Source organism: Triticum aestivum, chromosome 6D, assembly GCF_018294505.1.
Source record: "Triticum aestivum cultivar Chinese Spring chromosome 6D, IWGSC CS RefSeq v2.1, whole genome shotgun sequence".
In the NCBI taxonomy this organism is placed as follows: domain Eukaryota; kingdom Viridiplantae; phylum Streptophyta; class Magnoliopsida; order Poales; family Poaceae; genus Triticum; species Triticum aestivum.
Genome location: NC_057811.1, coordinates 469,954,451 through 470,026,328, shown reverse-complemented (window position 1 = coordinate 470,026,328; position 71,878 = coordinate 469,954,451). Strand labels below are relative to the sequence as shown.

The following is a 71,878-nucleotide window of genomic DNA, read 5'->3' as shown; positions in this document are numbered from 1 at the left end:
AGTAGTGGCGGGAGGTCAGTGGTGGGCGGCCCTTAAGAGCCCGGCTCACCACTGCTGGGCTTTGCCGTCCACCACTGCCAGGCATTCCTGCAGTAGTGTTGGCCACGAAAGAAACCATCTATAATGATGCATGCACGTCTCGACGTACCTCACAGGAAAAAAATAAAGCAGATTTCTCATCTTATGTGAAGATAGCGAGAGACGTCTTAGGACTGACCACATTCAAATGCATTGTCATGTGTAAGCACCGAGGCCACTGTCAGCGAGGATGTGAAGGAGATACGCTATTAAGGTATCGAGTCATGGTTATTGGGTTAGGGCATATGCTATTTTCTTTCTCATTGCAACACACAGACTCTTTTGCTAGTTATACGACAAATTGTCCACGCTTGACTTGATTACCCACGATCGGTCCAGTCGGGTGGACGTTGTGGGGAAGGGCAGCCAAACCGAGCCTTCGTGACGCTGACCCAGCTGAGTTTATCTTGAGACAACGCCCGAAATCACTAATTAATGAGTACTCGTTCAAAAGAACACTCCACTTTCCCAGGCCGCGACAAGTGGCGCACATGCAGCGCGGCACTTGTTGCAACCTGGGAGTTTTCCCTTTTTTCGTAGATCCGTTTATTCAAAACGTTTTATCTCTTAAACCGTGCGTCCAAATCTCGAACCGTTTTCACCATTGGATTCCTCGCGTCGAGATCTTCAAAACCAGATCCCACGTTGATAGGTTTTGACGAACTTTTTTCACGAAAAAACCGGACGAAAAAACCCGGGCGAAAAAACCGAACCGGGAGCACGGTTTTTTCCCTTTCCGAAAGAGGCACGCCCGTGCCTCTCGCGAAATCACAACCGTGCCTCTCGTGGAAGCAAAACCGTGACTCTCGTGGAAGGAAAAAAACAGAAAACACGTTTTTTTTTCGTTTCCGAGAGGCACGGCCGTGACTCTCGTGAAAGCACAACCGTGCCTCTCGCGAAAGCAAAACCGTGACTCTCGCGAAAAAAACAGAAATGCGTATTTTTTTCCCTTTTCGAGAGGCACGGCCGTGACTTTCGCGTAAGCACAACCGTGCCTCGTGCGGAAGCAAAACCGTGACTCTCACGAAAGAAAAAAAACAGAAAACGCGTTTTGTTTTTCCCTTTCCGAGAGGCACGACCGTGCCTCTCGCGAAAGCACAACCGTGCCTCTCGCGGAAGCAAAACCGTGACCCTCGCGAAAGAAAAAAAAATAGAAAACGCGTTTTTTTCGTTTCCGAAAGGCACGGCCGTGACTCTCGATAAAGCACAACCGTGCCTCTTGCGGAAGAAAAACCGTGACTTTCGCGAAAGAAAAAAAAAGAAAACGCGTTTATTCGCGCAATTTTTTTTTTCATCGAAAAGTTAAGAAAGACCGGGGGAAAACCAAAACGTCGAAAAAAACGAAAAAAAAACCGTTTAAAAGCCGAAAACGCGTGCGAAAAAATAAAAAAACAAAATCCCAAGGGAGCGTCCAGAGCGCGACACGTGGCGAATGGCTGAGAGCGCGCCAAGTGGCGCTGATCGTTGCGAGGCTCCCGAAGAAGCGCTCGTTAATTAGTTGCTCCCGACAACGCCGACCTTGCTGAGTGATTTCCTGGCATTATATCGGGTCGTTCCGGCCTGCTGGGCCGAATCCTTGACTTAGGCCTACTCCACGGATACCCCTAAAAAAAGCTAATAAGACGAGTTGAGAAAAAAGGAACATATACAACAGATTATGTCTTAGTGTTAACTCTGAATGTTACAGATCTTTATTTTTCCACATTACGAGATCCTAAAATTATGATGCGATAAAAAATTACCCAAAACACGTGTGAATAGCCGAAAACTTCTTGTACAATAACAGGCTTTCACGGTGCTCATGGCATGTCGAGCCACCCACTTTATTATAGACAAAAGACAACACCGTTTAAAGAAAGTTCTTTAGTCCCAAATTTATGAGTACAAAACAGATGAGAAAGTAGAAATGCAAATCAGAAGGCGAGTCCAGATCCCTTGAGCTTTTCTTTGGTGATCTGATCCATCTTTTCCCCCATTTCTCGGCTTATGTGGTTCGCCCAGTCCCCAACTTGTCCTTTTCTAAAGAAGGCTGAATTAGCAGGAAACCTGTGATCTCCGTGATCATTGACAACACTTAACTGGTTAACCTGTAGGCTCGTCAGTGTCTCAAAGCTGCAGAGCCTCGCCACCTCTTCCGGGACACCAGAGCTTTCCTCCTCCTGGCTGAACGGGACGCCGAGGAACACCGCGAGCTTCCGCGCGACTCCCACAGAGTCTTCCTTGATCTCTTCGTACTTCAAGAAAAGAACCTTGTCCGGCGTCGCCAAGCTTGCCTTCCAGTACTCCAGGCAGTGCTCCCAGAAAGGGCCGTAAGGCGAGAGCCCCCGGCAGAACAAGCAGTAGGCTTTGTCCAGCTCCATGGTGAAACCGAGACACAAACGCGTCCTTGGGGTCTCGGCAGAGGTACACCACGCGACGGCCGCTGGATGGACTCATCTCCGGCGGGAGCAGCGACATGGGAATGTGCGTGGAGAGAAGCCGAGGAGATGCAAGTGCGTTGAGGTCGGTATGGTCCCCGCCCGGGCCATGGAACTCGATGCACGGCACGAGCGGGTGAGGGTGGTGGGTGAGGAGGGGGTGGTCGCCGAAGCCGTAGCGGCCTCGGTTGGTGATGGCGAAGGTGAGGGCCTTGAGCCTGGCAGTGCCGCTTTTGGGCTGTGTGGCGAGGATGATGTCGTCGTCCCGGGGCTTCATGGTGACCTGGGCCAGCAGGATCCGCTCCAGCACCGTGGACCTCAGCCAGTAGTTCTTGTATAGGACGAGCGGCCCCGAGCACCAGTCATCACTACTTGTTGGGAGCGTGGATGTCAAATCTTTGGGGCTTATTGATTTGGATGGTGCAGCGCTCATGGTAGCACCGTCTTCTACCTTGGATGGAGCCTGAGCCTTGCAGGAGGAGGAAGCTGTCTGGCGTCATGGGGACGTCGATGGCAGAGTGGCCAGACAAGGTAGAAGCCTCAATATGATCTGAAGACGGACCTGTGGAAGATGGCGGCGACGACACACGAGTGCGTCTGACCGGATTGTGCCCCAGACCCGGTATGTGGCTCGGCTGGGGCTTCCGAATGAGTTTCGGCTTCCGGCTTTTGATGTTAGGCATAGGTGAGTGGTTTGGGTAGTGGTCCAGCTAGCACCCCTCATCATTTTTGATAGGAATAGCGACATATGTTGCCAAGATGGTGGTTTCAGACACATTGTTGTAACACTTTCTACGGTCCTCGAGAATAATCAATAAAGTGGCCGTATGCATCTCCCAGATGCAGAGGCCGGGGGTCATCCTTCTTTTGTAAAAAAACAATCTCCTCGGATTCATCACCAACGACAGCCCAGGACTCGAAGCTCCCCGTTGTGCTCGTTTTGCTCCCGGCTTGATTTGTTGTTGTTTTTAATTGGATTTGCATGTGATGCGGGGCGCAGCAAAGCACATAGTGACATAGCAGAAGTACGGAGGCGAGGCGGCTCGATTTTTTACACTGCGCTCCTATTGATCATTGTCCTTGCTGCTCTTGTTCTGCAACAAGGCGGCTTCATATCCATAGATCTTTGGTGCTCCGTTCTTTTCACCAACGCCTTTTGTTGCTGCTGCTGCTCACCTCCCTATTGCAACCCCTTTTAAGATTTCAGTGTTCTCTAAAGCTTGGGTGAATAGACTAATCACTCCAATCAGGTTCAGTTACTTGCACGACCGACGGACTGCAAAAGGCTCCAACCAAATCACTATACAAAGGCCTGAAACACTAGCATTAAGATTCAGGGAGCTTGATTTAGGATCCCTGACCAGCACGATGGTGACGCACTGACGCTCCTCTCCTCTACTTATATAGTAGAAAATGAACGTCAAACCTGTGTAAATTGCTGCACTGAGTTCAGGTTTACCACTGTATCGGTGCTCATCAACCTGAATCGGGCCTAGACGGCATAAATCGCGCACACTTCTGGTCCTAACAACCCACAAGTAGACCGCCAACTCAAACGATGTTTTATTGGAAGCAACATGTAAACAATACTGGGAGCGATTGGTTGTACCGGACGATACTTGCGACCTAAAAAACCCCATTGGAATGTTGAAAATAGTTCAGGTTTTCATGTATGGTAACATCTGCATAAACAACATGGTAATTTTACATACTGCGGGTGCGATAACTTATGCAGCCTAGGCCAGATAATTTTTTGGACCATCGAACAAAATTCTTGAAATATATCCGGTAACTTTTATGTGTATAGCATGCTAATTTATGCACCATAGACCTAATAGCTTATTTGCAACACCGTGCTAATTTCTACCGAGGAATTTTATTCGAAGAAAATTACCTCGGTAATTTCTGTGCAAATAGTATGATTATTTACGCACTTATCTGCTTGCTTACGATTGTGCCGTATCCATGGAGCATCCTCATCATTTAACTTAATGCTTGGGTCAGTGTTCACTTTGAAGGGCAGAATTTCACCAAACATATTATAATCTTCTGATATATCTGTCTTGTCCTCCACTCCCACGATGTTTCTTTTCCCTGAAAGAACAATGTGGCGCTTTGGATCATCGCATGATGTACTGATCATTTTCTTATCTTTCCGTTTCCTCGGTTTGCTACTCATGTCCTTCAAATAAAAAACCTGAGCGACATCTTTGGCAAGGACGAATGGTTCGTCAAGGTAACCAAGATTGTTGAAATCCACCATTGTCATTCCGTATTGCTCGTCCACCTTTACCCCACCTCCTGTTAGCTTGAACCATTTGCACCGGAACAAAGGGACCTTAAAGGAGGGTCCATAGTCAAGTTCCCATATCTCCTCTATGTAACCATAATATGTGACCTTTCGCCCATTCTCGGTTGCTGCATCAAAGCGGACATCACTGTTTTGGTTGGTACTCTTTTTATCTTGGGCGATGGTGTAAAATGTATTCCCATTTATCTCGTACCCTTGGAAAATCGTTATAGTCGAAGATGCTTTCTTGGCCAACATGTACAGCTGATCTCCAACATCATTGTCATTCATTAAATGTTTTCGCAACCAACTGCCGAAAGTCTCCATGTGGGCCTTTCTAATCCAGGATTCAGGCTTCCCCGGGTTGTCCGAGCGTAAAATATTCTTGTGTTGCTCGAAGTACGGAGCCACAAAGCTGGAATTTTGCAGAACTGTGTGGTGTGCTTCAGTCATAGAATGACCGTCCATACATATCGTGGATTTCCTTCCGATCTTGCCTTTTCCACTTAGTCTCCCCTCGTGCCGCGATTGAGGAATACCAATCGGCTTAAGGTCAGGAACATAGTCAATACAGAACTCAATTACCTCCTCATTTCCATAGCCCTTGACGATGCTTCCTTCTGGCCTAGCACGGTTACGAACATATTTCTTTAATACTCCCATGAACCTCTCAAAGGGGAACATATTGTGTAGAAATACAGGACTGAGAATGGAAATCTCTTCGACTAGGTGGAGCAGGAGGTGCGTCATAATATCGAAGAAGGATGGTGGGAACACCAACTCGAAACTGACAAGGCATTGGACCACATCATTCTGTAACCGTGGTAGATCTTCTGGATTGATTACCTTCTGAGAGATTGCATTGAGGAATGCACATAGCTTCATAATGGCTACTCGAACATTTTCCGGTAGGAGCCCCCTCAAAGCAATCGGAAGCAATTGCGTCATAATCACGTGGCAGTCGTGAGACTTCAGGTTTTGGAACTTTTTCTCCGCCATGTTTATTATTCCCTTTATATTCGACGAGAAGCCAGACGGGACCTTCATACTGCTCAGGCATTCAAAAAAAATGACCTTCTCTTCTTTGGTAAGAGCGTAGCTGGCACGACCTTGAAACCATTCCGGATGCCGGTCATCTGGGTCTTTCAAAAGTTGCTGGTCCTGCCGTGCTTCCTTTGTATCATTTGTCTTCCCATACACGCCCAAGAAGCTTAGCAGGTTCACGCAAATATTCTTCGTAACATGCATCACGTCGATTGCAGAGCGGACATCTAGGACTTTCCAATATTCTAGCTCCCAAAATATAGATTTCTTCTTCCACATGGGTGCGTGCCCGTCAACTCCCCGCGGAACTGATTGTCCGCCAGGACCCTTTCCAAAGATGACTTTCAAATCCTTGACCATATCAAATATCTCAGCACCAGTACGTTCAGCAGGCTTCGGCCGGTGATCTGCCTTGCCGTTGAAATGCTTGCCTTTCTTTCTTACGTTATGATTTCGGGGAAGAAATCGACGATGACCCAGGTACACGTTCTTCTTACAATTAACCAAACGTACACTTTCAGTCTCATGTAAGCAGTGCGTGCATGCATTGTATCCCTTATTTGTCTGTCCAGAAAGGTTACTGAGAGTAGGCCAATCGTTGATGGTTACAAAAAGCAACGCTCGTAGGTCAAATTCCTCTCCTTTGTGCTCATCCCAGACACGTACATCAGGTCTGGCCCACAACTGTAAAAGTTCATCAACTAATGGCCTTAGGCACACATCGATGTCGTTCCCGGGTTGCTTTGGACCTTGGATGAGCACTGGCATCATAATGAACTTCCGCTTCATGCACAACCAAGGAGGAAGGTTGTAGATGCATAGAGTCACGAGCCAGGTGCTATGGCTGGAGCTCTGCTCGCCAAAAGGATTCATGCCATCAGTACTTAGACCAAAGCTTATGTTCCTTGCGTCAGCTGCAAAATCTTTGAACACTCTGTCGATCTTTCTCCATTGCGTTCCATCAGCGGGGTGTCTCAACTCCCCGTCGGACTTACGGTCCTCTTTGTGCCATCGCAACGACTTGGCATGCTTTTTGTTCATGAACAGACGTTTCAACCGTGGTATTATAGGAGCATACCACATCACCTTGGCGGGAACCCTCTTCCTGGGTTTCTCGCCCTCAACATCGTCACCAGGGTCATCGCCTCTGATCTTATAACGCAATGCAGTGCATACAGGGCATTCATTCAAATTCTCGTATTCACCGCGGTAGAGGATGCAGTCGTTAATGCATGCATGTATCTTCAGAACCTCTAAACCTAGAGGGCAGACAACCTTCTTTGCTTCGTACGTACTGGCGGGCAACTCGTTATTCTTCGGAAACATATTCTTCAACATTTTCAGCAAATTTTCAAATGATGAGTCACCTACACCTTCCTGTGCCTTCCATTTTAGCAAATCCAGTGTGCAGCCCAGCTTTTTCAGACTATTATCGCATCCTGGATACAACGACTTTTTGTGATCCTCTAACATGCGATCCAAATTCTCCCTATCCTTGTCAGTTTCGCAGCGTCTCCGTGCATCAGCAATGGTCCGACCAAGATCATCAGCGGGCTCATCATGTGCCTCTTCTTCACCTTCACCTAACCCTTCCCCACCTTCAGCATCATCCTCCATGAAAGTATCACCGAAATGATCATGATAGTTGTCATCAATATCATCCCCTTCTTCATCTTCTTCCATTCTAACCCCTCTTTCTCCATGCTTGGTCCAACAATTATAGCTTGGCATGAAACCGTGCCGAAGCAGGTGCATGTGAACGTCTCTTGAGGAGGAGTAACCCTTCTGATTCTTACAGACAGCACATGGACAGATAATAAAACCTTGCTGCTTGTTCGCATTCGCCACTACGAGGAAATCTTTCAAACCCGTAGTGAACTCGCCGGAGAGTCGGGGACCGTACATCCATTGCCGATTCATCTGCATTATTATTATATAAAGTATATAATTAACCATCATGCATTTGTTAAACTAACTAGCTAGAAATAATACAAATTAAACAATGAACTACACACATGCATATTTTATCAATGACACATGAAAGGTTCAAGTTGCTAACCGCGATCGCGGAGGAAATATAAATGAGAAAGCTCAAGTGTGGCTCGGACACTTCATATCATGTTTGTTTCAGGCTCTCGGGCATTTCGTCGAACACCTTGTGTGCATAGGAGGAACCAAAAGCAAACCCACCACCCCCTTCTGAAAATTGTGAAGTGAGCTGAGTGAAGTGAAGTGAGCTGAGTCCTATATATAGGGATGGGCCTTTAGTCCCGGTTGGCCTGGCCAACCGCGACTAAAGGCCTTCGGGGACCTTTAGTCCCGGTTGGCCAGGCCAACCGCGACTAAAGCCCCTCCCGTCCGCCAGCTGTCGACCGAGCGCGCTGGGCACAGATAGTTGGTCGCGGGTCTCCTCCCGAACCGCGACTAAAGGCCCCTTTTGTCGTGGTTCGATTGTTTTGGGGACTAATGGGGGCGTATGGAAGCCTCTTTTTCTACTAGTGTTCTCCTATCTAGTATATCAATCGAGGACATCTTGAAGCCAAACTTATTCTTTATTGTCGCTTTTTTCTTCCTTTTTGCAGTTTTCAGTTTCCAAAAGCATGGGGGGCTTCTAGCACGGGTGGCGCCTGAGGTGTGTGCTCAGCCATGATGTTGGTCTAAAGCCTATTGTGTTTCTCTGAGTAAATTTGAGATGGTGGCCATTATCGCTACTCGCTACCTTTAGTTTCAAGCTTCCATCCCGGCCACCCCATCTGGCACCATCTAGTCGAAGATGTGCACCAGCGCCACCCCCCACGTGCGTGTCCCCGCACAATCTCTGGTCCACGCCGAACAGGGTGAGCTAGAAATGCCAACAGACCTGAGGAGTGATGGAAACCGCCTGACATCATAATAGGCCCATCATGATACGTTACCATCGGAGTGGGCAGCACAATGCGACTGTGGCTGCCGGTTGTGACCCCATAGATAAAAATGAAAAATTTATCTCTTTGAGACCATTGAAAAAAGGCATTGAACGAGAAAGAAATCGTGTCCGCACGGTATGTCAGGAACCGCCCGCATGCAACTTTCAATGGATTCTCACTGGATTCCACGACGGCGGGCCCGGCAACGACGGTGCAGGACGCGTGGACGGTGGACTGGGTGGCAGGGCGCGTGGACCGGGGGACCGCGGGTTGTTTCCGTGAAAAAGGAGGGGTTTTCCTCAAAAGTGCGGCGGCACCAAGGCGTTCTACTGTCGAGGGGGCCGTAAAGATACCGTAGAGTGTTATATATTTCATGCACAAAGATCGCATTGTAGTGTTTCTCGAGTTATGAGACCAATTCATAGCGAGAGACTTCAAAAACCAAATGTGTAATTTTGTCATGCGAGGAAATCCGTTTCCCAAACTCCACTCCACCAAATCAAAACCCAGAGGCGGGTCCGGCGGGGACAGCAACCCGAGCTTGGCCTTGGCGTGGAAGCTAGGCGGAACAGAATGGCGGCCCTGCAGGGGAGAAGGCTCCTCCTTCCCCTTCCCCTCTCCCTCCTCGCGCGGCAAGCCCTCCGCCGTGCCGTCCCACCGCCCATCCCCCGCTGCCGCTTCCTCGGCTCCTCCTCCCCGCCCGCGGCACCGGCCTCCCCCTTCCCCTCCCCGCCCGCACCCGGCCCCGCTCCCCGCCCGGCTCGCTCCTGCCGACGAGCGCCGCGGCCGTCGTGCCGGCCGCGCGCGGCGCTGGGTCCCCCGGCCTCGAGATCTCCGCTCCGCAGCGAGGCCGGACCACCTCGGGCTGGCCCCTTCCGTCGTCGGCATTGCTCCACGCCGCGGCGCCCTGGTAAGGTTTCGGTCCGTACCGTACGTCCTTGCTCCGTCTCCCTCCGGGGAGAAGAAACAAGAAAGTTGGTGCCTTTTTTTGATCGTCTGCTCACAGCTTCTGCTCTGGCGTCTCCCCTCCCTTCCCTAGGGCGCTCTGGACATCGGCCACGGCCGATGACATGGTGGGCGCGCTCATGGGCGCCAACTTGTCCGTCTTCATGCTCTGGCGCGTGCTCGCGCATCCCAGGTTCATCACGGATCCTCACATGGTTAGTAGTGTCTTGGTGACCTGATGGTTACCCAAGTGACTTATTTTGCTTTGGTTTCGCAAGTGCTGGCCATGATTTCACTAACTAGTTCACTATGACACAATCACCTGATGATTCTGTGGACGAGCAGGTTTGGCTGGACATGTACTTCGGCGGGCGGCTGCACACGCTGCTCACGAGCGCCTCCAGCAACGTGGATCCCATGTTCATGAGGAAACATTTCATGGTTGGTGCTTGGTGGTTAATTTCTAATGTGGTGGTCTGGACTGGAGACAGTGGTACTTTGAGTCTATGACCTGATGGTTTTTGTTGATGAGCAGATCTCGCTGGACAATTTCACGAGTGGGCGTCTGCACACGATGCTCACCAGTTCTTTCAGCCACATGAACCTTAAGCACCTCTTCAACAACATGGTCGGCCTCTACTTCTTCGGCTCAAGCGTAAGACGGACACTCACTCTTGTCACTCTGTCATCTCTTCTGTTCTGTTGACGATACAGAAATGGAACCCAGGTTTGTTTGTCAGGCTGAAATTGCATAACTTTGGTTGATAGGACTGATTACTGAATTAGCGTCGCAATCTCTCAACCGGGGGTGGTCTTGGTTCAATTCTATCAGTTAAATGTAGAAATTTACTTGCATTAACTTTGGTTCATGTACTTGTCGAAGATCAATAACGCTTCCTTCATCTGAAAAAGGAGTGAACTGGCTTTCCTGTATGTAATTATTTGTTATCTTTCCTGTATTAGCACTCAGACCAACATTATACATGATCTAGGAGTTGCTGCAGTAGTATATGCTTCTGGAACATGCCTTTTTGTTGGACTGGAAATGTGTAAATGCTGCACCTCTGATAACTTACATATGAACACCGTGGTAACACTGATCCTTGGGGAAAATAATATTGAAAACATATCCCCGATAATTTTTGCGTAAAGATCATGATAATATATGCACCGCATACCCAATGACATACGTATAAACACTGTGGTAACTTTGAACCCGAGGCCAAAAATTGTTGCAAAAACATATCCTTCAGTAGTTTCTGTGTAAATAGTATGGTACTATACACGCCATAAACTCAATAACTTAGGTACAAATACCATGATAATCTTTTTCCCGCGGTAAAAAAGTTGTTAAAAATATACCCCCTCTAACTTATGTGTAAGTACCTTGGTAACATACACGCCACATATCTGATAACTTACTCAAAAACACCATGGTAACTTTTCACCCTTGAGGAAAAAATTGTTGAAAACATTCATGGTAACTTTTCCGTGCAAATAGCATGATAACATACACACCGATGACGTGATAATTTCATTAGCCTAGGCGTGGTAGCTTTTGACTCTAAAAAAAGTCATTGGAACATACCAACATGAGATTGATTTTTGAAGGTCTTAATCGCGATGAACTTTTTTATGCAAAATTAAATTTTTGAATAGGGCCGACAGTTTGAATTACAAAACATTTTTAATTTTCAAATATAACCCCGGTAACTTATATGAAAATAACACGATGATATACGAATGGAATACCAGATAAATTACGTAGAAACACCATGATAACTTTGACCAAGGAGGGAAACAAGTTAAAAAACATACCCCTCGTAACTTATGTGAAATAGCACGGTAATATACGAACCGCATATCCAATAACTTACGTGCAAACAATGCGGTATTTTTTTTACCAAGGGGGGAGTTGTTGAAAATTATAACCCCAGTATCTTATATGGACATAGCACGATAACTTGCATACTACAGGCGTGGTAACATATGTAGTAGAGGCATGATAACTTCTGACCCGAGAAAACTCATCGGAACATACCAATACGGGATCTAGTTTTGAAGATCTCGTCGTGACGAATCTTTTATGCGAAAACGGTTTCATTGGACCGATGGTTTGAGTTACAAAACATTTAGAATTTTCGAAATAAAGAGATTCTATGATGACATCAGCTTGTTTGCCCTCTAGTGCATACATAAATGTACACGTGAAGAAGCGTGTGAGAACCATTTTTATGTCTCGGTAACTTATGTGAAAATACCACGATAACTTACATACCACAGGTGTGCTAACTTGTGCAGTCCAAGCGTGATAACTTTTGACCCGGGAAAAAGTTGTCGAAACATAGCAACATGGGATCTAGTTTCGAAGATCTTATCGAGATGAATCTTTTATGTGATAACAGTTTTTGCATCGGACCGACGGTTTGGGCTACAAAACATTTTAAATTTCAGAATAAAGAGAATTTAGCATGATATCATTTTTTTGTCCTCTAGTGCATGTATGTAATTAGAGAGAAAAATACACGATGAAAGAAGAGAGTGAGTCATGCTAATGCATGCATGCATGTAATTAGAAGGAAAGAAAGAGGTGTGTGTGGCAGTTTTGCTATCTGCCACACATGTGCCAAATAGTGCGGTCCTATATATATATTGCATTATTTTCTTTTCCTTTTTTTCTAAATTACAGTGAGTGGCAACTGGATACGCAACCCGCATTAAATGGTTTGTTTATGGGCAGCAGGTACAAGTACAACCACTGAAACTCCAATGACCGCCAGGTACGGCGAGGCAATCGATGGATACGATCGAGCTGCCCTATTTTATAAGGAAAAGGCGTGTTAGTGCACTTTTCTTTTTCCAAATTAGTATATAGTAGTCCTCAGTGGCAATCGGTAACTTTTTTCTTAAAAGGCTGTCATGACTAGCTTTGTTAAAATCAAATAATTGTACATTGTCTACGAGCTTGCTGACCAAGATGTGAGGGGACGCATTCATCCAAACAAAAGGAGTAAATTGTATAAAACTACTATAATTCGGGTTAGGGTTCCAAAAAATTACTGAATTTTTAATTTTCGTTGAGACCTACCAAAGTCGGGGTTGGCTGTTTCAAAAAACTCAAATCCTCCGTTGCGAACATTTTAAACCGGTTTATGACAGGTAGGACCCGCTCCTAAACAATCCGTTTGTTGCAGTTTTGTTAGACCGTTATCTTACATGTTGGACCCATGTGTAAGTTATCTCTTTTTCTGTCTTTTCTTCTCTCCCTCTGCTGCAGCCACGGTGTCGCTGTAGCAGGGCCGGCAAGGCAAGGAGGAGGAGCGACGGCGGCCGGAAACGAGGAGCAGCAGGGTCTGGCAAGGAGCAGCAGCGACGCGTAGCCGACAACAAGTAGCAGCAGGGCGACATCAGTAGCAACCGGTAACCTTTTTCCTTAAAAGGCGTGTTAGTGCACTTTTCTTTTTCCAAATTATATAGTAGTCATGAGTGGCAACCGGTAACCTTTTTTCTTAAAAGGCCATTATGACTAGCTTTATTAAAATCAAATAATTATACATTGTCTACGAGCTCGCTTATCAAGATGTCAGGGGGCGCGTTCATCCAAACAAGAGAAAGCTCATTATAAATACTATGATTATTTAGCATATATGCCGCCTGATTAGATAATCGATAACAATGTTTAAAGATGATCTTTCCTATTGACGTAGATGTGTCCACACAGTCCACGAAATAGCTGGCGTCGCATCCCACCCACCATCTAGACTGTCCGGTGCGAAAGTTGATCACTTGCATAGAATTAGACTCAACTTCTGGTCGGTTGAACCCAAGAGAATTGGCCAACTCAAGTCCATCTCTCATGGACATTGCTTCATTTGTAACCACATCAGCAGCAAAAGATATATACTTGCATTTAGCAGCTATAAAGCTACCTTTGTCATCTCCCAGGACAGCAGTTATTCCTTCGTTCTCATAGAATGTTGCATCCATATTTACTTTAATGAACTTTGGGTCCGGTTTACACCATTTTTGTTCCTGAGCCACACTAGCAACCGGTAACCTAACCAACATATTTGATGGGAGTCTTCCTTTTCCTAGGTCACATGTGGGCACAAGGTACAACCACCACCGAAATTAGCCTAATCATGTGGTAGAGACCGGGGCACTGTATCAGAGCCCCCCCCCCCCCCCCCCCCCCCCCCCCCCCCCACCCCCCAAAGGCTGTCGCTTCATCATTGGTAATGTCAATTCCTACCGGACAGGTAAAAAGGGCAGAAGTAAGGCAGCCGATGAGCCCTGCTAGGATTGTATGCATGCAAAACTATTATAGTTGAGGCACAACTAGAATTCTGGGGATCTTTTTTTTAGCATGAAATATTTTCCCCTTTTAGTGGAATGTAATATTTTGCTGATTTTCAGGGCCCAGCCAAGCCAACTGAAACTAAGCCTAGGCCCAACAGTTAACCTACTCTCCTCTGGTCCTCTCACTACTCTCTCCTCGCCAAGGACCAACAGATCCAGAGGAGTAGGGGCATGAACTGGGCACTTTGGGAGCGCCTCAGAACTTGGACATCGACTCCAGTCACTACATGAAGACCGCATCGGTTCGGTAGCTTATTTGGTTCAGCTTTTCGTGTGCTGTTTAGAGATCTCCCAGAAAAGAGTAGACTTTTGCCGTGTCTAGCTAGGCTGCAAGGAAAGGGCAAATTAATCTCCATGTGCGTGCTTAATGTCTGCCTATGTAGTGTTTCTACCATTTTTGGGTTCGTACTCAGAGTGATGGATATAAACTGGATACAAACTCTGTATATGTACATATGAATAATACCTGATGCAAACTATGCATGAAATGTACTGCGTACATCACAATACAGTGCCTGTTTTTTTTAAAATCCAAAAATTGATAGCAGTGGCAGAACACAGTACCCGCCAGTGGTGCATCCTGCTATGGTGCGTCCTTGCTATGGTGCACCCATTTAGTAGTGATGGGTGCTACTTCGTGCTCGCCATTGGTGGTCTTTTAGCAGTGGCGGGAGGTCACTGGCGGGCTTGCCTGGGCCCTTAGCCCGCCACTAATGCCCATTTCGCGTACGCCACTGCTAGGCCTTTTCCTAGTAGTGTCATCAAGGAAACAAGTCCGTCGTAATGGCCTACTGGCACGGCGAAGAGGACCTTGTAGCTGAGGAAGTAGGTCGCATCACGTGCAGCGAAGGCCATGACATCGGCGCACGAGACGATGCCGCTCCCGCACTCCTTGATTCTAGCCTTGGTGACGGAGTGAAATCCGGTAGATCTTGGGTAGGGTGTGCCAAGCTAAGTGTCTCGACATGATGGTAATAGGGGAACATGTTTTTAACCAGGTCCGGGCTCTGCTAGGAGATAAAACCCTACGTCCTAGTTGTGTTTGTATTGCTTTGCGATGGAGTATAGACTACTGATGATCTACCATGAGACCGTTGTGTGTTGTGTACGAGCCCTAGCCCTCGGTTTATATAGGTACAAGGAGAACATGTTGTAGACGAATTCTAATATCTTGGAGTATACATCTAAGTCTTTCAGAGCCTTCCTTTCATACGCAATGGGTGGCCTCATCGTGGACCACTGGTGAACCGGCATGGGGGTCCTAGGTAGGGCTGGACACGAGCCGAGCGGAGCCGAGTTAGGTCCGAGCCACGCTTTAGCTCGCTCTGGAGCGGCTCGGCTCGGCTCGGCTCGTGAAACCAACGACCTGCATATTGGTGGCTCGGCTCGTTTTTTCACTGACTCGGTCCAATCCGAGCGGCTCGTGACAGGACGGCAAGTGACGTGGGCAGTGTGGCGGCACAGCTTCGGGAACGCAGCGGCCGACGTTGGGGAGGACTAGGAGCAGAGAAGGACGTGGGTGGGTAGCGCGCGAGCACCGGCGTGCGTGCATGCGCTCGGCAGCGATGTCATGCCTGCGTGCGTGCACGCCGACGACGGCATGCGTAGGCGCGGCGTCCAGCGTGGTCGCGTTGTCCTGCCCCAGGTCGTAGGGGACGCAGCAGAAAACAAAAATTTTCCGACCTACGCACCAGCCCAGGACCACTATGGAGACTGCATACATGGTTTGATCTTTTTCGTTACCGACTCGTAGCGCAGCGGGAAGTAGAGTCGATGACGATCGGCGGTGCAGATCCCCCCAGCTAGGATTTACAACCTCCCAACCGCGAGGATGTATACCCTCATCTGCTCCTCAGACAGCCCTCCGGGAGGCGGTCGAACAGCCCCCCGGACGATGTCGCGGACAGCCCTTCGGGAGGACCTTTGAAACTCGAACAGTCACTCGGACAGCCCTTCGGGAGGACCTTTGAAACTCGAACGGTCACTCGGACAGCCCTTCGGGAGGACCTTCGAAACTCGGACGGTCACACGGACAGCCCTTCGGGAGGCACTCACGAACTAAGACCGAAACTACGATCTCTCTACAGAGTTGCACACATACGGTGTCATCTATCCGGCAGGGCTTCACCGTCCAGAACTAGTTCCTGCCGGAACCCAGACAGCCTTACGGCTCTACGAAACTCTTTTCGTGGGAGGGAGAGAAGAAGCCAGATAATGCATGGCATGTGTATGAGAGCAAGGGATGAGTGTGGAGGGCTGCCCCTCCACCTCTATTTATAGGAAATCCCAAGGGGGTAGGGTAGTTTCACAAAAAAACCGAAAATGCACATGAATGAAGTCCTTCCACAAGGACCTAGGAGTGAAACCAAGGAACAAGATGGTCCCCAAGGGGGATACCCCATGTGGCCGGCCACACCCCCATGAGGGGCCCAAAAAATGGCTCCTATCCATCCATGTCATCCCAAGATCTTTTGGAGCAAAGCCCCAAAAAGGTGGCTTTCCATAAAGTAACCATAAAGCTGATTTTCACTATTCACGACGGCATTTTTCAGCGTCTGATCGAACTGAAAATATTTATGTGGGCTAAGAACATTTCCAGTACCCACTAAAATGATTTTCAACGCGTTCCGAAACAATTCCGGTTTTCGTGATTTTCATCTGCGAAACGCATCTGAAGTGGCTCCGGCAGCTCCGGAACATTTCCGGTTTTTATCTCAGAAAATTCCAAAAAGCTTCCAGAATGATTCTGGCATCCTCCAAGAATTATCAGGCATGTGCCGAAACCAATTTGACTTAATGGTGTATCCCGAAACAACTTTTCGGTATCATCGAAACTTATCCGATGACCTCTCTCTGCGGTACGATTCCGCTGTCCGAAACTTTTCGGTGTCCGAAACTTTTTCGGTGATTTTCTCTCAGACTCCCTGTCTAGTATTCAGCAGATAGATGACCCTTAAGCGTGTGACCCTATAGGTTCGGTGAAGTATAGACATGACCCGGAACCCCTTCCGATCAATGATCAACATCGGAGCCGTGGACACCCATATTGACCCCTATACCCACACGAATAAATATTCGAGTGAACCTCCAGTTGCCGTGTGCTATTCCTGTTGCTTCGCGATATGTTACAAATACCCGAGGTGAGACATGTTGGCATTCTCGTGGATCAACAACTTGTCCACTATGCTAGTTACCTCGTTACCGGTATTGTTCTCTTTTCTCGTTATCGTGTTCCGGCATCCCCGTGATCAAATCACAAAGTGTCTGGCCAGACGATGATGGATACCGTAACACCGAGAGGGCCCAGAGATATCTCTCCATCGTCGAAGGAGCAAATCCCGATCTTGAGCTATCAAGTTACTTGACACACTTTTCCATGAACCCGTAAGCCGCCGTAATAGCCACCCATTTACGGATGACGTTTAACAAACCCCAAAGTTCATGAAGCAAGCATGAAGAAACTCGATACTCTCATGGTCTAAGGAATCATGCAAACGTTAACCATCTCTGTGTTATGTACCAATAAACTTGTGACGAATGAATCTCATAGCATAACATCAATCCGGGTCGATTCAACACAAATGTTCTCTTAACATTGTGCCCTCAAAGTTGCTGGCATAGACATGCCCATGACCAGGAAAACAGAATCATCATGCAACACTTGAGCTAGTCTTAGAAGCCAGACTAGGAATACTTCTTACGGTTTATTATTCCACACGTGCATATGAGTCTTCCTCCGAGCCTCGTGGATATTGCAGACTCGAGAATCATTGCAGTTATAGCATGGAACATAAACATAATTATGAACTCGGAGATAAATAATATCATTTATTATTGCATCTAGGGCATATCTCCTACAGACTCCCACTTGCACTAGAGTCAATAATCTAGCTTATGCTAATGCACTTCACACCTGTGGCACACTGGTGTAAATATGCTTCGCTTGTGGTATAGCCTGATGTCCAACGGATCTGACCACTTCAGTTCCGTGTGTATCTTTGCATGTCCTCGCGTTTTCACGTTTTCACAAAATTCATATTTTGTGTGGACTTGGCTTTGTATGTATGTGAATCACAGGTCGAACCTGGATTCCTCAGACTGAGTTATGGAGCAACTACCTGCAGTAGTGTCCCATTGTCAAAAGACATCTTGCAACTATACTAAGTTCATGAATGAACTATATGATTCAACATCTTCTTTGTCGCTTCTAAAGCGTCAACATACTTAGCCCTCGTTATAGAATTCGCCACAGTAACTAGTTTGAACAAATTCCAACTAACTGTGCCACCACATTGTGTGTTACACAAAACCCTTAATTTAAATCGAAAATCGCATGGAGAAAAGATGAAGACTCTATCGATGTAACATTTTACAACGAACTCTTCATGATCTCTGCTTGCGAGAAAACCATGTCATCAGTACTTACTCTAGTACTCTGTGACATCTTTCACTGTTGTCCCATGATTAGTAATTTGATCACTTTGGTATCCATACTCGCAACACCTTGGGAGTATCGGACATATCTGGTTGTTTTACATACCATGGAATACATGATTTATCCAAACACAAAAGTGTGTGGAATCATGTATTTTACTCATCAGTGTTTTGGGACACCGAGTCTTGCAAAAACTCTTTCCATGTGACTTTGGCAAGAATCACTCCTTGGCGTTTTAAATGCTAAAAGGTTTTAGCATCTTGTCAATATGTATTCATTGCTTAGCCCCATTAGGTAAATCTATCTCCAAGATCATCATGCCTAATATTGAGGCTATTTAGCCTAAGCACTTCATCGAAAAACTATTTTCAAATGAAGTCCTAATTTGTGTCAAGAAATTTATTTCTAATTACCAATGTGCCAAGCACATAAGGTTTTTAGAAATATTATTACGCTCCCACTTACTTTCTTGAATTACAAGCATCTTCGTTACCCATTGATGAAGTCAAAACCCCTTTGACCATTTCATCAAAACACGAAGATTCCAACTCCATTTTGCTCTCTTCTGTCCATTGCTGGAACTCTGAAGTTTGCATACCTACTAGCATCCTCTGGATCGACAAATTACTTTGGACTGTATCATATACAAGTCCTAGCTTTCATTTCCATCAGATGGAAATCCTTTTATCATCCATGTTTCATATCTCATGATTGAAATATGTATTAATTGCTAGTTCAACCCGAACCGACTTTAAGCATCGCTACGATGAAAACAACCTCATCGTAGTCAACTCTTGAACTTGTTATTTCAACAAGTCGAGCTTTATGGATAAAACATTTTATCCGTATCAGTTTTAAGTTCCATAAATATTCGTTAGACTCTAAGTCTTCCGAAAGGTGTATCAAGGTTTTAATCTTGAATCACTTATATGGAAACTAACTCGGGTTGTATTGGCATTTAGCCAATTCCGGAGTCAGGGCCCATCAACGCTTCCTTGTGTATCGTAGGTATAATGTTGTCTAACAACAATATCTCGTTTGCGCACCTGAGAGGTTTGCACGAGCCTTGCCTACGTGGTTCAGCTGCAAGTTCGACCGAAGTTCATACATTTTATTGTAAAGACTTCTGTATCAGTCGCAGTAGGAAACTCTGGAATTTCTTCCAAGGTCTCTTTCCTTTGATATGATGAAGATACTGTTTATCTCGTCGAGTTGCACTATTCTCCCACTCACCTTTTAGAAAGAACCATTCTCTTTAAAAGCACACCGTTTCACGGCAAAACTATTTGCCTCGGTATAGTGAGGGAGGAATACCCAACATTTTGGTATAACCTACAAAGTAGCACTTGTCTGATTTGGAATAGGTTTGCAACCTTTTACACAAGCCCCATATTCCAAATGTTAAGAAAAGATATAACATGGTTGGGCGTACCATACCATGGCTTCATTTCAACAGACCCGATGTAGCTCTTTTCAGTGTAAAAGCCGCAGTCTCTAAAGCATCACTTTAAAAGGGATAATGGCAAATTTATTTATGTCATCTTTGACCTTACCATGTCATAAATGGTTTGATTACATCTCCACGGACTTTCCACTTGCAGTGGTGTTCCGGGAGGTGCAAGTTTACGAAACCCCTTTCACAACTCATCAGACATTCGCTAAACATGTAACTCAAATATTCCTTTGTGCAATCAAATTGCAGAAACATAATTTTCTTGTTACAATAACTTCTACTTCATTTTTGAGAACCTTTCGAATGATTTCAAAAGATCCAGACTTACGTCTCATCAAGTAAATATCCATATATCTACTTGAGTCATTTCTGAAGATAAATAAATCCACCACTAACAACACTTATCGGACTACACACATCAAATGTATGATCACTAATAAGTTTGTTGTTCGTTCCTTATGGCCTGTGAACGGTATTTTAGTCACTTCACTTTTCGGAGGAAAGTTGCAAGTGTCAGATGATTCAAAATCAAAAAGACTTCAAAATCCATCATAATGGAATTTTCCATGCGGGTTTCTCCAATGTGACCAAATGTAGTGCCACACTTGTGTGGTATTCTTTTAGTCTTGCGACATTTAGCGTCAGTGTTATGGATGTATCATATTACCCTCAATATTCATAACATACGTCCCATCGATGATGGAAGTATGGCCCTTATGTTATTCATAATACTTAACAAAAATTGTTGTTTTTATGAACAACTCTTTTGCAACAAACATTGTGCAATGGGCTAGAGTGTATGAAACTCTAAAATGAATTATGAAAAGTAAACCCAGAGGTATTGTATTATTATAAATATTCATAACATACATCTCATTCATAATGAAAGTATGGCCCTTGTGTTATTCATAACATCGAACAATAAAAAGTTCTCTTATGAACAACCTTCTTGCAAGATGCCTTATGCAATGGGATAGAGTTTGTAAAACTCTAAATGAATTATGAAAATAAATACAGACGGCAATACACCGATGGAAGTTATAGTAACATTTACTATGTTCCCTGTGTATACCTTAACCTCATTTCTAGCTAGTCTTTCAGGCCATAGTAGATCTTACATCGAGTTGCAACAGAATGCAATCGAGCGGGCATTTTTGTGATGAACTCACAATACCCAAGAATTAGTGATTAACATGTTTAACCATAATTCGCAAGAACTATATCTTTGACCAGCCTTCTATACATCAAAAACTTGTATGACATTCATACATGAGCTGGATATTCCAGTCTTCTTTCCTTTTGCCTTTATGCTTCTAGCAGTTTAACTTTTAGTATTTCTCCTACTCTCAGAAGAAGCACCCAACTTAAGAGTGGCATTAGCTCCGGACTTCCTAGGCGTGTAAGTCATACTAACACCCTATGGACACTTCTTTTCTCTTTAAGTTGTTGTTTTATTCACCTTTCATTATATGACAGGCGTTCTTCTGGATCCCTTTCCTAACAGTCAAATGCATAGTAAACACTTTTACTAATACTTGCAAACAAACATTGCTTTGTTTGTATCTGAAAATAATTTCCAGTTTCATGAATATCATATAACTATCCCAACTTTCGAAGTTTGGGTTTCATGGAAGCAAACATATTCCACTTGACCGTAACAGAATTCTAGCCTTGGTGACGGAGTGAAATCCGGTAGATCTTGGTTAGGGTGTGCCAAGCTAAGTGTCTCGACATGACGGTAATAGGGGAACATGTTTTTAACCAGGTCCGGGCTCTGCTAGGAGATAAAACCCTACGTCCTAGTTGTGTTTGTATTGCTTTGCGATGGAGTATAGACTACTGATGATCTACCATGAGACCGTTGTGTGTTGTGTACGAGCCCTAGCCCTCGGTTTATATAGGTACAAGGAGAACATGTTGTAGACGAATTCTAATATCTTGGAGTATACATCTAAGTCTTTCGGAGCCTTCCTTTCATACGCCATGGGTGGCCTCATCGTGGACCACTGGTGAACCGGCATGGGGGTCCTAGGTAGGGCTGGACACGAGCCGAGCGGAGCCGAGTTAGGTCCGAGCCACGCTTTAGCTCGCTCTGGAGCGGCTCGGCTCGGCTCGGCTCGTGAAACCAACGAGCTGCATATGGGTGGCTCGGCTCGTTTTTTCACTGACTCGGTCCAATCCGAGCGGCTCGTGACAGGACGGCAAGTGACGTGGGCAGTGTGGCGGCACAGATTCGGGAACGCAGCGGCCGACGTTGGGGAGGACTAGGAGCAGAGAAGGACGTGGGTGGGTAGCGCGCGAGCACCGGCGTGCGTGCATGCGCTCGGCAGCGATGTCATGCCTGCGTGCGTGCGCGCCGACGACGGCATGCGTAGGCGCGGCGTCCAGCGTGGTCGCGTTGTCCTGCCCCATGTTGTAGGGGAACGCAGCAGAAAACAAAAATTTTCCGACCTACGCACCAGCCCAGGACCACTATGGAGACTGCATACATGGTTTGATCTTTTTCGTTACCGACTCGTAGCGCAGCGGGAAGTAGAGTCGATGACGATCGGCGGTGCAGATCCCCCCAGCTAGGATTTACAACCTCCCAACCGCGAGGATGTATACCCTCATCTGCTCCTCAGACAGCCCTCCGGGAGGCGGTCGAACAGCCCCCCGGACGATGTCGCGGACAGCCCTTCGGGAGGACCTTTGAAACTCGAACGGTCACTCGGACAGCCCTTCGGGAGGACCTTCGAAACTCGAACGGTCACACGGACAGCCCTTCGGGAGGCACTCACGAACTAAGACCGAAACTACGATCTCTCTACAGAGTTGCACACATACGGTGTCATCTATCCGGCAGGGCTTCGCCGTCCAGAACTAGTTCCTGCCGGAACCCAGACAGCCTTACGGCTCTACGAAACTCTTTTCGTGGGAGGGAGAGAAGAAGCCAGATAATGCATGGCATGTGTATGAGAGCAAGGGATGAGTGTGGAGTGCTGCCCCTCCACCTCTATTTATAGGAAATCCCAAGGGGGTAGGGTAGTTTCACAAAAAAACCGAAAATGCACATGAATGAAGTCCTTCCACAAGGACCTAGGAGTGAAACCAAGGAACAAGATGGTCCCCAAGGGGGGATACCCCATGTGGCCGGCCACACCCCCATGAGGGGCCCAAAAAATGGCTCCTATCCATCCATGTCATCCCAAGATCTTTTGGAGCAAAGCCCCAAAAAGGTGGCTTTCCATAAAGTAACCATAAAGCTGATTTTCACTATTCACGACGGCATTTTTCAGCGTCTGATCGAACTGAAAATATTTATGTGGGCTAAGAACATTTCCAGTACCCACTAAAATGATTTTCAACGCGTTCCGAAACAATTCCGGTTTTCGTGATTTTCATCTGCGAAACGCATCTGAAGTGGCTCCGGCAGCTCCGGAACATTTCCGGTTTTTATCTCAGAAAATTCCAAAAAGCTTCCAGAATGATTCTGGCATCCTCCAAGAATTATCAGGCATGTGCCGAAACCAATTTGACTTAATGGTGTATCCCGAAACAACTTTTCGGTATCATCGAAACTTATCCGATGACCTCTCTCTGCGGTACGATTCCGCTGTCCGAAACTTTTCGGTGTCCGAAACTTTTTCGGTGATTTTCTCTCAGACTCCCTGTCTAGTATTCAGCAGATAGATGACCCTTAAGCATGTGACCCTATAGGTTCGGTGAAGTATAGACATGACCCGGAACCCCTTCCGATCAATGATCAACATCGGAGCCGTGGACACCCATATTGACCCCTATACCCACACGAATAAATATTCGCGTGAACCTCCAGTTGCCGTGTGCTATTCCTGTTGCTTCGCGATATGTTACAAATACCCGAGGTGAGACATGTTGGCATTCTCGTGGATCAACAACTTGTCCACTATGCTAGTTACCTCGTTACCGGTATTGTTCTCTTTTCTCGTTATCGTGTTCCGGCATCCCCGTGATCAAATCACAAAGTGTCTGGCCAGACGATGATGGATACCGTAACACCGAGAGGGCCCAGAGATATCTCTCCATCGTCGGAGGAGCAAATCCCAATCTTGAGCTATCAAGTTACTTGACACATTTTTCCATGAACCCGTAAGCCGCCGTAATAGCCACCCATTTACGGATGACGTTTAACAAACCCCAAAGTTCATGAAGCAAGCATGAAGAAACTCGATACTCTCATGGTCTAAGGAATCATGCAAACGTTAACCATCTCTGTGTTATGTACCAATAAACTTGTGACGAATGAATCTCATAGCATAACATCAATCCGGGTCGATTCAACACAAATGTTCTCTTAACATTGTGCCCTCAAAGTTGCTGGCATAGACATGCCCATGACCAGGAAAACAGAATCATCATGCAACACTTGAGCTAGTCTTAGAGGCCAGACTAGGAATACTTCTTACCGTTTATTATTCCACACGTGCATATGAGTCTTCCTCCGAGCCTCGTGGATATTGCAGACTCGAGAATCATTGCAGTTATAGCATGGAACATAAACATAATTATGAATTCGGAGATAAATAATATCATTTATTATTGCCTCTAGGGCATATCTCCTACACAGGTGCCCCTGCGGCATGTTGCCCAGCGCCGCCGCAACGTCAGCCCCTCCTCAACTTGCTTGGAAAGAGAATGGCAGATCGATGGATGGCGTCGGGAAGAAGAAGAGATTGCAAGGAGGGAGGCTGGGGGCGACCGATGTGTGTGGCGGCGGCGGCGGCAGGGATGGTGCTGGATGGGGTGCGTGGGTGCGTGCTGCTCGTGTAGGTCAGAGAAAAGCGGTTTGCTTTGTATTGGGCTTGGCCTGCTCGTGTAGCGCTGGGCTGCGGAATCTTAAAATTTGAGTGTGCGACGAAACGGGCCACCGAGCTGGACCGAGCGAAAACAGGCTCGGCTCGGTCGCTGAACGGGCCTATATTTCCAGCTCGGCTCGTCCTTTTTAGTTGTCGGGCCGAGCCCAGTCGGGCCGAGCTAGAACGAGCTTCGAGCCGAGCTAAAATGCTCGCTCGTACGTCCAGCCCTAGTCCTAGGGCATGCCCACCTAGCCGGGAAACGGCGTGGTGAGAGACCCCTAGCCAAGACATCATCAGTTGCTCCTAATCAGTCTTCAAGTCACGGACGCTCCTCGATTTTCCTGAGCTATTCTTCATACATCAGTCATTGGTTTTGAAAACTGGTTTAACAAGTCATCTCGTATCCAATTTCTTGATAGTCTAATTGTACCCGAGGAGTTTTTACATGCACCTCAGTTTCCGCCAAGCAATTCATCACTTTTGTGTCGATCTAGATGTCGAAAATATTCCCACGCAGTCATTTCTTAACCGTGAAACATTCCCTCACTTGGCTTGTCATGATGGCCCGTCCTGGCTCTGACAACACAGGCCAATCCCATCCGCCAGCCCACATGGCTACGAGGTGGCCACGTCTCAGCAGTCAACATAATGTACGAACATGGGCCAGGGCCCCACCTTTGTCATGTCTTATCATAAAAGCGATCGTGGTAATTAATAAGCTCCCCCATGATTGTCGTGCATACCGAATGGGAAACAATGGAATCAATGCCACGTAGATTGGTCGTGCCGTCGCAGCTTGGTCGTGCGGCCGCAACTTCGCACATAGCTCTTGTATAAAAGGCGGGTGCCTGTGAGGGGGAAGAGGCTTACACCCTCGCATCATCCTCCTCTTTTGTCCTCTTCCTCGAGCTCCGCCTTTCCAATCTTTCTTCGTGCCCCTTCTGATGGGAATTGTTGCATGGAAAACAGTTTTTCCCTACAAATTCACCCAATATCCAATCTACTAGATACTAGCAACAATTGGGAAAGTCTACATACCCTTGTAGACCGAAAGAGGAAATGTTCTAACGAACATAGTTGTCGTCATTGTATTTTCTTCGCGATCCAATCAGATCCAGCACCGCACGAACGACACCTCCGAGATATGCACACGTACGGCTTGGTGACGTCTCCTTGATCCAACAAGGGAGAGGGAGAGGTAATAGGATCTATGCCAGCATGACGGCGTGGTGGTGGAGTTTATGATGGAGCTTCAGCAGGGTTTCGCCAAGCATCTGCGGAGAAGGAGGGAGTAGTAGCAAGGGGGGAGGCACCTAGGGTTGGATGGATTGCTGCCCCCCGCACCTCCCCTCTTTATATAGGCGTGGTGGAGGGGGCTAGGCCCCTCCTCTAAGCCCCTAGGGACGGCGTCTAAGAGGGGGAAGGAAATCCGTTCATTTCCTTCCCCCACCGATCGCGATCCCTCTTTTTAGGGATCTTGATCTTATCCCTTCGAGATATGATCATATTTCTTTTAGGGGGGGGGGGGGTATCTTGGTGCGCGTGGACCAGGGGTGTGGGCCTTGCCCCACTACCCACGTCCAAGTGGGTCCCTCCATGCAGGTGGCCCCTATTTCGGAACCTTCTGAAACCTTCCCTGTACAGTACTGAAAAATCCCAAACATTTTCTGGAACCCTGAAAACCACTTTCCTTATATGAATCTTCATCTCCGGACCATTCTAAAGATCCTCGTGATATTTCGGACCCCATACGAGACTCTGAACTATATTCGGCCTCACCATTATGAATACCCCATTACGACCCTAACGTTACCGAACATTAAGTGTGTGACCCTACGGGTTCGAGAACATGCGGCCAAGATCGAGACACCTTTCCAATCAATAATCACTAGCCGGACCTGGATGACCATAATGACTCTCCCATATTCGACAAAGATCTTCATCGGTTTAAACCACAATCTCGTGGATTGAAACCATCCCGTATTCCATTCCCTTTGTCTCGAGATATTTGACTTACCCGAGATCCGATCGTTGGTACCACCATATCTAGTTCAATTTCGTTACCGGTAGTAGGGCCGCTTGGCGGCATCCACTAGGTGGTTTTTCTACCTTTTTCTCTTTTCTTTCTTTGGGCATGATTGTGCTGTTGCCCCAACTGTCGCTTTGAGTATGACTTCGGATGTTGGTTGTATGGGCCGTTGCTTTATCTATAAAGCAGGGCGAAATCCTATTTCGGGAAGCCTAGATTCATATATAACCCGTTTAACTCTGTATTTTTAGTTTTCATTTGCGAGTGTTTAACTCTGTATTTTGGCCTTAACTAAATCGATAGAGCTCCTGCCTTGCTCATCTAAACAATAACCAAAAGTGGTTGTAAGACTGAAATAGCATACACGCACATAAACTCTAAATGGCGGTATAAAACATACAAATATTTTTTGGCCACGTGGATGCTCTAAGATGGCAAAGGTGTAGCACAAGAAGTCATAATGGTAATCAAAACTTTTGTAAAATATCATAGAAATAGGTTCCCTGTTTTTAAAAAAGACAATTAAATTAGCAAATGAAACACATGATAAAATGAAAAAGGTCAGACCAACTGGGAAATGTGTACGCCATGTTTTGATATTGCATCATGTATTGCGAGGATTTAGCCCAAGAATCGGTCATTGGAACATTCTTTGCCTAAGGTATATCTGTTGCATTTCCTTTTCTTTATTGGTTGAACTCACAAATATATTAACCAAGCGACCAGCTTGGTAAGCTACCAACACAAAATCGCAAACTCTCAAATCTATTAGATAGTCCATATATGTCAATATGTCTATATAGACTCGACGCAAAAGAAATGGTGTTATGGGCATTCTGTTTTGATGTATTTTACTTCTACTTATGTAACGGTAATTTGCTCAGAATTAGGCCAGGTCTGGCCACCACTCACAACCCCATGCATAGACATGTAGAAAGGGCAGAGAGGCTCCAGCATCACTACCCTTGGTCGTCATGCTGTGACACTGCCCTTGTCGATAGTATGTCAGTGTTTCCTCGCGTTATCAGACCCCAGAAGCTGGGGAGAGGGGACGGCTTATTTTTTCAAGCTGCCAAAAGAATTGACCCCTAGTGTATCATGCTGTGGGCAATAGCAGGTCTGTCACTCATGGTCTCATTTCCTTCTCCCACCCTGTAGTGTGTAGAGTGTAGGTGGCTCCAAATTCAAGAATGTTCAGCCAATTATGTGCCAAAGGCACACCAAGCCTCCAGGCGCCGCCTTCTCCCACCTCCCTAAGTGTTTCCCAACCCGCATCTTGTACTCTATACTTCTCTAGGCAGTTTTCTGTGTTGGCTCACAAAGTGATGCTATACCCTTAGTATAGGATGCATGCATACCTCGGAGGTACCATCTACTTCGATGCTACATCGGCGGATCGTCCGGGGAAATTCTCACGGCAGGGGGGTATAAGTATAACCTAGCTACGGAAATAGGCGGGCTTCACTAACAATTTGCACTATCTCCGTTGTGTTCTAGCTGCTGTGAGAGTGATCGTTACCCACCTCTTCATAGTATTCCTAGGTGTGACCATTCACGGCAAATTTTTAGTTGCGCAGTATGTACCCCTTCAAAATCCTAAAACAATAATTATTTTAAAATAGAGGGAGTATTTAGTAATATAGGATGTGATCACACACCTGCGTTTCACCAATTCTGAATTTGATAAGCTAAGAAGCCCCCAAATAATTAAATTCATTAAGTTGAGCACACAGTAATTCTCCTTCGATGCAACCGGGACATATTTGAGCACATCGAGATAATTATGATGTCAATATCAATAATACAAGATTTATAGGATCTCCATATTGTTCTACGAACAACTTCCATAAGAGGAATGGTTGAAAACCAAAATGCCACAATGTAATAAAATGAAAGAATAAATACAACAATGGGGAAAATTAAATTTAGAAACAACATTACGAGAGGTAACCAAAATAAACATCAATGGACACACGAAAAAGTCGTGAGCTTATTCGCCAATCTCAAGCGGTTAAAAACTTGTTATGACGTGAAACGGGTCAATAGGTTTAGTGTGAGTTGACGACGCCACATTTCCTTCTGATCTCACCATTGAGATTGGTCTTGACGTCGATAGCGCCCATCCTTACCATTGCTGCCTTGAACTTCTCCTCCCACACACCGTTGTCCTTGGCATTGGCACGCACCGCTGCACTTGTATCATCTGCCGTCATGAGCGCGGCATCCGAACTGAAGAGCACCTCGTGGCTAAGCACATTCTTGTAGTACTTGTTGTCGACCTTGTTAGGGGTCTTGATATCCTGCACCACGGTGTTATCACTTCCTGTGTCTGACTTGCATTGCTCGCGAAGAGAGCTCATTAGTGTGGGGTCCATGTCGGAGGTGCTTGGGTTGAGGCGGTCGGAGAAGGATGATGAGAAGGACGAGCAATGGGAGATTCCAATTGTGTGTGCACCAGAGAGTGTGACCATCTCGTCAGCAGTCAGCCCCTTGGAGGCGAAGTTGGCCTTGAGCTGGTCCACGGTGGCGAAGGGTGGTGGCAGATTGGGGAGTGTCTCATTAATGAAGGAAACAAGTCCATCGTAACGGCCAGCTGGCATGTTGAAGTAGACCTTCTTGTTGCTTAGGAAGTAGGTGGCATCGCGCCCGGCGAAGGCCACAACATCAGCACACGAGACGACGTCGCTCCCACACTCCTTCCCGATTCTAGCCTTGGCGGCATCGATCACCTCGAAGCCACGCAGGCTCAGGTTCGGGATGCCAAACTTCTCTGGTGGGCTGTTGGGGTCCACTTGATCGAGAAGCACGGAGGCGTCACAACCCTACAAATAAACCATTATACACCAAACACACATCAGCCTACGTACATTTCATGACACAACAAACATTTATACTGTACATGTGAAGGTTCTAGTGTTAAAAAATCTTACCCTGACGAAGCAGTCGTGGAAGAAGAGACGGATGAGTCCAGCCATGATACCGGCGTTGGCATCACGCACAACTTCCCTCACGATGTCTTCCGCGCGAGGGCATGACTTCTTGTAGTAGCCGACCGCGAGTCCTTCGGTGGGTGGGCTCGGGGTGGGCGGTGGAGGGCTAGGTGTGCTCGGGGTGTATGGAGGCGGAGGACTAGGGGTAGCTGGGGTGGGCGGTGGAGCGCTAGGTGTGCTCGGGGTGTATGGGGGCGGAGGACTTGGGGTAGCTGGCGTGGGCGGTGGCGGGCTAGGTGTGGTCGGGGTGTATGGCGGCGGAGGGCTTGGGGTAGCTGGGGTGGGAGGTGGAGGACTATGTGTGCTCGGGGTGTATGGCGGCGGGGGACTAGTTATGCTCGGTATGGACGGAACAGGGGTGGGATTCCCGTACTCTGCTTGGCAGGTACGCACCGCGCAGCCGATCAGCGCGATGAGGGTCAGGACGGCGGCGAGCTTGGCCATGGTCGTCGCTAGCTCGGGGGGCTGTTGCTGGTGTTTGTCGTGATCAGCTTGGGTGGACTGATGAGAATACAAGCTGCTCTGCCTGCTATTTATAGCTAGCTAGCTCCAAGGGGGAGAGCCCGAGCTCTGGATGACAATCGTGCGAGAATGTTTCCGGAAGAGGCAAGTGGGAAGCGAACGTGGGGAGCACAATGGCGATACAGCTCAAGCAGTTGACATTCTTACCGCGATGTTAGTTGAGCAGCCGCTGCTCCAGCACATTAGGCTGGGCGACAATTAGACTGGGCGACAAGGCCATGAGTAACGGGGGAATGTTTTTTTATTGCATCGTGTACTGCAAGGGTGATTATTGAAGCGAATTAGATTAGTAAGTAGTGGTGGTGGTGGTGGTAGTATTTAACCCAAGGAAGGCAAAGCGGGAGAATGGGAAACTGCCGATCGACTGCACACACGTTTTCCTGGATGACCACGTACACTTTGGATCAGTGGTGAACTGCTGTCATGGATGGGCAGAATGCCAAAGCTCAGCTAACGCACGCCCGGAATGTCAAAGCTCAACTACTAATAAACTTGTAGATGTTGATATTTTTAAATATAAATTTGCTCAAACTTTACAAACTTTGACTTTACACACATCTTATACGCGGAGTAAAAAGGACCGGAGGGAGTACTAACACACTGCAACTGCTATTCCTAGTTCGTGCATAGTGCTGTTGTCGATCAACGCATACATTGTGAAGGTTCTTCCGATTTAGGGAATCTTACGTCCTTTTTTTGTAATTTCTCTGTTGGTTTTACCCCCCTTTTCCATCATTTTTCTTTTTCCTGTTCATTTTCTCTCTTACTTCCTTCTAAACTTTATTTTCCTCACTTCTAAAATTCATGGACGTTTCTTCAAAATTCGCAAACATTTTCCAAACATCTGAATATGTTTTAGCAGTGAACAATTGTCAAATTCATGAACATTTTTTATATGCGTGAATATTTTTTTAGATTGGTAATTTTTTTAAAAAAATCATGAGCATTTTGAAGTTACTGAATTGTCTAAAATTAGTGTACCCTGTTTTAGTGTTTTGAAATTTATGAATATTTTTAAATGCCTTAATATTTCGAAATTTGAGAACATTTTTATAATTTGTAACGTTTTTAATTCATGAAGTCTTAAAAATTTATGATGTAGATTTTTTTCATGTATACATTCTTAGTTAGTATTTTTAAAAATAAAAAAAATACATTTTACATTAAAAAGGCCCAAACTCAAAACTTCATTGAATAACCGTATTGTTTTCCTTGGAACTGACAAATTTTGTTACGATGAAGATGTTATAATATTACAAACACCCAAGTGCGGATCAGTCGACCAAACATGACGTCCGTAAGTGCAATAAATCAAGGATCTCACCAAGTTGGGGATATCAGTGTTGAGTTTTCTTCATTCATGGAGGTAGCCTTGCACGTTTGGCCTTCACCCCACTGCAAAGATAGATACCACGGAGAAAATATTTCCAAACAAAATTAATCGAATTATTACTGTAGGAATTTCTATGTAATTTCTCAAATTTTACATGCAAAACATTTTTTATGTACCGATTTCGAGTATAAATAGCGTACACGCACATAAAGGCTAAATGGCGGTATAAAAATTAACAGATGTTTTATGGCCACGTCGATGCTCTATGATGGCAAAGGTTGTAGCACAAGAAATCATAATCGTAATCAAAACTTTCTTTACAATATCATAGAAATAGGTTCCCAGTTTTAAAAAAAGACAATTATTTTAGCAATTGAAACTCATAATAATAATAATAATAATAATAAAAGCTCAGACCAACTGGGAAATGGGTACGCCATGTTTTGATATTGCATCATGTATTGCTAAGGCGATTATTGAACATGATTCTATAGGATTAGCCCAAGAATCGGTCATTGGAACATTAATTGCCTAAGACATTTCTTGTTGCATTTCCTTTTTTTTATTGGTTGAACTCACAAATATATCTACCAAGCGACCAGCTTGGTTTTTTTTTTTCAAGAACATGCATGAGCGTTGCATGTCTTTTCTATTAAGATGGAGAGGTTACAACCACATCTGTCGTTACAAGCTGCTGACCAAGTGGCAGCGCAGAAAACACAATCACACAGAAAAAAATTAGTGCACTTGAAACGGGTGCCCGTCCTCAACCCTAGCCGAGACCCACAACGCTAGTTCAGCATTGGTATGAGAAATGAAGATGGCTGGCAGAGTGGCCCTGTGATCAAAGACCCTACTGTTTCGTTTGAGCCAGATGAACCTGGCCGCGATCAAAGTGTTGAGGCCTTTACGCCGGCTCTTCGGCGTCGTCGCGGCAGCCATCGGCCACTAGTCCGCCAAGGAGACAGTGTCATCGGGCGTGAAACGATGCAGACGCAGGGGCTACCAACGAAAAATTGCGAACTCTCAAATCTTTTTGATAGTCCATATGTCAATATGTCTATATAGACTCGATGCATTAGAAATGGTCTATATATATATATATATATATATATATATATATATATATATATATATATATATATATATATATATATGTCGTGGGCATTTTTTGGGGTGTATTTTACTTCTACTTATGTAAGGGTAATCCGGTCAGAATTAGGCCATGTCTGGCCACCACTCGCAACCCCATGCATTTTGTTTTTGGAACGAAGACGCTAGAAGCGTCCGGCTTTAAATTAATAAAGGCATCAGGCATAATTGTCACAGACGTTCACAGGCGTTACAGCAAAGTATCACAACAAAACAGGCGCAAGGATGCAACAAGAAGCCAGGGATACAACAAACGCACATCAACTTAGTTCGCACCCTAACCCTGCGACTGCCACAACTCCAAAAGCTAGAGACCAAACTAAGGAGGCTGCCGCGCGTTCAACATCGTGCTTTTGATCTTCTCCATGGTCTCCGACATCCGCTCAGCATCGCGGTGCTTCCCCAACGGTGTCCACATCTGTAAAAAGAGATGGCATTTAAAGATCACATCAGCGGGGTGATTAGGGAACTTCTTTTCAATCATCATTTTGTTCCTAATAGACCACAAACCCCAAAGGAGCGCCCCTACGCAAGGCCACACAATACGGCCACTAGATCCTTTCTAGGATTGAACAATCTAAAGCAAATCAGAGCCCGACGCCGGGCTCCAATTTTGCTGGAATGCGTCCCTCACTGCACTCCACGCGAATCTAGCTAGCACACATTGGAAAAATACATGATTCGCATCTTCGTGATTCCCACACATGATACACGTTCCATCGGAAGGCCCGTTCCTTTCGGCAACATTATCCGCCATCGGCAGGCGATTTTTAAACATTTGCCAAAGGAAAATTTTGATCTTGAGAGGGATCCCTGCCTTCCACAATCCTCTGGCAATATCCGGGGTGTTGCCTTCCACCAATTCGGCGTATAAAGACTTCACCGAGAATTTCCCAGAGGCCGTCAAACCCCAGGAGACCACATCTGCTCCCAAGCTTAGTGGTGCCGACCCGATTTTCGCCAACAGCTCGTTCCACCTACCCCTTTCAGGCTCTGTCAAGGGGCGCTTAAAGTGGATAGCTGGTGGCGACGTACTAAGGGCCTCTCCAACCAGCACGTTAGTGTCCGTCACTAGCTGGTAGATGGAGGGAAAAACCTGCCACAACGGCCGGGGTTCAAGCCAGCTATCAAGCCAAAACCGCGTGGACCGCCCGTTTTTGACTTCAAACTTGGCCCCCTCCGCAAAGGCAGGTGGAACCGCCTGGATCCCATTCCAGAATGGCGACCCTTTACTCTTGGCGGTGAACAAATTCCCATCCGGGAAATATTTCGCTTTCAGGATGTCGGCCCAGAGCCCCGACTCTTTTTGGGCCAGACGCCACCACCATTTCGAAAGTAAGGCCACGTTCATCATCTTAGAGTTAATGATCCCCAAGCCACCGAACTTTTGAGGTCTACAGATAGCCGCCCACCTAACCAAATGGTACTTTTTTTCCGTTCTGCATCCTTCCCAAAAGAACTCAGAACGAGGCGTGTCCAACTTCGCATGTGTAACACCCCGGATGTAACTTTCCATATTTGTAACTCCAACTCTTGCCATTTTCGGCTATGTGTTATGATATTCCCTACGTGGTTGGGTTTTGTCTCTCGTTTTGCGTTTTGTTCATGTCATGCATCTCATATCATGTCATCATGTGCATCTCATTTGCATACGTGTTCGTTTCATGCATCCGAGTATTTTTTCCCCATTGTCCGTTTTGCAATCCGGCACTCCCACATGCACCGGCGCACCCCTCTTGTTTCTTTTCGTGAGCGGGTGTTGAACGTTCTCGGAATGGACCGAGTCTTGTCAAGTGGCCTTGGTATACCACCGGTAGACCACCTGTCAAGTTTCGTTCCATTTGGAGGTCGTTTGATGCTCCAACGGTTAACCGGGTAACCGCAAAGTCCTTTTATGTGTTGCAGCAAAAAACCCCTCCAAAACAGCCCATTAACCCCTCTAAGTCACTTCCATGCTCTAGGTCGTTCGATCACAATCGTGTGGACAAAAACCGTGCTCCATTTGGAGTCTCCTAGCTCCCTCTACCTATAAAAATACCTCCTCAAATCGCCCTCCGCCGCCACCGGACGTGTCCACCGCCGTCGGACACTTCAGCCGCCGCCGCCCGCAGCCAACGGGACGCCGCCACGTGGCGCGCCGCCGTCCCCGCCGCCGAAGCCCGCCCGGGCCCGTGGCCGGCCCGCGCCTCGCCCGCTGCCCCGCGCCACCGCCCTCCGCCGCCCTCCGCCCGCGCGGCCGCCTCGCCGCCATTCCGCCGGCGCTGCCGCTCGTCCCCGCGGCCGCCTCGCCGTCCTCGCCGCGCCTCCCTCCGGCGAGCTCCGCGCCTCCCCCGACCCACGGCCCCTCTCCCCCGAGCTCCTCTCCGCCGGCCGCCGTCCCCTCCTTCTTCCCCAGCTCCGGCAGCCCGAGCCGCTCCAGATCCACTGCCCACGGTTGACTTCTTCCTCCCCCGAAATTTCTTCAAGTCCTAGATTTTTTGCATTATATGCTTCTGTTCATTGCATCATAACTCTCTGCATATAGCTCCGTTTCGTGCGTGTAATATATCGAAATGTTCGTCTCGAGATGCTCTTCATTTTGTTCCATTATGCCATGTTCATTTGAGTGCATCTTGATGCCCAAATCTCTGGTGCAAGAGTGCTATATGCTGTTAACTGCTGTTACTTATCAGAACTTGGTGATTTGTTATTTTTGTTGCAATTGATGTGTGCATCTTATGAGTAGAAGCTCTACATGTGTCTTGATGTATGCCATGCCATCTTTACAGAGGTTTATGGCATGTATTTTTGTGATCTATGTGGTGACTAGCACAAGCATGCAAACTAGGCTTCATGATGTTTCTGATTTCAGGGACTTGGTAATTTTACCAAGTCTGTGACTGCTGTTATTTTGTTGCCATGTATCCATGTGTCTACAGAGAGATCCATGCTCCTTTTGGTGATGTTAAGTAAGGATGTTTTGTAGATATAGTTTTGCTCTATCCATCGATGCCCCCTTTTTGCAATTATGGAGTGCCATAGCATGTCTTAATCTTGCTCTACTTTTGCTATAAAATATTTCTGGCAGATTGTTAACATGATATTCAATTTTGCCAAGGTTGTTGTAGTTGTTTCATACATGCTATGTACTTGCTCTTTTTATGTATAGCTTCATAAACATGCCATCTTGCTGTAGGTATGCTTGTTTTGTCATGCATTGCTTTGTGGTGAGTAAATAAAGCTCACCAAGATGCCCTCATAATTCTGTTTCTGCCATGCTCTGTTTTCTGCTAAGTCTGGAACCTGTTAACGAAACTTGCTATGTTTACATGGTTGCCATCATATCTTCTGGTCCTTTTTGGCTTATGGTCAGTAAGGGACTTTTGTTCTATGTATTTAGTAGATTCATTCCATACCTTGTTTCGCTATGTTAAGTTCCTGTAGCATGTGTTTTTCTTGCTCTGAACATTGCTACCTGATACTGTTTCAGCCATGTCCAGTAATTTCACTAAGTCTGTGATCCTGATATCTTTTGCACTTTTGCCATGCTTGTTTGAACCTGTTATGATGTGATCTAGCCATAGCTCAGTGTTCATATTTTGTCAAGCATCTCCTGTAGATTACTGCCATATGCTTTGTTGCTATGTTGGGGTGCTGTTGCATAGTTACTTGATGTATTCTAAGTGCTAGCATGCTGTTAATCGCAGATTCGTGTCATTCTTGTTTTGCTTGCCATTTGCAAACCGTGCATCCGTTTCCGGTGATCTTTATATCGATTTCGACCGAAATTATCTCATCTTTCCAGTGGCATGCTTGGTTTGCCAAGTTACTACCTTGTTGGAGCACGCATATGCATCGCATATCATATCCCGCATATCATGCATGTTTTGCATCATGTTGCTTATGCATTTCCCGTGATTGATTGTGGTTCAATTGCTTGTGTTCTTGCTGTGGGTAGAGCCGGGTGACGAGTTCATGAACGAGGAACCTGTTGAGTACGTTTACGAGGATCAAGCTCTCGACAACTCTGAGAACCTTGCAGGCAAGATGACCATACCCTCGAAATCACTTCTATCTTTGCTTTGCTAGTTGTTCGTTCTATTGCCATGCTGCGCTACCTACCACTTGCTATATCATGCCTCCCATATTTGCCATGTCAAGCCTCTAACCATCCTTTCCTAGCAAACCGTTGTTTGGCTAAGTTACCGCTTTTGCTCAGCCCTTCTTATAGCGTTGCTAGTTGCAGGTGAAGTTGAAGTTGGTTCCACGTTGGAACATGGATATTTTGGAATATCACAATATCTCTTGTTTAATTAATGCATCTATATATTTGGTAAAGGGTGGAAGGCTCGGCCTTATGCCTGGTGTTTTGTTCCACTCTTGCCGCCCTAGTTTCCGTCATACCGGTATTATGGTCCTTGAGTTTGCGTTCCTTACGCGGTTGGGTGATTTATGGGACCCCCTTGATAGTTCGCCTTGAATAAAACTCCTCCAGCAAGGGCCAACCTTGGTTTTACCATTTCCCACCTAAGCCTTTTCCCTTGGGTTTTCGCGAGCCCGAGGGTCATCTTTATTTAACCCCCTCCCCCCCCGGGCCAGTGCTCCTTCGAGTATTGGTCCGAACCGAGCAGCCTGCGGGGCCACCTCGGGGAAACTCGAGGTCTGATTTTACTCGTAGCTTGACTTATCCGGTGTGCCCTGAGAACGAGATATGTGCAGCTCCTATCGGGATTTGTCGGCGCATCGGGTGGCTTTGCTGGTCTTGTTTTACCATTGTCGAAATGTCTTGTAAACCGGGATTCCGAGACTGATCGGGTCTTTCCGGGAGAAGGTTTATCCTTCGTTGACCGTGAGAGCTTATAATGGGCTAAGTTGGGACACCCCTGCAGGGTATTATCTTTCGAAAGCCGTGCCCGCGGTTATGAGGCAGATGGGAATTTGTTAATGTCCGGTTATAGAGAACTTGTCACTTGACTTATTTAAAATACATCAACCGTGTGTGTAGCCGTGATGGTCTCTTCTCGGCGGAGTCCGGGAAGTGAACACGGTTTGAGTTATGCATGAACGTAAGTAGTTTCAGGATCACTTCTTGATCATTTCTAGCTTCGCGACCGTTGCGTTGCTTCTCTTCTCGCTCTCATTTACGTATGTTAGCCACCATATATGCTTAGTGTCTGCTGCAGCTCCACCTCTTTACACCATCCTTTCCTATAAGCTTAAATAGTCTTGATCTCGTGGGTGTGAGATTGCTGAGTCCTCGTGACTCACAGATTCTACCAAAACAGTTGCAGGTGCCGACGATGCCAGTGCAGGTGACGCAACCGAGCTCAAGTGGGAGTTCGATGAGGAACGTGGTCGTTACTATGTTTCTTTTCCTGATGATCAGTAGTGGAGCCCAGTTGGGATGATCGGGGATCTAGCATTTGGGGTTATCTTATTTTCATTTGGATTTGACCGTAGTCGGTCTATGTGTGGATTTTGGATGATGTATGAATTATATTTATGTATTGTGTGAAGTGGCGATTGTAAGCCAACTCTCGTTATCCCATTCTTGTTCATTACATGGGATTGTGTGAAGATAACCCTTCTTGCGTCAATACCACAATGCGGTTATGCCTCTAAGTCTTGCCTCGACACGTGGGAGATATAGCCGCATCGTGGGTGTTACAGCATGCACCCCATCCGCTAAGAGGAACATACCCATCGTGAAGAGGGGCAGGGAGGAAAGACTAGAATTTGTGAGAATTAGTCTTGCCGCCGAGGACATGAACCTCCCTCTCCACGGGCTCACCCGATTAGCCACCTTGCCGTATAAAGGTTCCCACTCCGTGATTGACAGTTTCCGGTGCCAAATCGGTAAGCCGAGATACTTAATTGGAAAGCCCCCAAGCTTACAATTAAGAAGGCAAGCCGCCTGCCAACTCTCCTGCTGACTCATCCCAATGGAGATAACCTCACTCTTGTGGAAATTAATTTGTAAGCCGGATAGGAGTTCGAAGGTGATCAACAACAACTTGATCGACGCAAGGCTATGAAGGTCTGGCTCGAGAAGGAGCATTGTGTCGTCGGCATATTGCAAGTGTGTGACCCCCCCCCCCTGGAATAAGGTGATCCATGACCCCTTTGATGTGACCAGCCGCCCTGGCTTTGTCGATCATCGCCGCAAAAACATCAGCCACAAAATTGAAAATAAGTGTCCCTGTCTGAGACCCCTTATGTTCCGGACTTTTTTCCCATTTCCCCGTTAATTGTGACCGCCGTTTGTCCGCAGGAGACAATATTCATAATGCGGTGCACAAAACCCGCCTCAAAACCCTTTTTGAGGAGGGCTTCTCGAATAAACTCCCAGTTTACTCGATCGTACGCTTTTTCAAAGACCAGTTTCAGCAGGATCCCTTTCCTCTTAGTACGCTTGACAATCTCACCTAGCGCAATTGGGCCTTCTAGGATGTTGCGACCTTTCAGAAAAGCAGTTTGGCTTCGCAAGATCACACGTTGAGCTACCGGCGTGAGACACGACGCGTAGGCCTTAGCACACAGCTTGAAAGGCTTGTTGATCAAAGTGATAGGCCTAAATAATCTAATATTATCGGCGCCTTTTACTTTAGGAATGAGGCTAATAGCCCCATAATTGATTCTAGCCAAATCTACCGTAACTAGAGCAAACCCGTTAACTAACCCATAAAAGATGTGTTTAAAGCAAGGCCAAAATTTCTTAAAGAAAGCAACCGGCCAGCCATCAGGCCCAGGGGCCGTGTCGGTTTTCATATCAGCCAGCGCCTGATCGATCTCTTTAGGGAGAAAGGCTAGGGCCAACCCGTCATTTTCCACTTGGGATACCCTATCCGCCTGCCCCCAGAACCCTTCCTGGAGGCCCACCACCTTCTCCTCGGCCGTACCCAATAGACCGACAACGAAATCATATATATATGCCTGACGATTTCTTCCTGTGTCAGCAGGAGCCCGTTCTCTGAATTAAAGCAAAGGATAAGACTTTTCCTTTTCCTGCCATTAGCGAACGCATGGAAATAACTCGTGTTCGCGTCACCTTTGGTCACCCACTTGACACCGCGCCTACGGCGCCAGTATTCTTCTTCGGCACGCAAGATGGCTAAGACTTGGTTTTCAAGGGAGTAACGAGGAGCCCACTCACTTTCAGCCATCGGTCTCGAGTCAGCAATTGTGTCCAGCGCTGCTATCTCCACTACCAGTCTAGCCCTTTCCTTCTTGGCCTCGCTACCTTGGTTAGCCCCCTAACCCTGGAGGAAAGAGCGCATGGACACAGCCGCCGCAGTCCAAAATTCGGCCGGCCCCCACAGGGGACAGAGCTGCGCCGTGATAGACGCCCAGCGCTCCCTGACCAGAAGCTCAAATCCCTCGACCTCGAACCACGCCGTTTCAAAATAGAAACGCCTGTTTCACCGCAATGAATCTTCACCAGACGAGAAGATGAGGGGGAGGTGATCTGAGCCGATACGCGTCTCCGCCACCAGAGAACAGAGAGGGAAGATCGCTTCCCACTCCGGGGTGAAGAAAACCCGGACCGGGCGCAATTGCTTGTTAGACCAAGTGAACCTGGCACCCGAACGCGCAGCCTCACGCAAGGCACCAGTCGCAATTGCACTATTGAACATGTTCACCCTAGCCCAGTCCACATTGTCATTATTCTTGTCCGCACCCGAGCGGATCAAGTTGAAATCCCCTTCCACAATAAGAGGAAGGAGGAGCGCTCGTTTAGTCCCTAGAAAACTGAGCAGCTCAGCCATAAAATCAGCTGAGCGGGAATGGTTAGCCGGGCCATACACTGACATGATTACCCAAGAACGCTCAGAGACCCGATTCTTGATAGTCGCTGCAATGAAAAAAATACCCCGTTCCCAAGTCACAACATCACAAATATCCTTATTACACCCAAGCAAAAGGCCCCCAGACAGGCCGGAGGACGGCACCCATTGCCAATCAAAACGTTGCAAAGGGTCTAACGAAGCAAGATCCCTAAAAGAGAAGTCTGCTTTGATCGTTTCTTGTAAGGCTACAACGTCAATTCTCTCCTTAGCCATATATTCGCGCAGCTGCGTACGACGCCCCGGGTGGCCGCAGCCGCGAATGTTCCAAAACAGGTAACACATTATATGATACGGTTCCTGAGGCGAACTCCTTGCGAGCTCACCACCTTAGACACAGAGGCATCCCTCTCCTCTGTCTCCTTTTCGGGCTCGGGACCGGCAGCCTCCCCTGCTGTTGCCACTCCCTCTTCGGCATTGGCAGCACACTTGGCTGCCGCCTCAGCCAACGAGGCCTGGGCCTCTTCCCTCGCGCGGACCAAAGATATAACATCCACCCCACCGGCCCAAACCTCAACCCCACTATCACTCAAAATGGAAACCAAGTGGTCGTCGGAAAAAGCATTGAGGATGCGAAAGGAGGGCAACGGGTTACCTGAGGTCTCGAGGTTCTTGTCGGCAAGGCGGAGCTTGGCGGTTTCCAAGGAAGACAGCTCGCCCAGCTTGGCCTTGGCCCGCGCGCTGGGCGCCCGCGGCTCCACCGGGGTCGCCCTGGATCTCTTGGCCTTGACCGTCGTCCCCGCCGCCACCAGCTCTCCACCCAAACCCGCAGAGGGCACCACCTTCGTTGCCGTCGTTGCTTTGGCCGGAGGTTTCCCGCCTGCCGTCTTCTTTGGCTTCCTGCGCGATCCACTCGAGCCACGGCGCTCGGTAGCAGGGGTCGTACCAGCCCCTTCATTCTGAACGCAACCAGAGTCCGCCCCCAGCGCGATCGGAGAAGTGATCACCTAGGCACGCGGGGTCTCCAGCATCATAGTGTCAGAGAGAAGGGAGGGCACCGGCAGCTCCCGATTAGAACCATACTCGTCGAAAGCCCCAGCCAAGGTACGGGCCAGCGGGGACACACTAACCGCGGTGTCCTGCGTCGCCATGATCTGTGTCCCACCGCTCAAAGTCCCCAGCTTGTCCCAAGTCTCAGTGTCAATCGAGGTGTCCTGAATACTGTCTTCGAGCTCCTCTTCCTGGTCAGCCATCTGCACGTCGCCCTTTGGATCAACTGTCTTGCTCCCTCCTGCCCCGTCTTTGCCCGAACCAGGGCCGCTAGCCCCATGCTTGCTGTGGTCTCCCTGCTGTCCCAAATTCTCAGGCTTGTCGCCCGCGTTGGGAGGGTGCGGTTCATAAGGTCCCAACCTCAGAGCGCCCCCATCGCCGCCACGTTTTGGCAGCCTCTCTACTTCCACTTTGACTTGATAACCCTCGTGGTTAAACCACACTTCCACCACACCATTAAGCTTCTTTGGGTTTTTACAAGCCAGCTTCATCCTCACCGGCCCCAACCGGATAAGAGATAGCTCGTCCACCACAATAGGGCGGCCCAGCATCTTGAATCCTTCTTTGATCCTATCTTCCCTGCGGTGCTTCTTCGGGATCCCGTGAAGCCGCAACCAAGTCTCGGGCATCACCATGGGCTGAATCACTTCGTGCAGCATGTCACGCACCCTAGCCGTGATATCATTGCGAGGCAGGAAGAGCTTGCCGCTCGATTTTGCCATATGAAGGAGATCGGCCAAAGGGAACACCACATGGAAATCATCGTCTCCCACCTGCGTCACTTGCCAATCCCAATCCCCCGCCACGATGAGCTTGTGCTCCTGCTGCAGAATGCGAAGGGATAGCTTCCCAGGCTCCGCCGAGAGGATGTCGGAGTTCGCGATCCGCGCATCCACCGGCACCTCCTCTTCCGCCTCGTCGTCAAACTGAAGGCAGAAGAAGCCCTCCACCGTGATAGCGCTCCCCATGATCTGGAGATTGAGGGCGCGACCACGAGAAGGGCAAGCCGCCGAAGCATGGCTCTCCTCTTTGCAAAGCATGCAAAGCGGCTTGAAGGTGCACTTTGACTAGAAATGGCCCCAGCGGCCGCATTTGAAACACTCCACATCTGCTTCCGGCGCATCTTCCACAGGGATTGGCTCCCTGTTGTGCCCTTGGAAGAGGAAGGAAGCGCCACCGCCATCGCCATCGCCGACGAGCTCGGCCGGGGCTTTTTGGCGAGGGGATCCCCGTGCCTCCCACCAGAGTTGGGCAGCTCCATGGATTTGCGCTCCAGCTCGCGTTGGCGCTGCTGCACCAGGGGGGAGGAGGACTCCAATCCCCCTCACGCCCCGCCTGCGCCGGAGCAGAGCCACGCAGATCCCGCTCGTCGCGGAACCCCTGCCGGTCCCGAGCAGAAGCCTTGGCCTTATCGCGCAGCTCCCGTTCCCGCCTTCTCTCCGCCTCCATCTCCGTCGTCTCCATGGGCCTCTTGTCCGCAACCCCATGCATAGACATGTAGAAAGGGCAGAGAGGTTGCAGCACCAATACCCTTGGTTGTCATGCCATGACACTGCCCTTGTTGATAGTATGTCAGTGTTTCCTCACGTACACTAGTTCTTGCCCGTAAAGGCCTCACCAGGTTCTTGGTCACCCGACTATCAGACCCCAGAAGCTAGGGAGGGAACGGCTTATTTTTTTTAAAGCTGCCAAAAGAATTGATCCCTAGTATATCATATTGTCGGCAATAGCAGCTCTGTTACTCATGGTCTCATTTCCTTCTTCCACACTGAAGTGTGTAGAGTGGAGGTGGCTGCAAATTCCAGAATGTTCAACCAATTATGTGCCAAAGGCACACCAAGCCTCCAGGCGCCCCCTTCTCCCTCCTCCCTAAGTGTTGCACAGCGCACATATTTTACTCTCTACTTTTCTTGGCAAATTTTCAGTTGTGCAGTACGCTCCCCTTCAAAATCCTAAAACAATAATTATTTTGAAATAGAGGGAGTATTTAGTAATATAGGATGTGATCAGACACCTGAGTTTTACCAATTCTGAATTTGATAAGCTAAGAAGCCCCTAAATGATTAAATTCATTTTGAAGAGCACACAATAATTCTCCTTGGGTGCAACCGATACATATTTGAGCGCATCAAGATAATTATGATATCAATATTAATAATAAAAGATTATAGGATCTCCATATTGTTGTACAAACAACTTCCATAAGAAGGAATATTGAAAACCAAAATGCCACAATGAAATGAAACGAGAGAATAATTACAACAAGAGGGAAAAACAAATTACAACATTACAAGAGGTAATCAAAATAAACGTCAATGGAAACACGAAAAAGGCGTGAGCTTATTCTCAATCTCAAGCGGTTAAAAACTTATGTTGACGTGAACGGGTAGGTTTAAGAGTTGACGACGCCACATTTCCTTCTGATCTCACCATTGACATTGGTCTTGACCTCGATAGCGCCCATCCTTACCATTGCTGCCTTGAACTTCTCCTCCCACACACCGTTGTCCTTGGCATTGGCACGCACTGCTGCACTTGTATCATCTGCTGTCATGAGCGCGGCATCTGAATCGAAGAGCACCTCGTGGCTAAGCACATTCTTGTAGTACTTGTTGTCAACCTTGTTAGGGGTGTTGATGTCCTGCACCACCGTATTGTCATTTCCTGTGTCTGACTTGCATTGCTCGCGGAGAGAGCTCATTAGTGTGGGGTCCATGTTGGAGGTGCTTGGGTTGAGGCGGTCGGAGAGGGATGAGGAGAAGGACGAGTAATGGGAGATTCCGATGGTGTGTGCACCAGAGAGGGTGACCATCTCGTCGGTTGTCAGCCCCTTGGAGGCGAAGTTGGCCTTGAGCTGGTCCACGGTGGCGAAGGGAGGGGCAGGTGGGGGAGTGTCTCATTCATGAAAGACACACGTCCATCATAGCGGCCAGCTGGCATGTTGAAGTCGACCTTCTTGTTGCTGAGGAAGTAGGTGGCGTCACGCCCGGCGAAGGCCACGACATCAGCGCACGAGACGACGTCGCTCCCACACTCCTTCGCAATTCTAGCCTTGGCAACATCGATCACCTCGAAGCCACGCAGGCTCAAGTTCGAGATGCCAAACTTCTCCGTTGGGCTGTTGGGGTCGGTTTGATCGAGAAGCACAGAGGCGTCACAACCCTACAATACAAATAATTATGAGCCCCATCCACACACATCAGCACACGTGTGTTTCACAACACACTTTTCAAGTAACTTGTCCCGGCCTTTGCATGAAAAAAGATACACATGATGAAGGTCATTCAGATCTTACCCTGACGAAACAATCGTGGAAGAAGAGGCGGATGAGTCCGGCCTTGATGCCAGGGTTGGCATCACTTACGACTTTCGTGACGATGTCTTCCGCGTGAGGGCATGACTTCTTGTAGTAGCCCACCGTGAGTCGTTTGGTGGGTGGGCTAGGGGTGGGCTGTGGAGGGCTAGGTGTGCTCGGGGTGTATGGTGGCGGAGGACTTGGGGTAGCTGGGGATGGGCGGTGGAGGGCTAGGTGTGCTGGGGGTGTATAGCGGCGGAGGACTTACGGTAGCTGGGGTGGGCTGGAGTGTTTGACAAAAAACTACCACAATTGGGGTCGGCGTCCCACAGAACTAGCACTTTGAAAATTTTGACCGAAAACTACCGAAAATTTCTTAATTTGTCCCTAAAAACTACCAGTTTCAGTTGATGATGGTTTTAGACGATTTAAACAGAAAACTGACAAAACTGGCCAACCCGTCAGGGCTGATGTGGCTGAAAAGTCAATGCCAGGGGAGACTCGCCATTGCGCTACCCGCGCTGCAGATCGACGCCGCCGGACCCGTCCCCCCGTCTCGCCGCCGTCCAGGTCGTCCTCGGCCTCCGGCTCACCACCGACTAGCTTCCGGAGCGTGACGGGGCCGAAGACCTCCATCCCGTCCCTCCCGCGCGAGATCCCAATCCCGATCCCGATCCCAGCAGCGGCGCCGGCGGGCGGGTCAGATCCTACTCATCAGGAGGCCATGCCCCGCGAGCTGGGCAGGAGACCGAGTTGGACGGGAGAGAGGCGGACGGCGAGGCCGCGGGCTAGGGGTTGGCGTGGTGGAGGGTGGAGGAGGAGATCTGAAGCAACAACGGGGCGGTGGCTGGTCGCGGTCGGGCCGGACCTGACGGAGGGGCGGTGGCTGGTCGCGGTCGGGCCGGAGGGTGGAGGATGACCGACAAGCAGCAAGGGCTCGCCGCGATGGAGGACGCCTCGCCGGGCAGCAAGGAGCTGGCGGCCATGGTGGAGGCGGCAACGGCGGCGAGCGTGGAGGTGGACGCGGCACACCGGCTCATGTTCGCCCGAGAGGCACCCCGTGTGCCTGGGAAGAAGGCCTCCCTTCGAGCTGGAGCTCGTGGTCAGCGGCAAGGAGCAGCAGTACCACGGCTCCGGCCTCCCTCTAGCCTCCAGCGATGACCGCCGGGGAGCCGGGATGCACAGAAGCTGTTTGTGAAAATGCCAAAAAAAGATGGAGAGAGGAGGAAGAAGAATGATGTGTGGGTCCCACCTGTAATAACGGTCAACTGAACGGTCAACTTGTTTAAATCGTTTAAACTGGCTATTATCTGAAAGTGGTAGTTTTTAGTCACAAAATTAAAAAAAATTGGTAGTTTTCGGTCACTTTTTAAAAAGTGGTAGTTCCGTGGGACCAAAACCCCTAAAATGATAGTTTTTTGTCAAACACTCGGTGGGCGGTGGAGGGCTAGGTGTGCCCGGGGTGTATGGCGGCGGAGGACTAGGTGTGCTCGGGGTGTATGGCGGCGGAGGACTAGGTGTGCTCAGGGTGTATGGCGGTGGGGGACTAGGTGTTGCAGGGGTGGGTGGCGGAGGACTAGGTGAGCTAGGCGTGTATGGCGGCGGAGGACTAGGTGTGCTCGGTGTGGATGGGACTGGGGTGGGATACCCGTACCCTGCTTGGCAGGTACGCGCCGTGCAGCCGAGCAGCGCAATGAGAGTCAGGTCGGCGGCGAGCTTGGCCATGGTCGTCGCTAGCTCGGGATGCTGTTGCTGGTGTTTGTCGTGATCAGCTTGGGTGGACTGATGAGAATACACGCTGCTCTGCCTGCTATTTATAGCTAGCAGGAAGAGCCAGCTGAGCTCTGGAAGACAATCGTGCGAGGTATGTTGCCGGAAGTGGCAAGTGGGAAGCGAACGTGGGGAGCACAATGGCGATACAGCTCAAGCAGTTGACATTCTTACCGCGATGTTAGTTGAGCAGCCGCTGCTCCAACGCATTAGACTGGCCGACAAGGCGATGAGTAATCGGGGAATGTTTAGTTATTGTATCGTGTACTGCAAGGGTGATTATTGAAGCGAATTAGATTACTAGTAGGAGTGGTGGTGGTGATGGTGGTATTTAGCCCAAGGCAAGGCAATGCGGGAGAATGGGAAACTGCCGGTCGACTGCACACACGTTTTCTGGATGATCATGCACACTTGGATCAGTGGTGAACCGCTGTCATGGATGGGCCGCAACTAACACACGCCCGCAATGTCAAAGCTCAACGACTAATCAAGTTGTCAACTAGTAACAGACTAACAGTTAACAGCTAGCTCGTTCAAGCAGTTGACAACTTGGTACATCCATTAGACCGGACGACAAGCCGATGATTAGCTCGAATGGGGAATGAGCATGCGATGTCAGTGCGTCGTGTACTGCGAGGGTGATCATTGGAGAGGATTAGCACGTTGGGTATTGCGCGCGGGGGTCGTGCAGCGCTAACTGCTGAGTGATTGACCTGCATTACACAACTCATATATAACTCTGAAAATGGCAGTCAACTTTGACCATGCATGTATGGACTTGGTTGTAGTACAGTTAATTAGTGCTAAACTGCTAATGGTGTGTCTGTATCCTACCGTATGGACACGTTTGACTGTACTCCCTCCGTCCCGAAATATAAGAACGTTTTTCAAGCTAACATAGCTTGAAAAGCGTTCTTATATTATGAGACGGACGGAGTAGTTTTCTTCGACGGGAAGAGGCGGAAAGAATTTTCTGAAAGTGCTTATGATTTTTTTTTTGAAAGAGCAGAGGCAGAAAGAATTTCGCATGACGTTCCTCTCCTACAGTACTTACTGACGTACTCCTTCGTCTCTAAATAGATGATGCCATATAAATTCAGTTGAAAAATCAGTTATTTTAAAATTTGATAAAATATATATAGAATAAATTATTAACAACTACAATGTTGAATAAATACATTATCAAAATGTATCTAATGGTGGATATGCTGATATTGTTTTGGTATTATTTATCTTCATTTGTTTACATATAGGGTTGGTCAAATATAGGAACCATTGACTTTTTGACTTGGTTTATATGCCATCTATTTGGGGACGGAGGGAGCTAGCTTGTGAGTTTAGCATTCTGCTAGGTACGATACTCAATACAGTCACTTTTAGTCTGCATATAAGTTTTCTATAAGTAAAAGTATCTCTAGTTTAGTCAAACAGATAGAAACAAGTATCAACATTCACAATACCTAATAAATACTTATCATTAGATTCATTATGAAACTTAATTTCATATTATATACATTTAGTATTGTAGATGTTGATATGTTTTAACATACATTTGCTTAAACTTTACAAAGTTTGACTTGACACAAATCTTATACGTGGAGTAAAGAGGACCGGAGGGAGTACTAACACACTGCAACTGCTATTCCTAGTTCGTGCATAGGGCTGTTGTCGATGAATGCATACCCCGTGAAGGTTCTTTCGATTTAGGGAATCTTTCGTCCTTATTTATAATTTCCCTTTTGGTTTTACACCTTTTTCCTTCATTTTTTCCTTTTCCTGTTCATTTTCTCTCTTTGCTCCCTTCTAAACTTTATTTTCCTCACTTCTAAAATTCAAGAACGTTTTCTTTTAATTCACAAACATTTTCCCAACATCTGTATATGTTTTAGAAGTGAACAATTGTGAAATACATTTTTTACATGCGTGAATATTTTTCTAGATTGGTAAATATTTTTTAAAATTCATGAGCATTCTGTAGTTCTTGAATTTTCGAAAATTAGTGGACCCTGTTTTTATATTTAAAAATTTAGGAATATTTTTAAACGCATGAATATTTTGAAATTTGAGAACATTTTTGTAATTTATGGTGTTTTTAATTCATGAAGTTTTTAAAATTTAGGATGTAGATTTTTTTTAAATGTATACATTCTTAGTTAGTATTTTTTAAATAAAAAATACATTTTACATTTGAAAAGGACCAAACTAAAAACGTCACTGAATAACCATTCTATTTTCCTCGGAACTGACAAATTTTGTGACGACGAATATGTTATAATATTACAAACACCCAAGTCCCAAGGGCAGATCAATCGACCAAACATGAGGTCTAGAAGTGCAATAAATCAAGAATCTCACCAAGTTGGAGATATCAGTGTTGATTTTTCTTCATTCATGGAGGTAGCAGTGCACGTTTGGCCTTCACCCCACTGCAAGGTTAGATACCACGGAGAAAATATTTCCATACAAAATTAATTGAATTATTACTTGTAGGAATTTCTATGTAGTTTCTCGGATTTTACATCCAATTTTTTTATATCTGCCAATTTCGAGTATAAATAAAGTTACATGTGTTTAGCAAAAAAAAACACAATATGGGGCTTGTCTCTTGGCAGACGGCAAAGGAACTTGTCTCTTTGCCGTCTGCAGGCAGACGGCAAAGTCAGCCGTTAGCCACCTAACGGGGCTAACCTCATTGCTATGCCGTCCAATTACGTTACCATCTGTTTTGCCTGTATAGCAGACGGCAAAGTAGCCCTTTACCGTGGTTTTTTGTGCTGGAAGTGGGGTCGTCTGCCAGCACACGGCAAAGACATTTGCCGTCCATGAACCTGGCCTTTGCCGTCTGCCCTGGCAGACGGCAAAGCACCTGATTCCTGTAGTGTATGTAACGCTCACTACGTCAATTTCCTGCTTTTTCGCACAAGCGAGTCCCCAAGTGGGTTGGCCCATTGCAACACAATGTATCAAGAACATTGTTGAGGAAATCATTAACTGGTAGTTGCTCGGTTGGCTGGCGAGTAAGGGATTAATAGGCAAGTTAATCGACCAATTAATCAATTAATCGGATGATTTATCAGTTTATCCGCTACTCTGTGACCCTATGAGTAGGGACTAATTGGTAACTTAATTGGTTAAGCCGATGAATTCTTGAACATGGATCAAGACCGGCACTTCAGCGACTCGGGTATAGTAGTGTTCTTATTTTCCTACTGTTGAGAAACACAGTAGAAAACAAAAAAATCGTCTTATGATGACAATCCCAGGAACACTATGAGACGCGTAAGAGGTTCAGATTGGATCATTACCAACTTCGAGTTGCAGCGAAAGAAGAGCTGGTGTAGATCGTTGATGAAGTCCCTCGAACCGTTATGAATGATTCCTTGAATCGAAGACCGAAAGCATGACCTCTCTATGGATTGCAGGCGTACACTCTTCATGATCCGACAACGCTTCACCATCTAGAGCTTTGCGTTATCGGAGAACTAGAGGAGGCCGAAGAGAACCTCATGGGGCTTCTCTATTATGAGGAACTAGTGAACTAGAAGTAGATCAAGTCTAGAGCAAGATTATGACTAGTAAGGCAGAGAGGGGGCGCCCAAGACAACGGGAGAAACTTGTCCCTTGGTGGTGCCTGTAACACCTCCGATTTAATCGTACACTAATCATACACGCAAATGTGTACGATCAAGATCAGGGACTCACGGGAAGATATCACAACACAACTCTAGATGCAAATTAAGGTCATACAAGCTTTAATTTATATTATAAGCCAGGGGCCTCGAGGGCTCGAATACATTAGCTCGAATACAAACGAGTCCGCGGAAGCAACAATATCTGAATACAGACATAAGTTAAACAAGTTTGACTTAAGAAGGCTAGCACAAAAGCAACAACGATCGAAAAGGCAAGGCCTCCTGCCTGGGAGCCTCCTATCTACTCCTGGCCGTCGGCGGTTTCCACGTAGTAGTTGGCACCGTCGGGGTAGTAGTAGTCGTTGGTAGCGCGGCATCTGGCTCCTGGGATCTATCATCTGAGCGCAACATCCAGAAAGAAAAAAGAAAGGGAAAAGGTAGCAAAGCAACCGTGAGTACTCATCTGAAGTACTCGCAAGACTTACATCAGATCTATACTAAGTATGCATCAGTATCAAAGGAATGGGCTGTATCTTTGGACTGAACTACAGAAATGCCAGAAAAGGGGGAAACCCTAGCCTATCGAAGACTAGCATCTTCTTGACGCCATCATCTTGCAGTAACAAGAGAGAGTAGAGTAACATAGCATAAGTAATAATTATGTTGTAGCATCCACGCCCAGAGATCCCTTCTCGACTCCCTGCAAGAAAGCAATCCCGGAGTCACATATCCATTTCATGTCTCGGCATCAAGTTCTAGTTGTAAAGATCGGGATACAACTCCAAGTCGTCCTGTTACCGTGGACACGACTATTCGAATAGATTAACTTCACTGCAGGGATGCACCACATTACCCAACACGCTCGAGATCTCTGGCCGGACACACTTTCCTGGGTCAAGCCCGGCCTCGGAAGATCAACATGTTATAGCCCTACCTAGGCTCAACAGAGATGCCAGCACGCCGGTCTACATCCTAAGCGCGCAGGGGTCTTGGGCCCATCGCCCGTTGCACTCATGCATGTTTGCGTACGCGGTCGGTGAGCAGACCTAGCCCCCTTATACAAGCGTAGGCGTTCCAGTCCAACCCGGCGCGCGCCACTCAGTCGATGACGTCTGAAGAGCTTCGGTTGATACTACGAGGTTGGTTGCCCATATCTTGTCCCGCGTGATGGTTAGTGCGTATAGGTCAACGACCAACTCAGATCGAATACCCAATCTCGTTAGTGTCTTGGGAGCGCGTGGGTAATGTTCAATGATCCACGATATGTTGTCATGTTGCCCCGTCTCACGGACTTACGACAAGGGCTAAGAATGTCCGGCTGTGCCACATAGAAAACTCGTGGGTACCCTCCAGGTCAACCTGACTCCACATCACTCGTCACATATCTCTCGCGGGTACCCCTCGGGGCCGATCCGACTTGATCATGGTTCTAGGGGTAACAGTGTGTCCATAACACCAAGGGGGGATCCGAGGAATCACCCTCTATGGATTTCACTCTATGTAACTGTCAAGGTGAACTTAGAGGTATCACCCTCGGGGTCCATACTTGAGGTGTTGCACGACATAGTCGTATCGGGAGTGGTGAAGGAGGAATCACCCTCCGTAGACCAGGACCGATTAACTACACTACATAGACTCATCAGAAGTGCTATACGAGGTATCGCCCTCGGCACTCGATAGTAACCCTGCAGTGTCGTACAACTAAGGGTTGTGATGTGATATGTCAGTCTCTGGACGTCGATCACGTTGATCGAGTCATCGGTCATCAAGCGGGGGCAACTTGGACAAGGTGAGGGGCCACTGGTGGATCACTAACCAACCTATACTAAGCATATAGGATAATCAGGTAAGGTACAAAAGCAGGTTACAAAAAACAAGCTATGCATCAGAATAGGAGCAATCTAATGCAAGCATGAGAGAGAATAGAATAGGCGATATAGGAATGATCAAGGGGGTTTTGCTTGCCTGTAAGCTCCGCGGACAGACTCGGACTCTCGACGGTGAAGTAGTCGATCACCAGATAACCAGTGGTCTCGGGGTCTACCGGAGAAGGAGGGGGAAAAAACAATAAATAACACGCATACAAATACAACAGAAAGCAAGACATGACAGTAGGCTATGCTAAGGGTGACCTAATGCAGTACTATATGTTACAGACGGAGAGATAAAACATCTGGGATGTTTTCCCGGCCTTTGGCATTTTCCAGACAGATGAATTGGAGGGGAAGGATCCATGTTCATCATGCTAGAGGCATGTGATAGATGAACGGATTGCATAATCGGGTTCGTTACATTTTTCTGAGCAACTTTCATATATAAATTATTTTCATCTGACTTACGGATTAATTTATATGAAAATAAAAAGGTAAAAAGGAATCCGATTGTATTTTCATCTGACTTACAGTTCTGGTACACTTAGATTTAAACATTTTCAGGAATTTATTTTAATTCGAAATAAAAAGGAAAAAAGCTAAGTGTACCAGAACTGTACCCAACTGACCAACAGAGAGGCTGACCAGTCAACTGCCCAGTCAGCAGAGGCTGACTGGTGGGCCAGCTACCAAGTTAGCAGGCTGACTGGACAGCCTTATCTGCTGAAACAGTGCGCTGGGCCCACATGTCAGTAACACAGGGATAATTTCACTCTTTAAAATTTAATATTTGATTAATTAGGGGGTAGGACCGACATGTCGGTGGCATATTAGTTGAACTATTTAGCATTTAAAATTGGGAAACGTTTAAAATCGGGGTGCCGGCCGAAGTTCGCTCACAACGCGCGTTACGCTCGTAGACACAACCACGTTGCTCTAGTCCCACGCACCGCTTCCTGCCTCTCACCTTATCTTCTCAAGACGAAGCTCCTCCACTCATTCTGTCCTCCACTCGTTCCATCCTCCTCCATACGCATTCCCTCCTCTGCTTCTTCTTTCTCAAATCACTTCATCCATGGCATCTCATGCTCCACGCAGAGACGGTGCGTACCGCCGTCGATTTTTTGTTGCCATGCTTGGCCCAACCTCTCCCATGTCGCAGTGTAGGCCATGTTCGCCGCCACCGCGGTCTCGCCATGATTTTTTGCTGCATAATTTTTGCTGGAACCGCAATTGGTTTTTGCTGGAACCGCAATTGGTTTTTGCTGGAAGCATCTTTCGTTTTTGCTGCATATTGAGAGGATGGTGGTGCCTTCGCTGTATGATTTTTTGCTACATCCATTTTTTTGCTGGAACCAGAGCTCGACTTTGCTACAATGCTAGGATGGTGGCTGCCATGCATTTTGCTGCATCGTTTTTTTGCTGGAACTAGCAATTGTTTTTGCTACATCCAGCCGAAAGCAGAGCTGGAACTGTTGAGATTTTGTCTAAGACCATTGGCGGCAGCGCATTTTTTGCTGGAACTGTGCCACTTTTTTGCTGGAATAGTTTTTTGTTTATGCTACCACTAGCGAAAACCATTTTTGTTGTTGTTGAAGCATTTTTGCTGAAACCAGCAACCACGGAAGCTACAACCGGTTAACAATTTTGCTACAATGGCGACGGCGGGCGACATCGACAAGCTTTTTTTTGCTGGAACCGATACCCTTTTTTGCTACAACTGGATGACATTTTTGCTGCTACCGGCAATCTAAGGGAGAGTACAGGTTTTTTGCGAGCGAGGAGGAGGAGGTGCTGCGCCCGGTGACCGGCGTGCGCCGGGGATGCGGCGGCCGCCACCGGAGCTGCGACTGTCGTAACGGGGACCTGCAACTACAGGGACAAGCTGCTGCATTCACGGAGCCGGCGAGAAACAAAAGAGACGACAACGGCAATGGCAGCGCGGGCGGCCGTCGAGGGCGGCGACAAGCGAGACATGCCGGGCAGAGCTTCTAGATCGGGCGCGTCGCTCGTCCCTGGCGGTGCGATGGGATTTTTTTTCTCAGAGAACAAGACAGAGAAGGAAGGATAGGAGATCGTACTGTTCTAGTTTTGCAGATCGTACGGTACCAGTGCGATGGCCAAAATTTGGGCCGGCGCACCGGCGCCTATCAGTCGCCTTTAAAATTTATCACAGTTAATTAGGGCCGTGGCTCCCAGTTGGCGGTGGCACAGGGCATAAATATCCCCTGGCTAATGGGTGCCAAGTCAGGCCACCGGCATCTAGCCGCCGGCAGCAACAGAATGCGGCGGAGGCCGCGGGATTCGCTGTAAATGCGCTACGGGGAGCCGTTTTGCGTGCGGCCGGGCGCGTTCGAACGCTGACGACACCGCGTATCCAACGGTGGCAACGACAGCGGCTAGGCCGGTGAGCAATGCCGTCGATGTCGAGCAGAGGCGGCGGCCGAAGTTGGGCGAGCGCGGGACCGGGGCTGCGGGGCATGGCAAGTCTTCCGGAGGGTTGCATTGGGTTCCCGCGGGCGCGTTGAGCACGACCGCAAGCTCGGAAGCGAGCTGCGCGTGCGGTGGCCGCGGTGGCGCCATTTCTGGCGGCAATGAGCTCAGGGATGGGGATTAGAGCTAGCTAGGGGGCGCAATTAACCGAGGGGACAGAGGGGATTAGTAGCGGAGCTCACAGCGAGGTTGATGGCCAGCTAAGCGTGCTCGGGGAGGCTCGGGTGGTGACGAATTGTACGGCGTCGTTCTTCGGTTCCCGTGGTAGAAGACGATGGCGTAGGCGGTGCTCCGGTGCTCCCGAGCTCGTGCGGAGCCTCGTAGACGAAGTGGACAACGGCGGCAGTCCTCCTGGGCGCTTTGGCTAGCCGTGGGGAGGCCGGTGGCCACGTGCACGGCGACGGCGCGGCGGGGGTAGTGCTCAGGTTCAAGGCAGAGAGGGAGAGGGCTCTCTTATCCGCTCCCTGCGGCTGGAGTGGCCAGGGGGAATCGGGCGGCCATGGCGCGCGCGGCCTTTTCCCTGGCGCTTGTGGGAGGTAGGAGAAAGGCCAGCGTAAATGGGCCGGGCCGCCCTATAGCGCCGCTGGGCTGAAGTGCACAGTGCCCGATTCCCTTTTTCTCTTTTCTTTTCTTATTTCTTTAACCCTTTCTATTTTGCAACTATAATTTGACATTTTACAATTATGTGGCACAATTCCATATTTTACAAACGTGTTTGTTAATTAGTTAGTGAATATGTTTTAACATTTTTAATTCACTGTTTTATGAAACTATAATTTGACTTGTTATTTGAATTAGAATTTGACTTTGATTTTTATCAAGTGGCAAATTTGGCTTAGTTAAACTTGATGACATGGCACCATTAGTGTGAGGTCACTGTAGCATGACACTGGGGATGTTACATGCCCCTCCTCATGTATATATAGGTGTACGGAAGAGGAAGCAGCTAACTTGGGGAGGATCCTCCCCTCCCCAAGGGAGAGGAAGTCCATCGCCCAATCCAAGTCGGCCCCCCAAAGCTTGTCCAACAAGCTAGGCGCGGGGGGGGGGGGGGGGGGGGGGGGGGGGTGCATACTCTTATTGGGCCTATATGCCCAATAGCTCTCCCCTATTAAGCCTTATTGATATTTTCTTTAACCCATTGATATTTAATATATTCTAAAAGCCTCCTCATCTATATTAGAACCTTCTATCATTTATTTAACATCTCCGAAAATATTTTCCACCTATACATCAATTCCCGGTATTACCCGATAAACCCCTAAACTCTTCCGGTAACCCCAAAACGCTTCCGGTTTCTCTCGAAACTATCTCTTGTGTTCCTGAAGGAAACTATTTCGAGAATATTTTCTCATAACTCTCACTACACTAACACTCAAAAGATCGTGATTCCCTTAAACATGTGACCCAGTAGGTTCGGTAAAATATAGACATGAATGAAACTGCCTTTTTTCAATGATTAATAACGGAACCATGGACATCCATATTGATCCCTATGAATACACGAATGACATTTGAGCAAACCTTTGGTTAACATATGCTATTCTCTTTGCTTCGCGATTCTTTACAAAACCCATGGTGAGATATATTGGTATCCTCTTGAGTCATTCTCATGCTCATTATACCGGTCTCCTTGTTACCGAATTTTTTCTTCTTTCTTGTTGACATGTTCCGACATCCCTGTGACCCAGTCACCCGTGTCTTGCTAGACGATGATGGATGTCTTCACACCGAGAGGGACCTAAGAATATCTCTCCATTGCCGGGGAGAAAATCATATTCTTGAGCTATCTAGCCCCTTGTCACACTTTCGGATGAACCTGAAAGTTGTCGCTATGATCACCGTGTTACAGATGACGTTTGAGCAACCCAAAATCCAACGTCCTGTATGAAGTGACTACGATACATTCATGGTCTAAGGAACTAAAGCATACATCAATTCTCTGTTGTATATTAATAGACTTGTGATGATTACATCTCAAAGTATAACGAACAAGCTGGGTCGATTCAATATGACTTTTCTTCTAACATCATACTCTCAATGTTCTTTTGGGATTATTGTTACACTTAATAAAATCCCAAAATCCGTAAAACATGATCAACATACAATACTTGAGGTAACCTTAGAGGGAAGTCTAGGAATAAGGTTTTACCGTTTATCACTCCACACGTGCTTATGACTTTTTCTCCGATTCACATGTATTCCAGAATCATGGCAGTTATAGCATAGAATATAAACTTTTAATTATAAACATGAAAATAAATAATACAATATTATTGCCTCTAGGGCATATCTATTTCCAACAGACTCCCACCTGCACTAGAGTCTGTAATCTAATTAGCACATTTTTTTCCTTTTACACCAATGGCAATCCGGTGTTAGTCCATGCGATGCTTGTGGTATAGCCTTCATCCTACTGAATCTGACAAGCTCAGATCCGAGTGTATCTTGCATTATTATGCATCTATCATGCTTTCGCAAGCAGAATTCATGGTTTTTGTGAAATTAGCTTTGTATATATTGAATCACTGGCAGGATCTTTGATTCCTTATACTGAGCTATGGAACCACTATTCAAAACATTGTTCCATTTGGCACAAACCATTTAGAAACCATACCAAGTTCATAAATGAACTTCTAATTCATCACCCTTCATTGTTGCTTTTCAAGCGACAACATACTCCGCCTTTGTTATAGAATTCGCCACAGTAACTTTCTTGGACCAATTCCAACTTGCTATTCCACCAATTGACACAAATCCTTTTAATTTGAAATCAAAAATCATTTGTAGCACTGATGAAGACTTTGTCGATGTAACTATTTACAACGAGCCTGTATTGATGTAACTCCTGACAACAATCTCCTCATTTTTCGTTGCCAGACACATGTTGACTTTCTTATTTTAGTACTTAATGACATTTTACTTTGTCCTATGATCAACAATCTGATCACTCTGGTAACTTTACACGCAACTTACTTGGAGTACTGGACATATCTGGTTGTTTACATACCATGAAATATGATTTAAGTGTGATTAAAATCTCAATTATGTATTTCGCTCATCAGTATTTCAGGATACTCATTCTTTCTTAAAACTCCTTCCACGTGACTTCGCCAATAAATACTCCTTGAAAATTTTCATACTAAACCGCTTTAGTATCTTGTCAATATGTAATTAGCTAACCCCGATTAGGCACTACCATCTCCATAGATTATTATACCTAATACCAAGGCTATATTGCCTAAGTACTTTACTGAAAAAATTAGTTTCAATAAAGTTCTATTTCGTGTCAAGAAATTTATATAATTTCCAATCAATAGTGCGTCATGCACACACAGTGTTTAGAAATATTATCATGCTCCCACTTACATTTTTGTAAACACAAGAATCTTCACTTTCCTCGATGACATCATATTTATTTGACTATTTCATCAGAATGAAGATTCCAGCTCCACTATGCTTGCTTCGATCCCTTATGCAATCTCTTGAAGTTTGCACACTTACTAGCATCCTCGGGATCGACAAAATTACCTTGGAATGTATCATATATACAACCTTGGTTCTATTTCCAGCATATGGGAATCCTTTTGTCACTGCCCTTGTCAATAATAAGTCAGTGTTTCCTCACGTTAGACCCTAGAAGCTGGGGAGGGGATGGCTTATTTTATTTAAAGCTGCCAAAAGAATTGACCCCTAGTGTATCGTGTTGTTGGCAATAGCAGCTCTGTCACTCATGGTATCATTTCCTTCTCCCACCCTGCAATGTGTAGAGTATAGGTGGCTGTAAATTCAAGAATGTTCAGCCAATTATGCGCCAAAGGCACACCAAGCCTCCAGGCGCCGCCTTCTCCCTCCTCCATAAGTGTTTCCCAATGCGCATCTTGTACTCTCTAGTTCTCTTGGCGGTTCTCCGTGCTGCCTCACAAAGTGATGCTATACCCTTAGTATAGTATGCATGCATACCTCAGAGGCACCATCTACTTCGATGCTACATCGAAGGATAGTCCGGAGAAATCCTTGCGGCAAGGGGTATAAGTATAACCTGGCTACGGAAATCGGCGCGCTTCACTAACAATTTGCACTATCTCCGTAGTGTTCTAGCTGTTGTGACAGTGATCGTTACCCACCTCTTCATAGTGTTCCTAGGTGTGATCGTTCACGGCAAATTTTTAGTTGCGCAGTATGTTCCCCTTCATAATCCTAAAACAATAATTATTTTAAAATAGAGGGAGTATTTAGTAGGATGTGATCGACACCTCCGTCTTACCAATTCTGAATTTGATAAGCTAAAAAAACCCCCAATAATTAAATTCATTAAGTTGAGCACACAATAATTCTTCTTCGATGCAACGGAGACATATTTGAGCACAGCAAGATAATTATGATGTCAATATCAATAATACAAGATTTATAGGATCTCCATATTGTTGTACAAACAACTTCCATAAGAGGAAAGGATGAAAACCAAAATGCCACAATGCAATAAAATGAAAGAATAAATACAACAATGGGGAAAATCAAATTTAGAAACAACATTACGAGAGGTAACCAAAATAAACATCAATGGACACACGAAAAAGTCGTGAGCTTATTCGCCAATCTCAACGTGAAACGGGTCAATAGGTTCAGTGTGAGTTGACGACGCCACATTTCCTTCTGATCTCACCATTGAGATTGGTCTTGACGTCGATGGCGCCCATCCTTACCATTGCTTCCTTGAACTTCTCCTCCCACACACCATTGTCCTTGGCATTGGCACGCACCGCTGCACTTGTATCATCTGCCATCATGAGCGCGGCATCCGAACTGAAGAGCACCTCGTGGCTAAGCACGTTCTTGTAGTATTTGTTGTCGACCTTGTTAGGGGTCTTGATATCCTGCACCACGGTGTTGTCAGTTCCTGTGTCTGACTTGCATTGCTCGCGGAGAGAACTCATTAGCGTGGGGTCCATGTCAGAGGTGCTTGGGTTGAGGCGGTCGGAGAAGGATGAGGTGAAGGACGAGCAATGGGAGATTCCAATTGTGTGTGCACCAGAGAGTGTGACCATCTCATCAGCAGTCAGCCCCTTGGAGGCGAAGTTGGCCTTGAGCTGGTCCACGGTGGCGAAGGGTGGTGGCAGATTGGGGAGTGTCTCATTAATGAAGGAAACAAGTCCATCGTAACGGCCAGCTGGCATGTCGAAGTAGACCTTCTTGTTGCTTAGGAAGTAGGTGGCATCGCGCCCGGCGAAGGCCACAACATCAGCACACGAGACGACGTCGCTCCCACACTCCTTCTCGATTCTAGCCTTGGCGGCATCGATCACCTCGAAGCCACGCAGGCTCAGGTTCGGGATGCCAAACTTCTCTGTTGGGCTGTTGGGGTCCACTTGATCGAGAAGCACGGAGGCATCACAACCCTACAAATAAACCATTATACACCACACTCACATCAGCCTACGTACATTTCATGACACAATAAACATTTATACTGTACATGTGAAGGTTCTAGTGTTAAAAAATCTTACCCTGACGAAGCAGTCGTGGAAGAAGAGACGTATGAGTCCAGCCATGATACCGGCGTTGGCATCCCGCACAACTTCCCTTACGATGTCTTCCGCGCGAGGGCATGACTTCTTGTAGTAGCCGACCGCGAGTCCTTCGGTGGGTGGGCTCGGGGTGGGCGGTGGAGGGCTAGGTGTGCTCGGGGTGTATGGGGGCGGAGGACTAGGGGTAGCTGGGGTGGGCGGTGGTGGGCTAGGTGTGCCCGGGGTGTATGGGGGCGGAGGACTTGGGGTAGCTGGGGTGGGCGGTGGAGGGCTAGGTGTGCTCGGGGTGTATGGCGGTGGGGGACTGGGTGTTGCAGGGGTGGGTGGCGGAGGACTGGGTGTGCTAGGGGTATATGGCGGCGGAGGACTAGGTGTGCTCGGCGTGGACGGGACCGGGGTGGGATAGCCGTACCCTGCTTGGCAGGTACGCGCCGTGCAGCCGAGCAGCGCGATGAGAGCCAGGCCGGCGGCGATCTTCGCCATGGTGGTCGCTAGCTCGGGGGGCTGTTCCTGGTGTTTGTGGTGATCAGCTTGGGTGATGACTGATGAGAATACACGCTGCTCTGCGTGCTATTTATAGCTAGCTAGCTCCAAAGGGGAGAGCCAGGGCTCTGGATGACAATCGTGCGAGGAATGTTGCCGGAAGAGGCAAGTGGGAAGCGAACGTGGGGTGCACAATGGCGATACAGCTCAAGCAGTTGACATTCCTGCCGCTGCTCCAGCACATTAGACTGGCCGACAAGGCGGTGATTAATCCGGGAATGTTTTGCTATTGCACCGTGTACGGCGAGGGTGATTATTGAAGAGGGAGGTGAATAGGAAACTCACGACTTGGAGCAGCGGTGAGTAGTGGGGAGCTGCTGCCATGGATATGGGCTGCAAACTAACGCACGGCCGGAATGTCAAAGCTCAACGAACCGACAGTTAACGGCTAGCTCGATCAAGCAGTTGACATTCCGTCCTCGGTGTGAGTTGAACAGCTAGCTGCTGCTCCGGTGCATCCACTATGCCGGACGACAGGCCGATGACTAGCTCGATTGGTGAATGAGCACACGTTTGAGAGGATTATTAGCACACGTTGGGTATTGCGCGGTTCGTGTAGTGCTAACTGCTGAGTGATTGATCTGCATTACACAACTCTTATATAACTCTGAAAATGGCAGTCAACTTCGATCATGTAAGGACAGTTAGTTGTAGTGCTAAACTGCTAATGGTGTGTCTGTATCCTATCGTAGAACAGTTAGTTGTAGTTTTCTTCCACGGGAAGGGGCAGAAAGAATTTTTGGAAGTGCTTATGATTTATTTATTTTGAAAGTGCAGAGGCAGAAAGAATTTTGCATGACGTTCCTCTCCTACAGTACTTACTGACGTACTCCTTCGTGTCTAAATAGATGATGACATATAATTCAGTTGAAAAAAAAATTACTTTAAAATTTGATAAAATATATAGAAGAAATTATTAACTACTACAATGTTGAATAAATACTGTATGAAAATATATCTAATGGTGGATATACTGATATTGTTTTCTTATTATTTATTTTCATTTATTTACATGTAGGCTTGGTCAAATTTAGAAACCATTGACTTTTTGACTTGGTTTATACTCCATCTATTTGGAGGGAGCTAGCTTGTGAGTTTAGCATTCAGCTTGGTGCGATACTCACTTTTAGTCTGCATATAAGTTTTCTCTAAGTAAAAGTATCTCTAGTTTGACCAAACTTATAGAAAAATATCAAGATTCACAATACCTAATAAATACTTATCATTACATGTTGATATCTTAATATAAATTTGCTCAACCTTTACAAAGTTTGACTTGATACAAATCTTATACGCGGAGTAAAAACGACCGGAGGGAGTACTAACACACTGCAACTACTATTCCTGGTTCGTGCATAGGGCTGTTGTCGATCAACGCACACCCCGTGAAGGTTCTTCCGATTTAGGGAATCTTTCGTCCTTTTTTGTAATTTCTCTGTTGGTTTAACCCCTTTTTTCCTTCTTCATTTTCCTTTTTCCTGTTGATTTCCTCTTCTTTTTTTCCTCCTAAACTTTATTTTCCTCACTTGTAAAATTCATAAACTTTTTATTTAAAATTCATAAACATTTTTTAGAAGTGAACAATTGTCAAATTCATGAAAAAAAATATATGCCTAAATATTTTTGTAGATTCATAATTTTTAAAAAAGTATTATGAACACTTTTTAGTTCTTGAATTTTCAAAAATTAGTGGACCCTGTTTTTGTTTTATAAGAATATTTTTAAAATTCATGAATATTTCAATATTTGAGAACTTTTTTATAATTTGTGATATTTTTAATTCATGAAGTTTTTAAAATTTAGTATGTAGTTTTTTTTAAAGTGTACATTCTGAGTTAGTATTTAAAAAAATAAAAAATACACTTTACATTAGAAAAGGCCCAAACTAAAAACCTCGTTGAATAACCATTCTGTCTCCCTTGGAACTGACAAATTTTGTTATGATGAAAATGTTATAATATTACAAACACCCAACGGCAGATCAATCGACCGAACATGATTTTCAGGGAATCGGATCCTCTAACATAGAGAAGGAAAGTCACGGTGCTACAGTGCTAGCCTAGTGTAAAATGAAGAAGAGAAGTTAGAGACTGTTAGTAGGTAGTGAGCAGATTGTTTACGGTTGGTATTTACTGTAGATATAAATAATTTAAATTAATTTTATTTCACCATCAATTTGCTTGTATGTAATTACTATAAATGTACAGAGTAGATCATCAATGTACAAATTAATTTAAATCGTTTTAGACATAATCGTATGGATAGAAAGGAGGGAAGTTAGAGTCTTGTAGCTTTTCTAACTTTTTTTCTCAATGTTAGAGGATCCGGTTCCGATGTCCAAAAGTGCGTTAAAACAGTACGTCATGAAGAGCGGTTATGCCATCTCCAGAACAGTGGCTGTGGCGCGGTAGACTTCAAGGTTGTATCCATACGAACATAAATGTCGTCTGGTCCACTCTGGACGTATAGCACGACATTTCTGCGGATGCGGGCGATTAACGTGTGTCAGGTATTGCGAACGGGGCTATAATAAGTATCAATCATGACGCGCGCACGGGATTTCGGCATTGCGTGGCCGCATGTCCCAAAAATCAGCATCCTTGTGCGAGTCATCAAATCAACCCCTCTACGAATTCTAATAGTTTTGCAAAGTTAATACAAAGTTGAGATATATATTTTGAAACGAAGGGAGTACTCGTGAACACATATTTCTTTCAGTGGTAAGAGTTATTTTACGCGAACAGATATTCTGCACTGTGTTACCTGGGCCTGTATAGCTCATAGATATAGAGACACATAGTTCGCTATTAGCATGTCCAAGGCCTGTTGGGTCAATCTCTTTTCTGCTTCGGCCCAACACTTTATTAGGTGGCCATAACCGAGAGCAACTAATTAACGAGCGCTCCTTCGGGAGCCTTACAACGATCAGCGCCACTTGGCGTGCTCTCAGCCGCCCGTCACGTATCGTGCTCTGGACACTCCCTCCGGATTTCGTTTTTTTATTTTTCTGCACACCTTTTCGGCTTTTTAAACGGTTTTTCCTGGGTTTTTTTTACGTTTCGGTTTTCCACCGGTCTTCCTTAACTTTCGTACAAAAAAAATTAGGGAAAACAAATTTTTTTGCGCGAAAAAACGCGTTTCCATTTTTTCCTTTCGCGAGAGGCATGGTTTTGCTTCCGCGAGAGGCACGGTTTTCCTGAGTCACGGCCGTGCCACTCGGAAACGGAAAAAATGCATTTTCTGATTTTTTCCTTCCGCGAGAGGCACGGTTTTGCTTCCGAGAGAGGCGCGGTTGTGCTTTCGCGAGAGGCACGGCCGTGCCTCTCGAAAACGGAAAAAACGTTTTCTATACATTTTCCTTCCGAGAGAGGCACGGTTTTGCTTCCGCGAGAGGCACGGCCGTGCCTCTCGGAAACGAAAAAATACGCGTTTTCTGTTTTTTTTTCCTTCTGAGAGAGGCACGGTTTTGCTTCCGCGAGAGGCACGGCCGTGCCCTCGGAAACGAAAAAGGTACGCGTTTTCTGTTTTTTTTCTTCTGAGAGAGGCATGGTTTTGCTTCCGTGAGAGGCACGATTGTGCTTTCACGAGAGGCACGACCGTGCCTCTCGAAAACAAAAAAAAAACACGTTTTCCGTTTTTTTTGTGAGAAGCACGGTTGTGCTTTCACGAGAGGCACGGCCGTGCCTCCTCGGAAATGGAAAAAAAACACGTTTTCTCTTCTTTTTTTTCCTTCCGTGAGAGGCATGGTTTTGCTTCCGCGAGAGGTACGGTTGTGATTTCGCGAGAAGCACGGGCGTGCCTCTTTCGGAAAGGAAAAAAAATTCTGAACCATAATATTCGGGTGTGCAAAGTTCACACGACTGAAGGTGAGTCTTCGTGTTTAATTTCTAAACATCACGAAGGATATGCTAATCGTTTAATTACTGAACATCACGAAGATAAAGGTGTTCAACATTTGCTTCTCACATTGTCTCGCAACCTGAGACCTTGTTTTGTGACAATTCACAGCCACGCTAGCTTACTCCCAGATCTAAATCTTTCGTGTGATGTGCTGTCTGCACCGATCACAAGGGTTGTTCCAAATAGGGTTACCTTTGGATGAGAGAAAAGTGGAAGAATTTATTACAATGGGGTCGTTTTTACATGTAAGTGAGCTTATGAAAAACGAAAAGATGGGATTTTTTTTTTGACGATGGGATTGTTTAGCACTGTATGAAACGATCTACATTAGCTGAACATGCATGAAGGCTAATCTTATGGCAGAATTTGATTTGTCATTCTCTATTCATGGTATGTGTGAATGCTTACCAAAAGGGCTGTTAGACAACGCAGAGGTGGATCGAACCTTCTTACATGCCAAGCCAGAATGATGCCAATACGGTTCATTCATCATGTTTTTCATGGAAACCATATATAGGACATATGAAGCTTCGGATTTCTTTATCAGTCAAGCTCCCAAGATTCTTCGCCGTGTTTTCAATGGGAACTCTGTGAAGAACTGGATTTAAAAAATGACTCGAACTAACAATGGCGCTTTGCATTGCCCACTCCACTACTCACATGCACGACAGCGCAAGTGCATGTTTAGATAACAATGAAGGTCTTAACCATCAAGGCTTGAAATGAATAGCATACCTCAAAAATTATTTATTTTTCCCAAAACCTTATATATACTGAGCCATGCTTGCTATAACCTCACATTTCAGTTCACAAGCCAGAACAATGGCTTTAACTACCCTGGATCATTCTTAACTTGATGAGAAATTCCTGAAAATTTGTAACTCCCATAGTGATATGGACTAGTTAGGCCTCTTAACTGTAACAGATTCAAAACTGAACTACACTGAAACTGACAACACGAAAACCAATCAAAAATGTGTAACTCCCATAATCCTTAACCAAATTTAGAGTATAAGCACTGTAAGAAAAGATCAAACAAAACACTACAACTTTATCCACTTTCCCTGTACAGATTTTGCCTCTACAGTATTTTAAAAGGCCAATCAACAAATACTATTGTAACTGAAACTGTGGCAGCCTGCGGGATAGAGAGTGCATAAGGGAGGAGCCGAGGATGAAGGGGAATGGACGCGAGCCGAGTTAACAGGATTCTATAAAAATTAGGGTCCGGATCAAGAATAAGGAGACGCACGTAGTATATAATCCGAGTCTACGATTTATCGGTATGGTTCTTGCAGACTTGTGTTGCTGAGCCGCGTCTGCATCGCAATTTGACTATCTTGAAGAATGGAAAATACATTAGAGACTCGTCTGGTGTAAACGGTCTCTGATATGTCATTAGAGACATGTTTTAAATCAGTGCCTCCAAACATGGTGTCTTCTTTGTTAGTTTCTTATATAGTGATTGCAGCAGAAAAAATATGACGAAAAAGAATAGAAACTTACCTAAACATGTAATATTATGTGGAATAGGTGAAGAGCAGGTTTCCATCGCGTAAATTGCAGTAAGACGACGTATTTATCTACTATTGCAACGAAATTGAAACATCGTACAAGGTCATATTTTTTGCAGTGAACCAGCCACTAGCCGTGCATTGTTTCACCTACTCACTGGCGAGCAAAACTTGTTGGCAGATACACTAGATATCAATCAAGAATCGCATTTAGTTTGTCTATCTATTATTGTTTGTAGTCTATCTTTGGTGTTTTGGCGAGTAAAACACTCGAAGCTCCTTGCAAAAGTAGGACAAGTTTGCTGTTTTGTCGAGTAGTAAAGACAGCCATCTGTCGCTACGATAGTGCTGCGAGAAGCATCTTCTTTTTGTCTCCCAATTTGGGTGGCCGTAGGCACTAGTTGGCATCACCTTCCACAGTTAACTAATTGCGGTTTCTGAGAACCAGTAACTGTTACTACCTATTTTGATCATGTGTGGCAGTCGGTCTCGTAAATCGGTATGCCGTTTTTCGAAGAGGGCGAAACAAAGAGAGGAGGTGGGGTTCCATCATCACCGTAAAGATTGAAGGACCTATAACTTCACGATACCGAAAAGAGAGGCGCACCGTGTATTTTGGTGGTCACTCAGCTCGTTCAAGGAAGCCATGCATATGGTCTCCTCGAGAACAAGTGGAAGCTGCATGAACTCTTGCACGCATATTGGTTCTCCTATGGACCTAACCCAGGTTTGGACATGACCGGACGGTTCCTACCTGGTAGAGGTCCCAAAGGCGTGAAGCATTCATGCTGTTTTGGCACTGTAATATTGTTGGCCATTGAAAACTCGTGAGGAAGCGCGGAATTCATGCTGCTGTTGGGGCAGGTGAGTGACTGCATGTAAGACATTATGAGTACTATAAAACGCGCGAGCAGACTAATGTTTCGATCATATGTGCTTACAAAATCTCAAACCATAAAAGTTCTTAGGTGCATGAGCATCTTGGTAACCCTTGTTGCTATAGCTCAGGAAACCTTTTTGCGCAAACGCCCTCAAGATTGTTGGCATGGGTGAACCAGGGAGCATCGTCTCCCGGTAGTATTCTTTAGGCCAACCTTGTCTGGCCATCCTTGGGTACAATGTTACATCAAGCTACAGCCAAACAAGTGCACTAATAATTTGGTAGTGTCAACTGCATTTTTGAAGGAGAATGAGATAGTGGAGGCAACCAAGATGTTGCGCGAACACCCTCAAGATTGATGGCATGGGTGAACCAGGGAGCATCGTCTCCCAGTAGTACTCTTTAGACCAACCTTGTCTGGCCAGCCTTGGGTACAACATTTACATCAAGCTACAGCCAAACAAGTGCACTAATAGTTTGGTAGTGTCGACTGCGTTCTTGAAGGAGAATGAGATGGAGGCAACCAAGATGAAGAAAACTTATGGAATTATCTGTCACTATTTACCATATGGAAACCTTGTCTTTGGCAAGAAATAAGCACCATCAGTCGACTACAAATCATATTTAAGTAAAGTCCAAAAACTATAAGACTCGTGTATTGTGGCCTTGGAAGCATAGCTTTTTTTAGGGAGCAATGGAAGCATAGCTAAATTGTATGTGTGTACGATAGTGTCGCTTCTCGTTTGTGTTTACTTACCGTGTGTTGTGGAAAAAATGTAACACCGTCAATGTACAACAGTGTGTACTGTGCTAAGCTCCATTATATGTCCACGTAAATATCCAAGGAATGATTATAACTTGGAGGTCTGTGTACTACTCCCTCTCTTCCGGCTTAGAGCATGGTTAACAGTATAGCCCATGTTGTCTATATGATCTTGCTGCATCATCTATAGCTAAGCTTATAGCCAGCAAGTATAATAGTGACATATAAATATGTACTACTTTGTTGATACATGGTCCACCTTCCTCTCTCACAAAGTGTTTAGGAGCGCGTGATACAGCCGGTTGTTAATCAGTACCACACTTCTCTTCTCTCTCCCCCAACTCGATAAAAGTATAATATTTAAAGTCTTACAGCCTGCCTATGTCACCCTATTATACTTGCTCTTAGAGGGATCAAATTTGAAATCTCATCAACCAAGGTAGATTGTGAGTGGATGGCACGAGTTTTTTGGATGAAAAACTGCCCAATGAAATATTTCCCACATGATCGACTCCCAAAACAATAAATGCATGACCCTCCCTCTTATTGGACTTGCATGGTGTATGTAGAAAAAGATGCATGCATGACCACTAATTCTCTCTCTCTCTCATCTCTATGAATTAAATATGGTGTGGGACTCAAAGTTATTTAACACAACTAGACTCAAAGTGAGCCTAATAATAATATAATGGAACTTTGAATTTTTTAGATGAATCAACTAAACCGGAAGGGAGGGAGTATTTATTGATATTTCCCTTGTAATCAATCGTTTGGAACTTTTGTTTGTTTCAATCGATGGCTTGTCCGTCAGATAGCCTGGCTAATTGTGCATCTGATCAAACCCAACTGATCTTGTTTTGTGTTGTCGTCGGGCCCACTTGTGATATCGTGAATGTCTACCAACAACTAGCTATTATTGTGTCGTCAACTGCTGGAATGTCTGCATTGCAATGCACACACGTGCTTCTTGTTTGAGTGCACAGGCAAAAACAAAAATGAAAAGTTGTTCATGCATTGTTACGTTGCATTGATAATTGTCCACACAATATACCAGTTCTTGATGAGCACAAACACTCCGCTCGTCCACAGATTGATATGTAAAAATAAAAGTCCCCCTCAATATTAAAATCATTTTGGTACCTGCAAGGCGGGGTGTTTTTTGAAAATATATAATTTATCAAAAATAAATTGGAAAGAGAATAAGAGATGTTGTTTCTGTAATAGCAATGAAACAATTAAACACCTTCTCTTCAACTGGCATGCCAAAGCAATCTGAAAGATGGTACATATTGCTGAGGGTTTAACCCCACTAGATGACCCGTTGCGCTGATGGCGCAAGGGGCGAGAGTAAGGCAAGTATTGAAAGAGTGAACATAAATATATTTAGGAAAAATTGGAACACATTAATTATTCATGATATATAGTGTTCTAAGAAGCTTACGATAGAATATTTACAATGCTATTAGGAAGAAAGGTAGATAGGGAGCGTTATGAAGTGATGAACATTAGTCAGTGTGATTGGTGGATCATCGGCGCTGAAAACTTGTTCAGTCAATTGTTCATAGTGACTGTGGTTGAATGTTTTCATTGTTCATAACAGAAATTCCTTCAACATCATCATCCAGGCAGGAAATAGTATACGACACTTTAGGGGCTCAGACCAACGCTACATCTACAGACTATTTGCAAAGGAAAAAAGAAACTGAATGTGTCTTGAATAAAGTATAAGTATTCACATATGTACTAACAAAGCACGGTTACTTTGTGGCATCAGAACCATTCGGTCAAATCTTGTATATGAAAAATGTGTTGTATACTAAGATAATCGACGATCAATACAGGCGATGAGAAGCGGTTTACTTGGGCTCTGTATCCATAGAATCACACTAAGAACTACCCATCAAAGTTCTAGCCTCTAGAAAACGCAACAAAAATGAAAACCACTGCTATAAATTGTTGGAACCGTTGCGTGCTTGAAAAACTCTACAACTGACATTGAAATTTAGCCATTGGAAGCAACTCGAAGATGCCAACTTACAGCGATCTCACAATATAACGCGAGGAAACACTAACATACTATCAACAAGGGCAGTGTCACGGCATGACGACCAAGGGTAGTGATGCTGCAGCCTCTCTGCCCTTCTACATGTCTATGCATGGGGTTGTGAGTGGTGGCCAGACCTGGCCTAATTCTGAGCAAATTACAGGGCCATAGAGCAAAATAAATGACAACAAAGGTGTGTCCAAAAATAAATTCTTGGTTGTGACTCATGCTTTCTTCAATTCTTGGTTGAGATAGAAGATCTCAAGTAACACCTCAGAAATAGACCAATGTGGTCACCAGCAACTTGTCAACAACCTGTCAACTCTGGAATAAATATTCTGTCTAAGCAAAATACAATAATTTCCAAGTGACCAGTCCATGCTACCTACAATTTTTAGTGAATTGCTTGAACCCTTCTCAGAATAGGAAACTCTTTAGTTAGCTTCAAATACATGCATGGATATGAGAATAAGTATCATGAGAGTGATTAAGAGAAACAAATGGTCCGGTATTAAACAAAACCAAGAGACTGAGGTTTGCAGTTACAATTACTGACCAGTATTACATCCTTCTAAGAATCTGAAACATATGGAGTTTTTAGGACATGATCTGGAAGGCGAAAATATCAGAGAGAATTAAAATGTTCGGCTGGAGAGTAGCGACTGGTTCTTTGCCCACAAAGCTAAATAAATTCAAAACTCTTGAGAAGGATGTAATCTGCAGCATTTGTGAATGTACAAAGGAAAATGATTTACATGCTATGATTGAATGCACTAAAGCGAGAGCCTTAAGAGTAGATGACCCGTTGCGCCGATGGTGCAAAAAGCGAGAGCGAGCCGAGTATTCAAACCATGCATATTTGGTTGATTTAGAAACAACTAAGGCCAAGCACTATTTGAATAATAATTACGACACATTTGTAAAAGGAAGAAACATAGAATTGATTTACTCAACGCATTGAGGCACTCTAAATCCTATGAAAGGTGTTGGCTCTACAGTTAGACCATTTGGAGCATTGGTACTTCCCAGTTCATACAACCAAGTAGCCGAGTCGAAAGCATAAGGTGATGCAAAGCAGATTACATGGGCCACAAAAGCAGTACATGATGTAATTCCTGAACCTAAGCTATATTATCAGCTAATGACGGTGGCTGCCTGTGCCGCTATCAGGGGGAGTGTACGGTGAGATGGAGCTCCCCCGCTAGTTCCTCGAATGCAAACACATATGGTGCTCCTGTTCTCATATTTGTCATGTGAAAGAATTGAGCCCAGTTTGTTGTGATGGTAGATCTCTTGTCGACTCCCATGATAAGCCAAGCAACAACATTGACACGTTGCCAACTTTGATTGGCAAATTAGTATGCCCTTCATACATGTGTCTCTTGAGTCTTGAGGTATTCTTTTGTGAAGTGAGAGGAAAAGTACTGCAATAGATAGCAAACGTTGTCAAGATGCAGCCTACCAGTATTCTTAGAAAGAACAATGCAAGGACGGCAAGGGATTACTATTCTTTGGCCACTCGTTGCAAACGCCTTGCTTAGGCTACAAACAGGCAATGGAAATTTCTTTGTGTCTATTAAGCTGTTCAAACTGCCAACATGTTGTCTATATAGTGTCACCTTATTTGCAAACAGGAAATAATATCTCAGCTCATCTATATGTACCCCTAACCTCGGGTACCTATTGAATTTAACGGCCAATTCATGTTAATTAGTATGCTTAACGTGGTATAAATAGGGGGAGACAGGCAGTTTCTTACCACGAACTATGTGTTGTCCATCGGCTAAAGTGATCCTCTTGCGTGCATATTCAGGTACTGTCCAAAGATGGTTTAAAAACAAAAATGAGTACGTGAAAAGGAATTAACAAACAACAGTTCTTTCTGCAGATTTACCTTCTTTGTTGATTGGCCTGCGATGTACGGTCTGTGAAATCCTATGTTTCTTTCCGTATTTGAATCTATTAGCACTAACAGGGAGAATGCCAGATCTCAAAGTCGTATCCATCTCCTCTTCTTTCACAGTACCTTGCTGCAAAAAAAATAAGGTTGTTATAACTGGCA

The 71,878-nt window shown here is 46.2% G+C and overlaps 3 protein-coding genes and 2 pseudogenes across 3 annotated transcripts; 1 reads left to right on the top strand and 4 right to left on the bottom strand.

The window, feature by feature from the left end:
- Positions 1 to 1,991: 1,991 nt before the first annotated feature.
- Positions 1,992 to 3,972, bottom strand: LOC123142729 (cytosolic sulfotransferase 5-like; annotated as a pseudogene).
- A 4,630-nt stretch (positions 3,973 to 8,602) lies between these two features.
- Positions 8,603 to 13,037, top strand: LOC123142728 (formin-like protein 18). The gene is made up of 5 exons (XM_044561501.1): positions 8,603 to 8,666; positions 9,324 to 9,645; positions 9,775 to 9,895; positions 10,026 to 10,121; positions 10,216 to 13,037. The coding sequence occupies exons 1-5, from the start codon at positions 8,603 to 8,605 to the stop codon at positions 10,384 to 10,386; spliced, it is 774 nt and encodes a 257-aa protein (XP_044417436.1). The 3' UTR covers positions 10,387 to 13,037.
- Positions 13,038 to 28,535: 15,498 nt separating this feature from the next.
- LOC123142074 (peroxidase 2) lies at positions 28,536 to 30,253 on the bottom strand. Its single transcript, XM_044561096.1, has 2 exons — positions 29,704 to 30,253; positions 28,536 to 29,595 (listed from the first exon to the last, which is right to left on the bottom strand). Exons 1-2 carry the CDS (start codon positions 30,205 to 30,207, stop codon positions 28,822 to 28,824), a joined length of 1,278 nt encoding a protein of 425 aa, XP_044417031.1. The 5' UTR covers positions 30,208 to 30,253; the 3' UTR covers positions 28,536 to 28,821.
- Positions 30,254 to 43,891: 13,638 nt separating this feature from the next.
- Positions 43,892 to 46,603, bottom strand: LOC123142073 (peroxidase 2-like; annotated as a pseudogene).
- A 12,399-nt stretch (positions 46,604 to 59,002) lies between these two features.
- On the bottom strand, positions 59,003 to 60,701 carry LOC123142071 (peroxidase 2). The gene is made up of 2 exons (XM_044561095.1): positions 60,152 to 60,701; positions 59,003 to 60,043 (listed from the first exon to the last, which is right to left on the bottom strand). The coding sequence occupies exons 1-2, from the start codon at positions 60,653 to 60,655 to the stop codon at positions 59,270 to 59,272; spliced, it is 1,278 nt and encodes a 425-aa protein (XP_044417030.1). The 5' UTR covers positions 60,656 to 60,701; the 3' UTR covers positions 59,003 to 59,269.
- Between the last annotated feature and the right edge of the window lie 11,177 nt (positions 60,702 to 71,878).

Bases quoted from the DNA above. Each gene is read 5' to 3' on its own strand.
- LOC123142728 (XM_044561501.1), top strand. From the start codon at position 8,603: ATGTGCACCAGCGCCACCCCCCACGTGCGTGTCCCCGCACAATCTCTG. The intron at 8,667-9,323 runs GTGAGCTAGAAA...GCGGCCCTGCAG, and splicing joins TCTGGTCCACGCCGAACAGG to GGGAGAAGGCTCCTCCTTCC. The intron at 9,896-10,025 runs GTTAGTAGTGTC...GTGGACGAGCAG, and splicing joins TCATCACGGATCCTCACATG to GTTTGGCTGGACATGTACTT.
- LOC123142074 (XM_044561096.1), bottom strand. From the start codon at position 30,207: ATGGCCAAGCTCGCCGCCGTCCTGACCCTCATCGCGCTGATCGGCTGC. The intron at 29,596-29,703 runs GTAAGATTTTTT...GTTTATTTGTAG, and splicing joins TCCACGACTGCTTCGTCAGG to GGTTGTGACGCCTCCGTGCT.
- LOC123142071 (XM_044561095.1), bottom strand. From the start codon at position 60,655: ATGGCGAAGATCGCCGCCGGCCTGGCTCTCATCGCGCTGCTCGGCTGC. The intron at 60,044-60,151 runs GTAAGATTTTTT...GTTTATTTGTAG, and splicing joins TCCACGACTGCTTCGTCAGG to GGTTGTGATGCCTCCGTGCT.